Consider the following 72,089-nt stretch of genomic DNA (forward strand, 5'->3'; position numbering starts at 1 on the left):
CAGGCTATGTGTTTACATGTGGAGGCACTGCAATATCTTGGCGATCGACTAAGCAATCAATCATGGCTATTTCATCTAATCATGCTGAGATAATTGCTATTCACGAAGCAAGTCGAGAATGTGTATGGTTGAGGTCTGTAATACACCTAATTCGAGACAAATGTGATTTGAAGTGTGACAAACTACCCACATTTTTGTATGAAGACAATGCATCATGCATAGCTCAATTGAATGGAGGATTCATAAAAGGATATAGAACAAAACACATTTCACCAAAGTTATTTTTCACACATGATCTTCAAAAGAATGGTGATATCAGTGTGCAACAGATCCGTTCAAGTGATAATATGGCTGATTTGTTTACCAAATCTCTACCGACGTCAACCTTCAAGAAACTAGTATACAAGATTGGGATGTGAAGGCTCAAGGATGTGAACTGATGCTCTCATCAGGGAGAGTTAATACGCGGTGTACTCTTTTTTCCTTACAAGGTTTTGTCCCACTGGATTTTCCTTGCAAGGTTTTTAATGAGGCAACCAAAAAGCGTATTCCTAAACATGTGTACTCTTTTTCCTTCACTAGGATTTTTTTTTTCTAATAAGGTTTTAACGAGACACATTATTTATGAACATCCAAGGGAGAGTGTTATAAAAAATATCAAATTATGGTGGATGTCTACTCTTCCTCCATGATATTCATCTCAAATGCTTAATGACATATTTAATGACATATTTTCTTCACTTTTCATGCCTATATAAAGGCCTTGTAATAGATAGGAAAATACACATATTTGAAGAAGAAATAAGAATCTCTTCTATATATCTCTTAGCTTATTTTTTCTTGTTCCATATTATTATTTTGAGTTATATTTTATAACATAAACATACTTTTTCACACTTTTCAAAATAAATTAGATTTTAAAAGTTTGGCCAAATAAACTATCGTCGAAGTTTATCCATTCAAATGGGCTCAAAATATTGTTGTGACTTGTGAGTAGAAATGGTGTCCATTGTCCCCTTTTCGGTTTGTCTTTAAGAAATAGCCATTGTCATGAAAACTTTTTCCCTTTTTTTTATTCGTGAAAATACATTGCGAATTGATATAAGAAAACGTGCACAAATGTATACTTCCATTTTCTTCCACTTAGCCAATAAAAATGCGTTTTGCTATTGTAGCCCAAAATAACATAGCAACCACTATCTATCAAACAGACGCAATCTTTTTCTTCGCTCAATTCCTTCTCCCCCTGATGATTTTCTCTCTCAACTTTTCATATACCAGGCAAAGTTCCAAAAACATCGACAATAAATTTAACTTATTATTTATTTTTCTTACATAAATTATACTCTCTCCGTCTTAATTTATATGAAAGTGTTTGACTGGACATGGAATTTATGAAATTAAGGAAGGCTTTTGAAATTTGTAATCTTAAATAAATCATAGAAATTTGTGGGCTAGAAATCATCTCATTAATGGTAAAAAGAAAAATCTAAAGTTGAATTGTTACCAAATATAGAAAGGGACTTACTAAAAAAAAGGAGTCACTTAAGTTGGGACGGAGGAAGTATGTTTTCTGGGTTCTCCTATTTCAGTCCTGATGCAATCAACGTTAAATTCATTTAATTTTCTGTACTTTATAAAACTAAATTCTCATTTTTTTTAATACCACATCCTCACTTGTCTAATTTTTTAGAAAACGATATTCATTAAATTATATATATATATATTAATATATATATATATATATATATATATTAAGGCTTCTTATTAAGACTTTGTTTTAGGCCTCGGATGATGTTGGGCCGTCCCAGATACCATGCAAAGTTCCAAAAACATCGACAATAGCTACAAAAAAAAAGGGATCAAAAATACTATATTTTCTTTTATCCTCTTCATATTCACTTCAGACACGTTTTCTTTTTAAAAAAAAAAATGTTCTTCAATAATCTTATTTGATTATAATGTTCTCATATACAATCATACTCCGAAACCAGCAAACCAACAAAAGAAAAGGTGCAGCGCCAAACCAGAAATTTATGCACAAGATGAAAGAGGAAAGTTAATTTGTATATTTAGTTATTGGTCCAATCCCGTTAAATTATAGTTTCTTTAATGTTAACCTAGAGAAAAGTTAATTAGCATATTCAGTTTTTCGGATTATAATTTCACAAGTAGTCAAATGACAAGTTTTAAAATTGAATTTAAGGTCCTAAATGTTGGGAAAATCCTTAAAATTATAATTTTAACTAACATTTACTGTTTCTTTAAAAAGATATTTTAGATTTAATAAAGGGCATAAAAGTTGATCAATGTTTTACAGATATTTTTGTGGTTTAGCATTTCACTTTGACATTCATGTTTTTATAATAAAGTTCAATAAAAAAATATAAGTTCCTGACAAAGATGATTGTTGATCGCAATTCTTTTAGCTAATTCGATAAAGGAAGAAACTATCTCTTATATAAGTCATCAATCATGTCAATCAATTTATTCAACTTAAAATTCATTCCAGTTTATAATTATATCAATTTCACAAGTTATCATACTTCTTTTTAGTTTTAGCTAAAATACAGAACCCTTAAATTTCCGATTACAAAATTAGATAAAAATCTTGATTAATTTTAAAGTTCTAAATATTAGGAAGATATTTAATTTATCAAAATAAAAAATTTACTTAATTTTAAATTCTTAAATATTATGAGTTCTTATCTAATTCAAATAAGAAAAGATTTAATGGCCAAACCTGTATTAATTTCTAAATTTAAAAAATTTAAATAACGTTTTTATCCGATGTGAAATTTATTTTTTAATGGGTAAAAAATTCGAGCAACGCATCATGCCAATAACCACCACAAACCACTTCCACTAATAGTTACTACTATCGACCACCTATATCTCCAAATTCGACTGGACAACCGTCACCACTAGCTACAACCACCACCCGTCGCCACTGGATAACCACCGTCACCAATCTCTTTTGTAAAACTATCACCACCACCGGCCACCAATTTATAAATATCATGGCCGACCATTACCACCACCGCCCGCTATTACCTCTAGCTTTTATAGCGTGATTCATCAAATAAATAAAACAATTCATATAGAATAATATAAATTAATATTTTCTCTAATATTTTATTGATATATTGTTTACTAGTAATTTAATTTATTTGAATTCTATTTTTGTGAATACCTAATTTTTGTATTTTTTAACACCTCCTAAAGTCATTAGTGTTTTGTTACTTTAATTATATTCCCCAATTTTTGTGTCTTTGATTGCATATTTCCTATCATAAAAATACCAAAAAATAGTTCTTTCTTTATTTGTGCATTTTAGGAATTAACTAAATATTCAATTGGTGAATTAATATAGTTAATTGATCATTTGAATAAGTTACTTAATTAATTTTTTTGTTTGTGTAAATTTAGTTTAATAAGTAGGATTAAGAAAGAAATTGGGCCAAATTTGAAAGAGAAAGTGGCCAAAAGTACAAGATAAGGTGATGCCCTTGAAAGGGTCCGAAACGACGTAGTTTTGCCTCAAACCTACGTCGTTTCATTAAGTGACCCAAGATCAAATCTTACCCATTGATCATCCCTTGATCTAATGGTCCATATTTGATCGCTCAAGAGGTATTTAAAGCATCAAAAATCTGAAAAATTTCCTCATTTCCCCATAATTCTTTCTCTCTTCTCTCTCTCTCTTCTCTCTCTTCTCTCCGCCGCCGCCGCCGGAAATAACCCACCGGCAGCGGCCAACCTCCAAACACCACCAAATTCACACCATGTAATCTCTACAACCTCCTCTTTCCATATCTCCAAATCAAATCCTTCAAAAACCCCTCAAACGCCTTGAATTTTAGATCTATAAAACTTTAGCCGCCATTTTTTTGCCCAAAATCTTGAAGTTCCGGCCACTACCACCCCACAATACCTATACCAACGGATAGAGATCATCAAGACCTACCTATTGATGTCAATTCCCTCCCGAAAATTCGGCAACTAAAAATCTGGCCAAATTCCGGCGACCACCCCGAACACCCTCGTTTGGTATACCCCTATTCTCATTTTCTTTGTCTATTTTTTCTAATTGTATTGTATTTAGTTTATGTCTAGCATAATTTCTGATTTTTTTTATGTCTAGCATAATTTCTGATTTTTTTATGTATTTATTTTTATTATTATTTATATTTTTATTATTAGTTGTGTTTAATCTATGTTAGCTTAGTTGTTCATAGTTATTAATTACTGATAATTAGTTATTCATTAGTTTTGAAATAGCTATTTGCTTAGTCATGATAGTTTATGATAGAAGTTTCAAGTGCTTAGTGAATTTATTTTTATTGGATTTGAGTATTTGAATTTTTGTGTTGATAAAAGCTGAAATTAAAGAAGGAATAGTATAAATTTAGTTATTTTTTACTGTGCAAAGACATTTGGAGTGCAAAACTTAAAAGTCATTATGTGGTGACAAGTACAATACTTTTTGACAGCTTTTGAACAGTGTTTAGCACACAAAGTCAGTCTTTTGGACAGACTTTTGGTGAACCAAAATCTGTCCAAAAAATCTGATTTATTTGCCTATTTAAAGGGCTCTTTACTCACTGAAAAGGAGGGGACACTCTATTACACACTCTATCTTATACGGAGACACATCTTGGAGAGTTGCTAAAAGACATATATCTTTGAGAAAAATCAACAGCTTAATACATATAACAAGCTGAAATTTCAGAGTTTTGTGAGGATTATTTGAGTACAAAAATATCAAGAAAAATAGAAAGTTCCCTTAAGCAATTTGTAAAGTTGATAGCTACGAGTTTCAAGCATCTTTGTTGAGTTTTCTGGGTTGTCTTAACATTTGAGTTGCTGTTGTTTCTACTGTATTTGCTGCTGAGTTTTTTGTTGCTGCACTGCTGTATTTTATTATTCTACAAACCAGGTAACTTTTAAATTCTTATCTTGCAGATTCTTGATGATAATAAGAAGGATTTGATCCCGATTTGGTTGATGGAACATATTAGATCTGATTTTGTTTCAAGATGAATGTTATATTAGTGTTATCATCATGTAAATCTGTTAAAAATTAGTTAAATTATCGTTTTCTTCTTTATATATATGATTGAAATTGCATTCTGTTAAGATTACTTAGTTTAAGGAAAAGATAAAGACCCCACTTTTAACCATGTTTGTTTAGTTTGGGCTCTTTTTCGTGAGTTACTTTCATGGTTCATGTATAATTATCTAAGAAAGACTTCTAGGTTCAAATGTTTTGATGCTTTGAATTATAGTCAACATAATGTTATACTTAATATAGTTCTTCTCTTTAGCATTACCGTTTTTTGTAGTTTTTATATTTAGTCGTGGTTTTTATGTTGTTAATGAGTGTAGCTTGATTAGTGCCATGATTGGTATAGATGAGTAGAAATATTATGTTAGTCCTTAAGAAATAGTTGGTTAAGAAGATAAAAGATAATAATTAGCATGTAAGTTTCTTTTATGAAAAAAATAATTTTTAGTTTGGACATCAATGTAAGAAACAATTTAGGCTTAGAAGAATACTTGTTATTTTGTGTTGCCTTGGTCATCGAGGCTCTTAAGCAACATGGGCCAAGTAAGCTAAAATTTATAGGCCCAATGACAATAGAAAGTAAGATGAGCATTTTCTTTAAAATCAATAAATTATCTTTTGTTAAATAAAATAAGTGGCCCAATACCATAAAAGTTTAACATAAGCTTACCCGGGTTTAATGTCTTGCATTAGTGAAAATTATTTTTAATAATAATAATTTTTTTTTCAGTCGAACAAGTAATAAATAAAAAAGAAGCACTTTTTAATTAATTTAAGTGATAGGCAATTTTAGGCACGTTTGAGATGTAGACCATGTGTTCATACACGGTCCTTGGTCGATATTTTTTTTTTAATAAAGTAGTCATGTGTGCATTCCCGCTCCTTGACTTTTCAATATTAATTGTATTTAAACCATGTATACCGACACGTTCTTTATTTTAATACATATAATCAAATAAGGACTTTGTGTGCTTGCACGCTCCTAGGCCAAAATTATTAATTATTAAGTAGCTCTAGACAATAGTAACTTAAGGCAAATAATACACACTTTATCCAAAAATAATTCAAATCAAATTTTAGTCAATAAAAGCGACCGTGCTAGAACCACGGGATTCGGGGAATGCCTTACACCTTCTCCCCGGTTAACAGAATTCCTTACCCGGACTTTATTTTCGCAGACCAATAATAATAGAGTCAAATCTTCCTTTGATTAGGGATTCAAATAAAATGTGACTTGGAACACTAACAAAATCAATTCCAAGTGGCGACTCTGTAAATAAAATAATCCCTACTTAATTTTGTCACTTTAATTAGAAAAACTCTTTAATCCACACAATATTATTTTGCGGGTAGAAAAAGGGGTGTGACAATATTTATGTAGTTTTTAAATAGAGACAAATTCAACATTCATGAAAAATTAACAGTCTTAATTATTCTATAATCAGACATAAATGTATTATCTTAATATTCATATGTATATATAGACTAAGAAAACTTAAATTTGATATATAAAAAAGGGGCCAAACATGCACTACCAAAAGAGATAAATTTTGGCAATCAAAAAAATGCTACACACTGTAGAAGCTTACTACGCAGGTGTAGCTTCCCTCTCGTTCTTTTTCCATTTTTAACTTCCAATTTCTTTAGTTCGTCAAAGATCATAATGGAAGTAAATAATTTCTGTTTACACAAGTCTAAACCCTAGATCAGTAATTAGTTAGAATTTATATTTAGCCACTTTTAGCACCCTATAAACAAGTTTCTCCCCATGGAACGGCGGCTTTTTAAAATTAGTGAAAAGTAAAATTTTTATAAAAGACCTTATACTTTTTTTTATTAGAATCACATGCTTATACACACACAGGCAAAAAAGTTAATGTTGCTATTTCTTTCGCACTTATTGTTTATAATGTAATATTTTTAAATGATATAAGCCTTTTAACTTCACATAGTAATATTATTATTTATATTAGTAAGGATAATTTAAAAAAATATGTTAGACATGTATTTACAATATGTTACCTTTAATATTAATTATTGTAAAATAAAATTTACTAATATGAAGATTTAAGTAGTTTAATTCAAAGTTCTAACAAAAATTTACTTAAAGAATAGGTAGTCTTTCTTTCTTTCTTTTTTACAAATTTTTTGTACTTCTTTAATTTTGCTGCAAACCTTAATATTGTCTAAACTTGAAAAAAAATCACAAGATCCACTATTAAATTTTTTTGAGGCCTCAGATTTTGAGGGCCTAAATCAAGGCTTTACTCGCCTCCCCTTTGAGCCACATGTCCATCCCTGACATTCCCGATCAAATTTGATAGTGACTTAATTAAGACAAGTCAACAATGACAAGTTAAGAACAGTTAAGGTAGTGGATGTATCATTCAATTAGCAAATATGAATGAAACTGATTGAACAGCACGTTCGTGGAACAATGGTCTCAATAAAATTGGTGGCCAAAAACTAAAATATATTAAAAGACTCTTAAGTTTCTTTCATAAAATTTATATAATAATGACACATAAAAGCCAATATTGTTTTGACTTAGTAGTGAGAGCGCAACACATGATGTGTTGTTAGGCACACGTCATGGTATTGAACTCTCCCCTATTCAAAAATATTATATTAAGTAAGAATGATAAATGGGTGATCCCATTATTCATCGAGTTTTGAATTCTTTAGTTAAAAAAGATATACACAAAAGAACTTGCTTTCTGATATATGGATATTGGATCAATAAAATGTGACAAAAAATAAGCTAATTTAGAGAATCTGAATTGAAATTAGAAAGTAAAATTGTGATAAACATGAAAAAAGACTATACATAGAGGAAGAAAGAATTGATGAGAAGGTAAATATATTATTTGATTTAACGAGAGAAAAAATTATTGTATTAATTCAGTTAATCCTAGCTCTACCAAATTAAAAAAAAAAGTTAACATTTCAAATCTTTTATTAATAATTATATAAATATAAATGATCTATATTATATATTAATATAGTAATACTTTATATTATTTTGGGATTTTAAGTATTTGGGGCCTCCTTACCCTAGAGCCGTCCTTTGTCTCCATGGAGCATGAAACTCCTAAACCGGTACTAATTTGTTCTTTTCTCCATTATTATTATTATACACCATCAAATTTTAGCCATGTTATTTAATTTGTGCAGTTCTACATAGTTTCCTTCTTCCTAGTTCAGTAGGTAAACTAGTTTATATTCTTCTTCTTTTGTTGCAGGATTGTATACTACAAATAAAGGCCATTGGTTGTTGCAATGTCTGTGCCAAAAAAGTGAGGAAAAGAATTCTTCGACTGGAAGGTACTAGCTTTTTGTTCTGGGCTTGTAGTACTATTCGTATTTTAGAAAATAAGTATAAACTGCATATATATATATATATATATATATATATATATATATATATATATATATATATATATATATATATATATATATATATGGTTTGTGCTTTACAAAGGTCTAATTAAGGACATTAAATAGCGTGTTCCGTTATTGCTTGTCCAATATCTAATGAATCTCTCTGTCATTTGTCAAAATGATTGTAATGATTGTTTGAAGACCTTTGGATAATAAAGCTACAGCCAGTAGATGAGTACAACAAACTCGTTCACCATATTATAGAGAAAAACAACTCTTTGCTGTGCTTTCTCATTTTTCCTTTTCGGGTTGCTGTTGAAAATAAACTTTGAGTTTTACAAGGTATCCCAAGGGGTGGGGTTGTTTTTCTCTTTTAAGATTAAAATGTAGGAATCTAAACACATGAAGAAAAAGCGAAAAGTAAAGGGGATTCAATGTCTACTCTATATACATAAAAAGTAATTTTAACCATATATAAGAGGATTCGGATGAATCATTCTCGCCTCTTAGCTTTGCTCCTACTGTGATGGTGGAGGTAATTGGTGGTAGTGACTAGTGCTAGTGATTACTGATAGAGACGGATCTAGGATTTAAAGATTCTGGATAAATTATGTCAGTATTTACTCGGCCTAGATAAAGTAAATGTTTTGTTAGTTTGAGCACCTCTGGACTTCGATTCGGATTACTTGCCTTAACTACTTAGTGATTTGAGGCTTGAACCAGACATGAAAAAATACAAACAAATGAGGCCTAAAAGACATAAAATGTAGTACATATTTTATTATTTTATAATGTGGTTGAGTTTTCGTCTTCAATAACACATGTGACCGACCATCTATTTTGGCTTTTATTCTCATATGGATGCATGTAGTTTGCAACTCCAGTCATGATCGATCATCTTTATTGACTCTTGGAGTTTTTGTTTTATGGACAGGTGTCTATTCAGTTGAGATGGATAGAGAAAGGAGATGGGTAAAAATAGCAGGCAATGTAGAGTCAGTCATGGACTACTTTACTCGAAGATCAGGAAAACTTACAAATGCAAAAGTCATATTCTATTGTTCCAAAGAGGCAAAAACTGATGTTAAATATCATGGCAAGAAGAATCAAAGAGATGAGTACACTCATGAAAATACTCCAATGGAAAATCAAGCCGAAAACAACTTGCCCAAGGAAACTCAAAACCCTTATAACGAATATCATTGTCACCAGAAGAATATTCCTAAAAACAATTGTCCAATGCAGAATAATTCCAGTGATACTCGAGAAAGGAATTACTACAAAAGAGAAGGTGAAAATTGCAATCAAGATTCTTCTACTCATACAACGGGTGATCATTATGCACCACGTAAAGATTGGGTCCATAGAGTTGAAAATTACGTACCACCGCCACCTAAAGAAGATCAATATCGATCTGTACGTGTTGACGATCGTGAATGCAAGTGTGAATTTCATGCTTGGAAGAGACAAGGAAGTAGTAGTAGCAGTGGTCGATTTGTTTTTGATCATAGGGTACCAAGGGCCGACATGCGTTCCGCCAGTGCGCGGTGGTTCAGGGAGGAGCCGCCTTTTATGCCGCTACCTCGGCCGCCGCTGGGACCATTTGCTTCTAGATGATTTACCTATTGACACGACCTCGAAAAACCAAAGAAACTGCTCTTAGAAACTGACGAATCACGCACAACAATCCGTACTCCACTACTGCTCGAAATTACGTCAATGCTAGGCATGCTGTTGAAATTATGTGTTTGCTTTTTGCTTTCATCTTGTTGCACATTTTGATAGCCCAAGTATAGTCGAATGTGATGCCAAAGAAATTGTGCTTTCTTGTAACTCCTCGAGTGAAAATTTACAAAGTTTAGAGTAATTTTAGAAGATTGTTGTTTCTTCCTAAAGAGAAATCCCGATATTTATCTGGCTTGTATTAATTGGCAAGTAAATTTAGTTGCCCTTTGCTTGGCAAGATAGTCTAGAAATTATGATAGTACTTTTTATGGGGAACATGCTCCTAGTTTTACTGCAAACTTCTTGGTTTCTAAATTAGTTTAGCTTGATTCTTTGTTATATATATATATATATATATATATATATATATATATATATATATATATATATATATATATATATATATATATAGATTTAAGTTTTTGCTTGATGAGAGTGCTGTTATTTAGAAAAAATGCTGAGTACTTTTCCAAAATACGCACTTAGTCGCTGATAGTAGTGTTGCTGTTCGGACATAGCTGGAGTTAGAACTAGTTTCTTATATGTGAAAAGTTACTTTAGCTAATTACAATACCATCATAAGTCATAACTACAACACCCCCTTTTAAAGTTTTCTGTAGTTTATATCATCAGATATACAATTAAGATTAAAAAGAAATTCTCTTTGTTTTCTGTTTTGAGTGAGCTATTTTAGCAACTCATGCCTTTATTATCTTGCCTTTTCTTAGAGCAACTTTAGTCCTTTATAAGGTACTATGTTTTTGAATCAGTACATATGTTTTCACCATATCAAAGCGCGTAATATCTCATTTTGTTTATATTCCACAGAGTTTATCTCGGCAATGGTTTGAGGATTGGTGATGCTGTTATGTTATTTAACTTCCAATACTTCTGTATGTGAAAAAAGTGTGTCTTAGAATGAATGGAAGTTTTGTCTGGTATGTATAAGGAGGTCAAAACTCAAAAGAGTATTTGGTCTGACAGTTAGAGACGATTCACCCAATTTTCATTAAATTATAAGCAGGAAAACTTTTCTTTCTCATCTTATAAGTAATAGTACTGAGTTTTGCCTGTGTATACTTTTACCCCTCTGGAAAATACTCATTTGTCAGAGAGCTACACGAATGTAGTACTATTTGTCCCACATTTTCTCATTATAATACTTGTCTTGAAGTAGCACATACATGAGTGAGGGACAGGACAGATCCACGACTATAAATTTTAGTTCAACCCCCTAAGAGTTGGTTCACTTGCTAAAATAAAATGAGAACAAAAAAGAAAGAAAATAAGAAAGGAAATGACTTTCATTGACAATCTTCCAAAACTGCTAAGCTCCAAAATGTGCTTTTCTTTTTCCTTCCTATATTACTTGGTTGATACTTTTGCTAAACAATAACTTAGAAAACATAATCAAAAAAATTTAAAATGAGTTTTAAGACGTGAGTGAAAAGTTTTCAAAAAAATAACAATAATAATAAATATGACAAAATAAAAGCAAATCTCTCAGCATTAACGAAATGATGCAGCTCGGCTTATTAACTTGGGTGATTCTTCTGCAGGGATCATCCGTTCTTTAATGTCTATTGATACTATCCTCTCAAATGTAAAGTCAAAATATGGTCTGGTAAATTCTTTTTCCAGGTATACTGAAGTACCGAGCAAATATTGCTAAGTAGACCAAGCAACGAAATGTATTTCTAATGCAATAGAAGTATAAAATGAGAAGTAAATAAAGGAAGGTGCATATTTTCCTCTTTCGGTTTAGAAAACCAGAGACAGTTAGCTGTAACACCTCCACATACTATAATTTTGAGGTTGAAAAAACTAATTTCTTTTGAATACCACAGGTGAAAATGTGTTTCGTCATACATCACAAATACCAGTCATACCTCAACAATGATTGATTCAGTCGCAACTTTATCCAGTCAATCTGGTCCCGAAGCATATGTAATATAGACGATATACGGAACAGCAGCAAAAACTTCTTATGAGGGAAATCCAATGCTTTTTCTTCAGTGCAAGACAAGTAGCGGTGTTGTGTAAGACGAGGAATGGCTGTTGTGTGCTTGCTTTCCATAAATGAATCTGCTACACCATTACATGGCACAAAAGTTAACCTCATTAACTTTAGTAAATCAATAGCAAAACTCTACTTCCTTCCACAGCTCACAACCACCCTTTTTACCCCATTATGGCTTCCAGCACCCGAAAATAAAAGAGATCCCACATTTCAGTATGAAGTACACAACTGTACCACTGAATGTTTTCTGACACATCGAGAACAGACCCGGCCTTGGTGATTTATTTGCAGATTTTTTTGCAATATCTGACCTATCCATGACTAAAAATCTGAATGATACAGACAAACTAAGCTTGAATGTGTTATAGGAGAACGGCAAAGAGGACATTCAGGCTTCTCATTGCACCACTCCATTATGCAGTTCCTACAAATAGTAGTCAAAACAAAAGGTAAGAGCATTATGTCGTTTTCTTCTTCTTTCATAATCTCTTATTTAGTTTTTCTGCTGTCTTCACATCTTTGCTCCTTTTTTTCTCTTTCTGGTTTTGGTTTTGCAGGGAATGAAAGGTCAACCAAAATAATGGGAAAAAAGAGAAACAGTCAGGAGTCAATACCAGCAAAACACATGACCACAAGGTGTGGCTGTTGGATCTTGGCGGCTGCTTAAGCAAAGCGTGCATTTGCTTGAACTGCTTCCTTGTGACTGAAACAACAAAAGAATAATTTGTTGGATTAGTTAAAATTAAGGCTAGAAAAACGTAAGATTAAGCTAGCAATGATGAAAAGGGGACCTAGGTAGGGGTTGTGATTAATCATTTGTAATTCCATGTGCTTGAGTACCTTGTAATGGAGAACAAGGGTATAATAAATAGCAGAAACAAAAAAGATGATTAGTCTAAGAAGGAGATGCATCAATGCATCTCCTTTAACTGCATTTATATGTTTGTGTGTGTAATATAACCTTCTCTTTTAAACTTTGAACCCTAAACCTCTCAGCCTTAGTAAGTAATGGTGAAGTTGAAAGTAATAATTGACATATTTGGCACATCATATACAACATAAATATTTAATTTGTAGGTATCCCAAATTATATTGTTATTACCAAGATTGCCAAGTGCAGCATGAATTATTTTGTTCAAATATCTTATTAGAAGACAATGTCAAACATGCTTTTACTATTTTTGGTTCTTTCATCCTCGAACTCACTACTGTCTGTTTGAGTGGAAAGACCTTACTAATCAATTCTATCAGTGTGAATCAACATAGTGAAAATTTTCTATTTAAAAAAAAATAGAAGTTAATGTAATTTGACATAATAAAGCGTAGGTATTTTAAAATTTAGTTTTAAATATTAGTTGGTTAATGACTAAGATATGAAGGTCAAATGCTTTGACTCATGGAACGGAGACTTCTGCAATATAGAATAGAACTAGGGGAAGGTTATGGTAACTTTGTAAATTAAAAAGAAGGGTGCTTGAAGTCTGACAATTTAGAGTGGAACCCATTATAGAAGGCACAAAGTCAAAGTTATACTCATATAACCTTCAACTACTCTACTAGCAATTTTTGAACAGTGCAAAAGTGATAAAATTCTCTCTAGGTTAAATTTCCTAAATGAATTATGTAAAAAACTTAATTCTTGACAGTAAAACAAAATATACCTCCGAGGTTGATGTGGATTCAGCAACCAGCCCATACTTCTCAGTTTCAGCAGTAATTAGATTGCCTTCCTCATTTAAAACAGGTAAACCTCGGCCTAAAGGCACAAAGAGAAAAGGTTACAGCCAACAAGTGAAAAAGATACTTACCATAGACCTGAAGAAAGAAAAAACTAACATAGAAAGGCCAATGCAGTACCTCTCAATGGGTGGTAGACTTACTTTGATTAACAGCACTCTAGATAGCATTCCAACATATACTATGTCATTATTCCCTATGCCTAGCAAGGTACTGAGACAACTTGACAAAATCAGGAGGAACTTTTTGTGGGAAGGGAACAGTAAGGAACACAAATTCCACCTTGTCAAATGGTCTAAATGCACAATGCCTAAGATACAAGGTGGACTGGGAATGTTCTATATGGCTGCACATAACAAAAGTTTTACTAATGAAGTGGTTATAGAGATACTCTCAGGAAAACCAAGCACTTTGGAAAGAGGTAGTCACAGTTAAGCATGGAGCCCAAAGCCATTGGTGTACAAAAATCTCCCGAGCCTCACATGGAGTTGGACCTTGGAAATACATTAGCAGACTCTGGGATGAATTCTATCAGAATGCCTACTTTTCTACGGGAAGTGGGACACTCATCAAATTCTGGAAAAATAAATGGCTAGGGAACTGTCTTCTAAAAGATGACTTTCCAAACCTCTATCAGATCTCTTGTGATCCTGACTCATCCATTGCTCAATACAGGGAAAACAACAGTTGGAACATTATTCTTAGAAGGTATATACAAGACTGGGAGTATGAGGAGCTGCTAAATCTACTGTCAAGGCTAGAGAATAATGGAATCAATGCTCATGCAGTGGACAAGCTAAAGTGGGGCAAGTCCAAGGAAGGTTGCTATTCTGTCAAGGCTGGATATACATCTTTGACAGCACAAAATGAAATGGTAGAAAGCTGGCCATGAAAGTTTATTTGGAGAACAAGAGCTCCTTTAAAAGTCACCTGCTTTTGTTGGACTGCACTACAAGATGCATGCCTCACTCAGGATAATCTAAGGAAAAGAAGCTTTCAGATTGCAAATAGATGCTACATGTGTCAGAACAATGAAGAAACCAACAGCCATTTGTTTCTACACTGTCCAGTAGCTGCAGATGTGTGGAACATGTTTCTCTCACTTTTTGGACTCAACTGGGTCATGCCTCAGAACACCAAGGAAGCCTTTAGAAACTGGAACACATGGAAAGTTGATAAAGCCATCAAACAAGTCTGGAGAATGATCCCTGCTAGTATTTTTTGGTGTTTATGGACAAAAAGAAATAGGAGATGCTTTGATGGTGTATCAACTCCAATTCACTCTATTAAGGCTAGGTGCTTAATGTTTCTTTTTAGTTGGCACAAATTGTCCCCTGTAGACACCCCTGACAGCTTTCTGAACTTTGTCAGCACCTTGGTCTTAGATTAGCATTTCTTGTATTAGAGCTGACTTAGTTCTTTTTGCTGTATTATCTTTTGTACTACTGCATCTTCTTGATGCCATCAATGAACAAATTACTTCATCAAAAAAAGAAAAGGCCAAAATGTTAATTTACGAGTGCATATTGGCAGACCTACAAGAGATGCATAACTGCAAAGATACAAAAAGTGAACTTGATGACCGTAACCAAATTTTGTAACTTTCTGACGCATAATCACTCTTTCTGCCATGATCAAATCTTCCAAATCATAGGAAACTGCTTTTTTGAAATTAATCTCCTTCTCTCCTCTATTAGTGTTGAAGCCTTAGTGACACCCTTGGAGCAGGTGATGAAAGTCCATAATGGGTACAACTATTCTTTTTCTTCACACAATAAATTATTTTGTATTTTGGAGTGATCAACATAAATAAACATTTAGCACATGATAATCGGAGAATGTCATGATTTCTTAGACCAAGAGACTATGCAAAATGTTTCACCTGTAGAAGTCTGATAGGTTCCAAAGGGTGCTTGTTGAACAGAAGCTGAAATGGATGATAAACTACTACGCCTCAGACCTTCAGCAGCAAGAATACATAATTGAATTAGAAGGAAGACCCCTAGTATTTGATATCTGCACAACAAGAACATTTTGGCCACCCATTAAAGTCCAACTGACATCTTAATGAAGATAAGAGCCATAAACCACACTATCTTAAGAGATGACTATGTACCAGACAGAGGATCATCCACTACTTTGAAGTTTGATATAGAAAATTAAGCAAAATGGCCGGAAAAACTTTTAAGTGGTACATGAAAGTGAAGTAGCTGACTACCCACATCCCAAAGCACATAAAGCGGCAACACGTCCAATGTAAAATATTTTCGCAAAATTAAGCAGTCTTGCCATTTGAAAAACGGTACTCTAAATTTTTCCTTTAAAAATCAGGGAAAGATTAAAAAAAAGAACACAGGTACCTGGCAGAAAACTAATAAGCAATGATACAAAAATATTGTCCCAAGGTATACAAGAAGGGATGTCATCTTGGTCCAATGAAAGAACCATTTATGTGAAATTTGTTTTCCTCCACAAGAAGAAAAGCATGGAAAAATTATATAGCCAGAAAATCTACCAAATTTGGTCAGAGGGAAAAGTCACTTTTCAAAGAACAGATGCTAATGATGCAAAGAGTTACAGACAATAGACTTCATACAACTATTTCTGCAACAGAAGCTGGAAGCAATTTACCTAGGTCGTTGGTTCATAGGTTTGCCAATGAACACATAGCGAATGCCCGCAGCACGTTTTGATATATGATAATAAAATCCTGCCGTAAAAAGAAGTTTAATGACTTTCAGCATGTGTTTCAGAAACTAGCAGCACTTAAGTTTATTGTGGCAAATAAAGTCACCTTCAAAATAGAAGAACATGAGATTGGTCCGGATAACCAATTGCAAGACCTCACGAGCAAGAGGAAGCACCTACAAAAATCAGCAAGGATGTATGTTGTTTTAACAAAAATTCAAAGTACTGCCCAATTATCTCTACATGTAAACTCTATCTTAGCCACTTTGGCAAGTTACATAAAGGAGTTGAACATGGCAGTCAGCAGCCCTGGCAGCTCCAAGGGGAGACCATCAGTAAATAGGGATTTATCGTGCTACGAGGCATTCTACTCAGGGTGGAAGTAATTCTAAACCTTTGTCCTACATAAATAGAATATCACAAACATTTATTTGTAATAATACTCCACAAGGCACCCCTGGCTTAACAATTGGCGAGTGCACAAGATTCAAAGAGTTTATCACCATCCAACAGTCTAAAATGTTCCAGGAAATACAAGATGTCATAGATGCTTCCTTAACTTAAGCAACTTTATTCACTGAGTCTGTGGATAACATATGTGACAGAGAATAGATATAAAAGTGAGAGAGAAACACTTCATTTAACACCCAGGCTTTGGCAATCTCACATAACAAAAAGCTTAGGAAGAAGGGAGCATACCGAAGGCCACCTTCGAACAGCATACAACCAGAAATCCCTTATCTTGGCTTTTAATCTTGAAAGAGCTGAAATTGAGGGAGTGGATGTTGAAGATGACTGTATCTCAACAGTCGCTGATGCCTCAGCTTCGTTGCTTGAAGAACGAACGTCCCCAAATGTATAGTCGGCCATTGAATCAGCAAGGGTGATGCCACGGGAAGCTACTCTAGAACTGTAAAACACACAAAAAATAAATAAATAAATAAATAAATAACAAGGCAATAAATATTGATATGGTCTGCAAGAATCACACACTAATAAAATATTGGCACAAGGAGAAGTAAGAGATGTGCACGTCTTTCTATGAAGTCTCTTGGAAAATGTAGATGAACCTGACTCTTTCTGCAATGTATGGAACGGCTGACTGATAGAAAATAAAAAGAGCACGTCTTGCAGGTGTGGGGGAAAGCCCATATGGTCCTGCAACCTGTAATAGTAAACTGTAATGGGAACATAGACGCTTAATTGCACAGGAGAACAGCAAATATTTGCTGACGCAGTTTTGAATATCAAATGGTAAAATCGTATAACTTAGAACTGTGGACTGGTTTTGAACTCTACGTTCAACATTTTGGACCAAGACTTCTTAGCAGAAAAAAAGAATGTTCTAGACTAAAACTTCTCGATAAATATAACTGCTGAAGGAACCAATTACATGTAAGCTAGAACATCATTTATACAATGTCTAAATGCATGCTTGCGAACATTACAATTATGCTAGGAAATATATCCATGGACACATTAATCAAGAGAGAATATTATCCTTTCCTCCCTATCAAATAAGATACTCTTTGTTCCATTTTGTGTGGTATTATTTCCTTATTAATCCATTCCAAAAAGAGTGCCACCTTTCTATATTTGGAAATAATTTAACTCTAAATTTCACATTTTACCCTTAATGACATGCTTTTATAATCACTAAAATATCATGACAGGTTTAGAACCACAAGTTTCAAGTAACTTTCTATCGTTCTTAACTCCGTGCTGAGTCAAATTCCACACATAAAATTGGAGCGGAGGGAGTAGTAAAAATGAGTGAAGACAAAACCAAGACAAAAAAAGTAACGCCAAATGGCTCAGGACACTTTGTCCCGAGGCAGAAAGGGCAAAACATATACTCCCTGAACCTGAGTGATGTCACAGTATTCTTCTCCTAGTGTTTGCTTCCCTGCACCCGTTGTCAGCATATAATAGAGCATTTGCCCCAAGAGTTTTGCCTGAAAAAAAAAGAGGGCACCAAATGCTAGTATTAGGAAGTGATCGCTATCCATAGGGTATATTTTCTAGGTAAACAACTTACGAAATTAGAACTGTTAGGCTTCACAATTAAAACCCACAGGCTATCTTGCATGTCTTTTTGGCTCCACAATAGAAAAAGGAAAGTGTAAAGGAGGAGAGAAAACTAGACAATTACTTTTGTTGTTAGGTATGGTTGGAAGAGAAAAAATAAACATAATTCTTCTTTCCCGTCCAATTCTACAGCAAATAATTGAATTATGCATAGCCACTATTTGGGTAACATTATCAGTTATCTTCATAATATGCCCTCGAGATAAGCAAGTTGCTCTTGCACTGAAATCACATCGTTCGCTTGATGCTAGATCATTCTAATCATTTTAACTTCTTCTAATCAACTCATATCCAACGTAAAAGGAGTACACAAAATTTTCAACCCACTATTACGTCATTTTCTGATTGCCACCTATAGTTTTCTTTTATTTCTTTGATCTCCTAAGCTTACGAGGATGCCATATGGAACTCTAACTCTAACCACCTGGGCTTACCCCAACCAAAAGAGGACCAGAATGAAAAAAACATTGTGTGAAAGTTCACAGTAAAAGGTGAGGGTGACTCTTGCTGAAAAACTCCCAGTGGCAGTTTTCTGAATTTCCAAATTAGGTGAATACATTGGAATAAAATTCATTCTGACTAGTAATCAAATTCAGATACATCACTCGCCAAATGCATTTTGCAATGAAGTTCATTTCAACAAACAGAGTAATCAATCAGAGAAAACAAATCTCAAGTTACATAAAAGGTCCCTAATCCACTCAACAGTAACAAAAGTTAAAAAATTAAAATCGCTTATTTTGTTTTTCAACTCTTTAGATACAAAAAATAAATCTTTTTTCTTTCCTTATTTCACACTGCACATAGTCTAATGAAGTTAACAACTCGGGACGACACAGTATTGAAGCATCAAAAGGAAAATTTGGGAATTACCTCATTCTGGTAAGCTACAGCGACTCTTGTACCTGAAAAAACAGGAACTTACAAATTTCAGAAAGATATACAGTTACGAAGCGAAGCTAACTAAGAAAAAGGGTGTAGTGATAGAGACCGAAGAGGTGACGGAAAGCATCACGGCAAGCTTCATAGACAAAGGAAGCATACTGGTCATCTTTCTCGGCGGCTCTCATAATCTCCGGTTGCGCCGCCAGTGGGAACCTCTTCACGCTGCCGGAAGTGGAGGCGCCGCCGCCGTCGCTGCTGTTTCCGACATTGGCTGAAATTCTAGCAGGTTCTTCCAATCCCATGATTCAGAATTCAGATAGTGTATATCGGTGTTCGGGAAGTGGATGCCGAAGCTGTTGACAAGTTTCTAACGTTGTCTTCCACCCCTCGAAACGACAGCGTTTTATCAAGGAGGCTTCACTACAATGGATTACATGACTTTACAACGTCATCAAAGTATAGTGATATTTTCATGTCTCTCCCAATAGTTTTATGCCAATAAAATGCCTCCCTAAGGTTTTTGAATTCGCGATAACCTCCCCAAATTTACCATATGTGCCTAATTATTTGCTTTGGTAGATTAAATTCTCGTTTTCCTACTATCAATAAGTATAAAATTATAATAGATTATCTAAATATTATTAAACTATTCATAACATGACGTGTTATTACTAAGTGACATTTCACATGTACAGTCAAATATCTCTATTACATCGTTATTTATTCCGAATTTTTTTTGCTGCTATAGTGAAGTGTTGTTATAGAGGACATATATTATAACATAATATAATATTCGATTTTCGAGAAAAACTCGACTTTTATGATGAATGTCTATTATAAAGGGATGACGTTATAAAGAGGTCTGACTGTATTTCTAGATTTAATGTTGAGTTCAAAAATATGATAAATATGAATATTGAGGTAATTCGATGTATTTGCATTTTCGTGTACATAGAAAAAGCTTTAATTAAAAGGTAATGGACATACTATTGTATACCCAAAGAATCAAGTATAACTTTTCACAAAGTCTTTCTCTAATTTTTTTTATTTAAGATAATTAACTTATATAACATAATTGATTTTACTTCTGTAAATCTATAGTTAAGAATAAAGAAAATCGAAAGAGCGCCATATCGACTTTAGTTATATTTTCGAATTTAAGCCTTTCTTACTTTTTCTTTTTACTGAGATAATTAAATTATTAGTATAATTCTCATATTCTCTGCTGATTTTTTCATTTTTGATATTACTTATTTTCTGCAAAATTGTTGTTGTTACATATCTCAAATAAGGAAAAGATATACAAAATATTTAATAGTAAGTCTTTCTATATAGTTTAATAAATATTAATCAACAAACGTTTTTAAAACAAAAATCTAAAAAAAAGAGGTGTTAATCTTGAAAATAATGAATATTTGTCCTATTTTGCTAGCTTGATAAATGAAGAAATCTTCAAGATCCAACGATGAATAAAATCAATAATAAAGTTTTAAATTAATTATAATTACAATTTTATCTAAGATCAAATTCATTTAGAAAAGGTAAAAAAATCATAAACATTACGCGTTGAAAGTTAGTGTTTTATCAGATAGGTTGTGCATATATAAATTTGAGTTTAATTGTTATTAATAAAATAATTTATAAATCATAATTAAAATAAAAATCTTTTAGAGATTTGCTATAAAATCTAGATTTGGTTTTAATATTTTTTTTGTAGTATGTGTATTGAGTTTATATTTATAAGGTTCTAACTCTTTTTTATTCTAAATTGGTTAGATAAATTATTATTATTATTTTTATTAATAAAATTGCTAAATCGAATAAACTATTTTTATTGTGAATTTTTTATCCTAATGTTAATTAAGATCAAACGTTAACATCTTCTATGTCAATGTAAATTCGGTGTTATCATTACTTGTAAGTAGGAACTACTCGTATATGGTAGAGTACAAGAAAAAATTAACATTTTTAGAATAATTGGAATATCCAATTCAAACTTTCAAAGCTCCTTTCTTGCTTTTTTACTTTTTTAAATCAAGGGTTAAGATTTTTCAATTCTATGAAAACTCGTACTCAATTATGAGGAACTACTCATATATTTATGCTACAATAGAATGAGTAACATTTCTAGAATACAACTAAATCCCCTAAATATTAGTTCCTCTCAATTCTAGAATAGTTTTAACATCCAATTCTACGCCTTTTTTTAAAGCTTTTTTTTATTTAACTTTTTATTTGAAGGTCCTAAATATTAAGACTTCTTGTATATTTCAAAATAAAAAAAAATCAATACTAAAATTAAAGGATTTTAAAATCCTAAATATTAGAAAAATTATAAAATTACTATTTTGTCCAATATGAAACTCTATTTTAAAGGGTATAAAAGGCGAACGACATTTCGCTAAAGGCATTGCTCATATATCCTAGGGTACATGCAAAAATAACATTCTTTTAGAATAATTGGAATATCCAATTTAAACTTTCAAAGCTCTTTTCTTGCTTTTTTTTTACTTTTTTTAAATCAAGGGTTAAGATTTTTCAATTATATGAAAGTTCGTGCTCGATTACGAGTAACTACTTATATATTTGTGCTACAATAGAATGAGTGACGTTTCTAGAATACAACTCTAACACCCTAAACATTAGATCCTCTAAAATTTAGAGTAGTTTTAGCACCCAAATCAAAGCCTTTTTAAAGTTTTTTTTTTAAAACTTTTTATCTGAAGGTCCTAAATATTAGGACTTCTTATGTAATTCAAATAAGAAAGAATTTAATATTAAAATTATAGGATTTTAGAATCCCAAATATTAGGAAAATAAAATTACTATTTTATTCAATGTGAAATTATATTTTAAAGGGTAAAAAAGGCAAACGATATTTCGTTAAATGTCTTTGTACTTTTAATATAGTATAGATAGATATATATAGATAAATATAGATATAGACTGTTGTTCATTTTTAATCCCTGAATGAGAAAAAAGGCCTACTTTAAAAATGAGAGATTTGCGTTTCCTAACCATTTAAGAGATTCGAAATTTTGACCTTCAGGGGACTTCTCATTTATTTCACTTCAACCGCATAAGAACTTTAACCAGTATATTAGAATGAAGTCCAGAGAACAATAAAATAGAAAGAGAAAATTAGAAAAGCACCTAATATCAATATGGTTCAGTTAATTAAAGAATATATAATATATACTTTCTTTAACCTTGTATTCTGGGAAATAATCACCATAGGGTCTTGAGATCCAATCTTAAGGCAACGTCCATTCTATACAAATCGTGAGTTGATTTCGGCCTACACTTTGAGATTTTGTGGTAGCCCAATCTTGTTTAGTACGTGCACAATTCCTTCGCCTACAGTCCGACGAGTAGGGCCTCGTTGTCTCAGATAAAAAGAACCAAAAACAAAAATTAATTAAAATAAATCGCCGTTGCCGGGGATCAAACCCGGTTCACCGGCGTGACAGGCAGGAATACTCACCACTATACTACAACGACGTTGTTAAGTGACATTAACTTATTTTATATATTCGATAAATAATGGGGTGTTTAACTCACCAACAAATCACCAATATATCACAAAAATGAACGCACCATAAAAGAAAAACAAGAATGTACCGCTCATGAACAACTGCTATATTATCAGCAAAAACTTCTAACACATCACTAGGGCAGACTTGGACTTCCAAGAAATGTCAAAGAAAAAAGAAATCAATCATTATTTTGGAAATGATTAAAGTTTTTTAAAAAAGGAATAAGAAGTAATTAAAAAAAAAGACTGGATAAGTTGATTAAAAAAAGAAAGAAACAGATTTCGTAGCAGTCTCCGATTGACCAACTACTATTGCTTGACTTCCCACCCTCTATACAGGTGCTAGAAGCATATATATAGAGGAGATAAAAGTGGTGAATGCAAGATTCACAGGAGAAGAGCTTAACAAGAAACCAGGGTTCAGAAAGTATATAACTGTACTTTCTGATATTTCTTTCGGAAAAACAATGTGAAGACTCTTATACTGAACTTTGTTCGAATTTTTTCTGCTTTGATTATATTTAATATTATCTACACCAGACGAGACACTGTATGATTGGAGCTTAGCCAGAAGCAAGGCGCTAAAAAATATTCCCTCCATCTCAATTTTGTGATACTTTCCCTTCCTCCTGTCAGATAGAAGCTTTTCAAAGGGTGCTTCGTTTCCAGCTCTTCTTGTTCGATACCGCTTCCCGTCCTTGTAAATATCACTCCCTTACCGCTCTTATGGATCAATCGGTCAACTGTAGGAAACTGGCCAATTGCTGTCAACTGGTATCGGTACAACCACGAATCTCTTGTTTTCTTTGTTTACAGCTAGCCTTAAATAAATAGGAGTTCCTGCTTCTAGCTAGCTCAATCAGTTATGAAAAACTTGACCAATATTATAAAATATATTTTTCTTATCGTGTTGACATGAAAAGAATTGCAACTTACGGTACTTAATTTTAAAATATTAAAATGATTGAATATGATGTAACTCCAAAAATTAATCAAATTCCATGCGCCAAAATAGGGGTGTTCGTGATTCAATTAGGTTTGATTTTCATCTAAACCAAAACAAAACCTCGATTCAATAGATGTACAAATTAAACCAAACTAAAACCAAATAAAGTCTACTTTGTGTTCCAATTTCGGCCTTCTTATATTTTTCTTTTTGCATGAAGTACAAATTCATTTCATTCAATCTACTAAAATTAAAGACATAATTTCACATACAACATTATATGTTTAGCAAAAACTGAAAAAATTAATTAAGCTATTATATTTAAACATATATCTGCAACAAATTTAACGATGCATGAGATGTAAAAATTAATCACTTTCGTAGATCAAACTCATCCAACCTCAATGATTAAAACAATAAACAAATCACTCCTAATTAATTACAATATATAGAAGAATAGAAAACTCAAGTACACACAAATATGTCAATACAATTTTTTATGGCTTAAAATATATAAGGCATCTCTATAAAACTAAATACTTATGGTCATATAAATTTATAAATGGATATACTCAACAGTTGGTTGGTTTGATTTTTTTCTTAAATGTCAAACCAAACTAAATACTGTCAATTTGTTTAAATTGAAAACCAAATCAAATCAAAGGATATATTAGATTTTCACATCTGATTTATTTGGCTTTTGATTTGGTTCAATTTTTTAAGGTCATAAATTGGTACGTATGATTACCTCACCAATTAAAACATGCCTAAAAGACAATATTAGATACATAATGTTCTAATAATGTGAGGCATTCAATTTTCATTATGGTTCTCGTTCCCTTTTTAGGTTGCAAAACGAGTGCTTGAAGTTGAATTTCGATGAACTGTTTTAGAAAACATTTTGACTGTTTCTTTTTCTGGTAAACAAATGTCTAGCTTTCTAGAAGACAAAAGACAATCCAAAGCATACATACGTGAAAAAAGTTTATACATACATGCTTGGCAAATACTAAATACACGTTTTAAAAGACAAGAAATGTCACATTAAACCCATCAGAACATGAAGAAATAAGGTCATGTTAGTTTCATTTGTTTTTTTAGAATAAGCGTTACATTTAAGCGAAGATCCATAGCTTCTTTAACGAACTATTATAGAAAATTATATCAGCCAAAATACAGATATATGTATCGGAATTGGCACTCAATGAGTTTAAACCACTAATCTAAGCTGAGCCAATCGACAAATTAAGTACAATTGAAATGCTATATGAGCAGATTTATATCTGTAAAGTGAAACCGGATTGAAATGAGAGATAATTCATGACGCAACCCCCCAAGTCAATATAAGTGGATCAAATTAAACCAGACAATAAGTCAACAGCATATAAATGTCGCGCACCAAACCCACCCAGCCACTCAAAATTTTGAGTGGGTCTGATTTAGAATAAATAAAATAATAGATTAATCTGGCACAAAATCAAACTAATCCATTCAAAAAATAAGGTCAACTTGACGTACCTAGAAAGCCCAAATTTACCCATAAAAAAACAAAGAAATGACACCATATAGCCACTTTAAAGGGTTGATATTTAAAAATTAATCAGTACGTCCTAAATTTCAATTTTTCAATTCAGTTTTGCAGTATAAAAGTGTCCCGAAATTAAAATTTTTAGTTTAAAATTTCAGAACAGAATAAGCATTGGCAAATCTCTAAATAACACCCTGAAAATGGCTACATGTGCACTTGCCCCCAAAACAGCCGTCAAGTAGATGGAATTCTCCGTTAGTTTGACTTGAATTGGTAATGCACAGGTTGCGTTATTAACTGTTACTCAACCCTAACTGAACCAACCGAGTTTTACCCAAGCAACTTTAGAGGTCAGGGCATGACCTGTTCATCTCAGCCAATTTCGTACTAAGCCAAAATTAAATTCACCCGCTTAACAGCTCTAGGCTTAAAGTTGCAAGTATCCCTACAGTTAGATCAGGCCAAATAACTGATGCTTAATAATACACAACACCAATATTATTAGCTAAAAGAAGAACCTGCATGGTAAGAGACCGATTTACGACTGCCCGTATAAAGTACATCCAATAAGGCTGAGTGCAATTATATTGAAGAGCCCATCGACAATCCTACTTTGAGAAAATTACTGTAGGAGTGTTTCTCCCAGTTCACAAAATTTTCTTTGAAGGAATTATGAAATGATGAAAGAGCTCGGTCCTTTTTCTTTTCGGCCCTCCCCTTCTCCTGATTTACTTTTTGGTGCGTGTGTGTAGTGTGGGGGGAGGTTGAAGGCACTAATGAAGTATGACGTATTGTCAGTGCAACCTTGACGCTCACCAATTCCTTTGCATTTTCCGAAGAACACAAAGAAAACAAAACGAGTGAGCCCGTTGTCTTTCTTTTGAGCGCGGAGGGGGAGGGGGGTTTCTGGAGGGACGGCAAGGAAAGTGTTTCAAGAAGAAATAAGGATAATGCATGGCTTGGAAGCAAGCAACAGTTCAGCTACTACTCTGTTGAACAAGCGTGTATTAATCAATCTAATTAACTATGCAATAAAGTGCCTGCTATATGGCAGATAAATCACACAAGTAAATCCTCCCGTTTCTGATTCATGCACCACATGGCACATACTGTACCTAGCGACATTAGGCAAAAAACATAAGCACCCGATACTTACACAAAAACTATGTACTAGTAATTTATAATGGTTAAATAAAAATTGGGGTATATATTTGTAAATGTACATGTGAGAACATGTCACATTAGGACTAGGTTGGTGTAATACTGGATGTAATTACGTTTTTTTCCTTGTCAATAGTTGGTGACTAGTTGCCTCTTCATCCCGATTGATCTGGTCTCAACCTACCTCAAACAGAACTCTCCTAAAATACTTTGACAGCGAATACTTGTTTGTGACGAACCACATAAGCAATATACGTGAAAACATATCGAGCGCCACTATAACGTACTGTTGTCGACAAACCACACTTTCCTAGACATCCGTAAAAACCATGGAGATTGTGTCAGACAGCATACATCCCGACATCATCTAATACGGGTCTGAACATGGTCACACCATTGCCATCCTAGGATTTATGTTTAATTAGAATTTAACATTTCTTTACTTCCAAATTAATATATTGGGAGCTTTCATTAAGAAATTGAATGCGATCCCGTTTGTTCTCGTCCAGGAATTCTCAGAGGAATTGCGTCATGTTCCAGGTAATGCCAGGCCACACTTTTACCACCGTGCAATGTAATAGAGGCCCACTTGGGGTACCATGATACAAGATCTTAAATTAGAACTAATCTTGTCGCAGTGAACCAAGGAAGGTTCCACAAGTGCTTGTGCATCTCTTGTTCGAATATAGGCATCTCACCAACATATCGCGGTATAACTTTATCGTAAGTTATGTTATCATAGTATTCATAGATTATATTGACGGGTATCATAGCAATTATTATTTTATTTGATAGATTTAGTTGGTAGGTAAAAGGAATTGGTAGGTGGACCAAATTAAGTGAATAGGACTCGAAGAGGAACTTGTCCCAGATCCAGTGAAAGCGGTTGAACTTACCTGCAGTAAGCATTAACAAACCTATTCCAAATTCAAGACAGAGAACATACCTCAAATCAGCTTCCATACCTTTGTCCAAAAGGATTGTTGGGCAGCATATAAAATGATCCAAAATACTATTTGTAACCAGATGGCTTCTGGTTAAAACCTTTGTCTAGCATCCAGACCTCACACTAAAGAAGTGAAGAGGATTAGTTAGGAATATGAACAAAGGTTAGTCATGATGTTACTGTCCAAAAGCCGACCATTCTACAGATCTGTACCAACAAAGCCAACAGATATTGCAAATTAGATCCTAAAATACCTATGTATTTTATAAGTTGTAGGGACCTATATATTTCCATCAACTATAGGGATATAAAAGACCATATACCAAAGCTACAACAAAACCAAGTTAATACAAAGTACCTATTTGAAAGGAAACAGGAACCTGGTTGATCACCTACACTGATTTGAGCGCAACTTCATTTACAAGTTTACCACATGAGTCATGTTCATTACCCTCAATGAACTCTTTTTCGCTTGTGATAATAATCGTCTCTGTGATCTTCATAAGAGCCGCTGCTTCTCCGTCTCTTGTTGTCATGTACCTCATTGGTGGAGTCTCTTGCATGGGGCCTGGAGTACTTTGGATCATGCCCAAAGCCCCTCTCTTTGAATCGTGCTTTCTGGTGCACAGGTGAACTAGGTTCTAGTGCAGAACTTGGGTGATGCTTCTGATGAGATTCTCTTACATGAGAATCGACTCTGTATTTACGATCAGAGGCTTGATAGTGATCCAAAGTAGAATCACACTCATGGCGCTTTCTTGAGTCCCGATTATGGTGTTGATGACTTTCTCTCCTTCGCTTACCAGAACTACTAGGAAAACCATCAGTGACAGAATTGGACCTGTCAGAGTGACGAGGCACCTTATCTCTACTAGCAGATGAGGAATGAGGACTTCTCTCCCTTCTTTTCTCAACATGGAGGTGCTTTCTCCGTGTTTTTCGAACAAAGCTGTCCCCAGAACAGCTTGTACTTGGTTCCCTCTCCTTATGGAACTTTCCTGATGCTTCTCGATCATTTTTTGGGTAATGCTCCTTAACGTTTGACTCAGCCTGACAATATTGCCCACTGTAATATGATAGTGTTAATTAAAATATAGTTCAATCAGACAATTGCTACATGAAAAGGAAAGCAAATTAAAAGAAAAGTAGAAAACTATAGAAGGATCAAGGATGAGAGGTTGGAGGCAGGATAAAGGCAAAAGAAGTATGACAAGTACTGAAATGAAACTCAGTACTATTATGTGTTATAAATTCTCAGCTTATTCTAGAGAAGGACAAAGGAAATAACAAAATTCTTCAAAGGGAAAGCACTAGAATATTTGGCTACATATGATTAAAGTGGTCAAGAAGAATCCTGTTTGACCATACTTTGAAGGGAAAGAATGCACTTTTTTACTTCAGCAGGAAAGCATCAAGAGTCAGACACGAGGACTGATGTCAATGAATTCAATATTGTATGACATTGAAATGCGGAGTGAATTTGTCAAGGTTGAAAAATCTAATTTTGGAAAGTAGCAACCTTCTTAAAGTCTATAGTTGGCCTTTGTCAAACCTGCTTTAACTGTAAAATCTGACAAGATGACAAATAAATCATTGGATTTTAGACGGAGCCTTAGCCAGCAAAAACAAGGGAGATACTTGGGAGCAATCAAAGGAGAGAGATAATTGACTGATCGATATTCTACAGTAATCTTGAAATCAGCAATTCCAGAAAACAAATGACACATCAAAGTACTAAGAGACATAACATATATTCACAAAACATATTGTTCAGATGGTCCCATTGTTGCTTGTAATAAGTGTTTGAGTGATAATGTGACAAAAGGAAAAGTATGCATGCTACCACTAATCAGCAACCATTTGAGATGTGATAATTCAGAATTTGAGAGGATCGCGAGGGAGAGGAACAATGGGACTGATTTAACCAAAACCGAATCATATCCACTCCAAATAATGCCTTACATCTAGCTAAGATCCAAAAGCAATCTATGACATATAAAATTTGGAAGGCTACTTCCTGTTTTAGATATTGCGAGAGCGAAATAAACCTGTGCCAATCACACTCTACGACTGATTTATGTAGCAGACTTACCTTCCCAGTTTTTCATTCTGAATTCTGCTTTTATCTTCCGCAAGCTGGAGGCCCATGTACTCGTATTGGTTCAGCGGTAGATCATCTCTGTTTCCAGCTGGAAGTGCCATACCACCCATTCTCATGATTCCTCTGCAAGAAGTTTCCAGGGTCTTAAATTCATTTGGATCTTAAAAGGATAAAGGACATTCATTTAGATAAATGACAACAAGCACCCTTTGAGCTACAAAAGTTCATCAAATATATCCACCTAAAGAACTACTTACCCAGGTAAAGGCACGCCACCATGCATTGATCGCATATAAGGAGCAGTAAAAGGTGTTGGAGGAACCATATAAGCATTAAATGGAGCATTTCCAGCATTACCATACATATTTGCAAATGGCCTCAATGTGGAATATGTATTGCTATTCCAGTAAGGTGATGGATAGCCAGGAAACCCACCCGTAAGCATGGGATTTCCTGATTCAAGCACAACCACAGCAAAAAGATTTCAGACATCGTATTGCATATGATGTGAATTAAACAAACAATGGGCATACCTGTCTGAAGCATCGGATTTGGATTGGAAGCAAAAGCGCAGTCTCTGATGAGATGATCAGGAGAACCACACATGTAACAGTTACGGTCCTAAGATCAATTAAGATAAACTATCATCAGTTTATGCCTACAGGCCCTACACTACAAAGCAGCATGACTAATTAAATAATCATTTTTCTTTCCCAATCAGTACATAAAGATTATATATCTTTCTCTGGCTATCACTGATCAATAAACCAAAATTGTTGTATAACTTAAACATTGCCAGGATATCAGGAACAATGTATTTTAATACAAATTAGTTTCAAGCCACAGGAAAAAAAAAGTAGAAATGTTTCTTGATTCTAGAACCAGCGTTAGAAGTAACAACAAGGACGATAGTTTTACCTTTTTTTCCAGTAAGGCAAAAGTAGAAAAATGTCCGGACTCGGGATCCACAAATCACTAATAAGAACATGCTTCTTTCTTAAATAAGCGAAAAAGCATAAGTTAAAGTAACGCCAGCAAAGTAAATACACTTCCTCCAATAAAGCTTAACATAGCCAAGTAGAAAGTAAATGAAGACATCAAGAAAGAACATGCATTTATACGCAAAACATGGGTTGATGTTTGTGAAGGCATTACAAATAACTCAAAATTAAGCCTAAAATCACTGACCATGCTCAGCCTGAAGTAAGACTAACCTCTCTTTAAAGCATATAGGTCAATTTCATCTTAAAATCAAAGAAAAATGGAAACAAGAACCCAAGATAAGATACAGAAAAGCTTCAGCTGTTATAGTTTTATAATGGTTAGCACACATGTCCACATGAAAATACCATAAAACAGTAGCCAAGTATACTGGATAAAAGTTGCATAATACCTTTTTAACTCTACCAGCAGGCAGAAAATTCACGTCCCCGCCTGCATTAAGACATATAAGCAACAAAAGATTTGTTACTAATGAGAAAAAATCAGCATTAAGATAGCAAAAGATCCAGAACGAAATTCAGAATGCCAGTACCACCAGTAAACCCTACCTCTTGTGTCACACCACTGGCCTTTATTCTTCTTGATGGAAGAATCAGCTGTAATCAAATAGTCCGTGAATAAGTACATTAAAACCACTATACAGAGCAATAATCCAGGAGACAAAGCAAATATAGGGACTGTAAAAGTAAAACAAATCTCAACCTTTTACCGCATGCAGTGATACAACTTGTTTTAGTCAAGAGACAATCAATTTGAACAGTGCTTATTTCCTTTTTACATTTTTTATCACAACTTAGTAGGTGGGGACGAAAAACCTAAAACATCCAATGCTCTAGAGCAATGCAAAAAGTTACTAAACAAAACCAGCTAAAAGGATACGACAATGAGTACAATAACATTGAAGCTCAAATCTATGTAAGATAGTGATTGGAAAAGAAAATCAGTTTTTTTCTTGAGTAAAGATTACAAACCAGAATTGACTTTGCTTTTCTTTCATAGTGAAGTGGGGACAGGGGCGGCACTTGCAAACATTGGATATTGAGATGTTCACCATTTAAAAGAGAACCATACGAACATTTCACATGCAGAAGAAATAGCTACAAAAACTAGTCAGTTATGAGCTAATACCTTCATCCTGAACATGTGAATGAAGCAAATTAAGAGGCTTGCTTTCACCCTGACAACCTTCTGGGTCATCAGGTACACTTGGAAAATTCCAGTGATTAGCATATCGACCTCTTCCTCCATCCATATGTTGCATTGTCCTTGAATTCTTCCGAATAAGTGAGTCATAAAAAGATTCTGCCATTACTTGATTGGATCCTTTTCCGGTAGCTGAGGGTGAATGAGGCATCTCTGGTTCCCGTTGTACAACAGTAACAGCACAGGAAACATCCTTCACCTGAATTCCAGATTCACCATCTGCATTGAGAAGCAGGTCAGTCAGCCCTCATTCACTAGCAGTCTCTTTTCAAGATTCACATTTCTCATATAGCAATCATTTTCACCTGGAGCATATTTGCGTAAAGCATTTTCTGACCCAGTGACAACCATCTGAGATTCAAGAAAATGCTCAATCGCTTGCCTGAGAGATAAATTTGGTAGCAGATTTTCCACTTTACATCTACTAGAAAGGCATTTTGGGCACATCGCCTTTTCAAGAAGAACTAGACGAATGCCTACAGATACCCAGAAAAATTAGAAGTATATTCTCAATGATGAATATATATCCAAGAACAGAAGATGCTTAAATGATAAAAAAAGGCAAATCGCAAAGGTGATGAAAATGCGCACATTTCAAAAGAAACAAATGCATGATCGAAGCAGGGACAGATGAATCGATGAAATTGCTCAATAATGCAGATACTACTCACATTTCTCACAAAAACTGTGCTGGCAACAAGGTATCATCACAGCATCCTTAAAAAAGGTGTTGCAGAGAGGGCATTTCAGTTCTGCTGGCAAATTACAATTGGGCAATGCTGGAAAATTGGGGCTTACCACCCTTTATCCATAAGACAACAAACATCAGCTGTGCTTATGGGCTAAATGAATGACTAAAATAGAAGGTAGAGAACATAATACTTTTGCAATGTTGCCACTTCTCCAGTTTTTGGTTCAGGTAATTTTGCGTCATTCTTGCTTTGATTAGAACCTGAGACAAATTCAACCAATTTTTTTCAAAAAAAAAAAAGAACAAAAAGAAAATCACCTTCTAAGATATACATAACACTAAGACCAACCTCTTTGGATAGCTTGACTTAGGTCACTTGAATCAAGCTTTTGATTCTGAAACCTGGACGAAAGGAGAATCGCATTAATTCCTTTTTTATGAATTAAGGTGTTATCATTAAAAAGGCATCAAGAAGCTACATAAGAAAAAAAAGGGTACAAAGAGAGATGACGGTTAGCTATGCTAATACAAAAAAGCAATGCTAGGATAGGATAAGGGAGCTAACAAAGTCCAAAAAATAGTCGGTGCTAGTTACAGGGGTCATGTAGTTCCAACCAAAAAGACAAACTAAACATCTAGCCTTGAGAAAACAAGCTGGAGTTGAGACACCACCAAAACGTCTGCGATTTCTCTCTGTCCAGATACACCAAAAAATAGGTGCTGGGATCATTTTCCATATCCTTCTGATGGCCTTATCAACTTTTCACAAAAACCAGCTATCATAGGCTTCCCTGACTGACGGATGACCCATGATAATCCAAAAATGGAGCATCACATTAATTACACCAGACATGTTTCATGCAAAAAATAAAAATAAAAAGATCGCATGGTCCCATTGACATGATTGCAATTGAAATGAGAATTGAAGGCAGAAGCAAGAAACACCAAGTCTCTCACTGGTCCTCGTATTAGTTATATATGTAACAAGCTCGGTACATATGATTTGTATGCACCGGCTTGAGGGGGAGTGTTAATTTACAGCATGTATATAGTGTAGTATTGTCCCACATTGGTAGAGGAGTAGTATGTCCTTGTATAGTATAGCTATAAATAAGGACCTCTTGTGTAGTATTATTCATTCATTCAATATATCAATAACATATTTTCTCCCGTGCCTTCTCACATGGTATCAGAGCAATTGTGAGAGACTTATCGCTGTGCATAAATTCCAGCGATTCCGGGAAAGAGAAATCAGTATTTTTTAAGGTTGTTTTCTATCTGCTTCATTTCTGTCAGTGTTGTGCAAAATCCAACACTACCACAAGAGTCGTCACTGTCCGGAGACCAAACCCCAGTGAACAACTCCGGCAGAAGCAGCCTCACGCGCCTCCACGACTGCCTGTACTTGACCCAAGTAAGTAGACATATCCAATTCCTGCTTCTTTAAGTTTGTCATCCGTGATATCACATCATAGAAGCGAGATATGTCATTAGTGTATAAGGTGCGTGCCTTTGCCCAAACCAAATAACATGTCTGGAATGGACGAAACAAGGGCATCAACTTGGAATCAATAGATCGACACAAGATGCTACATAACTGAGCATCGATTTTTCCCCAAAGTGCTATTGCCTTTTCATCTCCATCGCTAGACTGTTTGATTAGATGATCTTGAACACCTTGACCTCTACACCATAACTCGACAGATGAAGCCCAAGCTAAGTAGTTTGAACCTCCCATTAAAGGTTCCGAGGTAATAATAGCACTAGAGTTTCCAGAACTCGTGTTTCTAGACCCAAAAGCATCAAATCCCAAAGACATTGTTGCAAATTATTACCAAATAGGAGAAAGAATCAACTGTAATCCACTGAAACAGTGTACGGAAACACAGAAACAGAATACTGAAATACTGTAACTGCCGGAATCTACTGTAGCTGTCGGAATAGTACTGTAGCTACCGGAAAAAACTCAAAGTTGTCGGAATGAAATGAAAACAGTAGGGGTAGGATCGGAATTACCAGGCGACCCAACTGTTCTGAAGGAAGATTTTCAAAAAATGGCCGGAAGTGGTCGTACGCGCCGGCGCGTGAGCTCACGCGCGTGAGCTTCTGTTTTCTCTGTTCTTGCATCTCAGACAATGAATGTTCGGGCATCTCAAACTATGGAGCATAGACGAGAAGGAGGTCGTTTTGGAAGATCTAGACCCAAGTGTTCTTATTGTCACAAACTTGGACACACTCGTGAAATGTGTTATTCCTTACATGGTCGTCCACCCAAAAATGCTTACATTGCTCAGACCGAGACTCCAGGTAACCAAGGATTTTCTTTATCTAAAGAAGAATATAATGAGCTCCTTCAGTATCGAGCAAGTAAGCAGACATCTCCACAAGTAGCCTCAGTTGCTCAGACTGATACTTCTGTTTCTGGTAATTCTTTTGCTTGTGTTTCCCAGTCTAGCACTCTTGGCCCATGGGTCATGGACTCCGGCGCTTCTGATCACATCTCTGGTAATATATCACTTTTGTCAAATATTGTATATTCACAGTCTCTTCCCACTGTTACTTTAGCCAATGGATGTCAAACTAAGGCAAAAGGAGTTGGACAAGCTAATCCCTTGTCTTCTATCACCCTAGATTCCGTTCTTTATGTCCCTGGCTGTCCTTTTAGTCTTGCATCTGTTAGTCGTTTGACTCGTGCCCTCCATTGTGGTATATACTTTATTGACGATTCTTTTATTATGCAGGACCGCAGTACGGGACAGACAATTGGTACAGGACGTGAATCAGAAGGCCTTTACTACCTTAACTCACTCAGTTCTTCCACAACATGTCTAGTTACAGATCCTCTAGATCTAATCCACAGACGTTTAGGACATCCGAGTTTATCCAAATTTCAGAAGATGGTGCCTAGTTTATCTAGTTTGTCTACATTAGATTGTGAGTCGTGTCAACTTGGGAAACATACCCGAGCCTCCTTTTCGCGTAGTGTTGAGAGTCATGCAGAGTCTGTCTTCTCCTTAGTTCATTCTGATATATGGGGTCCTAGTAGAGTCAGTTCATCCTTGGGATTTCGTTACTTTGTCAGTTTCATTGATGATTATTCAAGATGTACTTGGCTTTTCTTAATGAAAGATCGTTCTGAGTTATTTTCTATATTCCAGAGTTTCTGTGCTGAAATCAAAAACCAATTTGGTGTTTCTATTCGCATTTTTCGCAGTGATAATGCCTTAGAATATTTATCTTCTCAATTTCAGCAATTTATGACTTCTCAGGGAATTATTCATCAGACATCTTGTCCTTATATCCCTCAGCAAAATGGGGTTGCTGAGAGAAAGAATAGGCACCTTATTGAGACTGCTCGCACACTTCTAATTGAATCTCGTGTTCCGTTGCGTTTTTGGGGCGATGCAGTTCTCACAACTTGTTATTTGATTAATCGGATGCCTTCATCTCCCATCAAGAATCAGATTCCGCATTCAGTATTGTTTCCCCAGTCACCCTTATACTCTCTTCCACCTCGTGTTTTTGGGAGCACGTGTTTTGTTCATAACTTAGCCCCTGGGAAAGATAAGTTAGCTCCCCGTGCTCTCAAGTGTGTCTTCCTTGGTTATTCTCGTGTTCAGAAGGGATATCGTTGTTATTCTCCAGATCTTCGTAGGTACCTTATGTCAGCTGACGTCACAAAGATAAGTTAGCTCCCCGTGCTCTCGAGTGTGTCTTCCTTGGTTATTCTCGTGTTCAGAAGGGATATCGTTGTTATTCTCCAGATCTTCGTAGGTACCTTATGTCAGCTGACGTCACATTTTTTGAGTCTAAACCTTTCTTTACCTCTGCTGACCACCATGATATATCTGAGGTCTTACCTATACCGACCTTTGAGGAGTTTACTATAGCTCTTCCTCCACCTTCGACCACAGAGTTTTCATCCATACCAACCGTTGAGGAGTCTAGTGTTGTTCCCCCTAGTTCCCCGGCCACAGGAACACCACTCTTGACTTATCATCGTCGTTTGCGTCCTCCATCAGGCCCAACTGGTTCTCGTACTGCACCTGACCCTGCTCCTGCTGCGGACCCTGCTCCTAGTACACCGATTGCACTTCGGAAAGGTATAAGGACCACACTTAACCCTAATCCTCATTATGTCGGTTTGAGCTATCATCGTCTGTCATCTCCCCATTATGCTTTTATATCTTCTTTGTCCTCAGTTTCCATACCTAAGTCTACAGGTGAAGCGTTGTCTCATCCAGGATGGCGCCAAGCTATGAGTGACGAGATGTCTGCTTTACATACAAGTGGTACTTGGGAGCTTGTTCCTCTTCCCTCAGGTAAATCTACTGTTGGTTGTCGTTGGGTTTATGCAGTCAAAGTTGGTCCCGATGGACAGATTGATCGACTTAAGGCCCGTCTTGTTGCCAAAGGATATACTCAGATATTTGGGCTCGATTACAGTGATACCTTCTCTCCCGTGGCTAAAGTGGCTTCAGTCCGCCTTTTTCTATCCATGGCTGCGGTTCGTCATTGGCCCCTCTATCAGCTGGACATTAAAAATGCCTTTCTTCACGGTGATCTTGAGGATGAGGTTTATATGGCAACCACCTGGTTTTGTTGCTCAGGGGGAGTCTCGTGGCCTTGTATGTCGCTTGCGTCGGTCACTTTATGGCCTAAAGCAGTCTCCTCGAGCCTGGTTTGGTAAGTTCAGCATGATTATCCAGGAGTTTGGCATGATTCGTAGTGAAACTGATCACTCTGTGTTTTATCGGCACTCTGCTTCAAGTCTCTGTATTTATCTGGTAGTCTATGTTGATGATATTGTTATTACTGGCAATGATCAGGATGGTATTACCAACCTGAAACAGCATCTCTTCCAGCACTTCCAAACTAAGGATCTAGGCAGATTGAAGTACTTTCTGGGTATTGAGGTTGCCCAGTCTAGCTCAGGTATTGTTATTTCTCAAAGAAAATATGCTTTAGACATTCTTGAGGAGACGGGGATGATAGGTTGCAGACCTGTTGACACTCCGATGGATCCGAATTCTAAACTTATGCCAGGACAGGGGGAGCCGCTTAGCGATCCTGCAAGCTATAGGCGGCTGGTTGGAAAATTAAATTATCTCACAGTGACTAGACCCGACATTTCCTATCCTGTGAGTGTGGTAAGTCAGTTTATGAATTCTCCCTATGATAGTCATTGGGATGCAGTTGTCCGCATTATTCGATATATAAAATCGGCTCCAGGCAAAGGGTTACTCTTTGAGGATCGAGGTCATGAGCAGATCATTGGATACTCAGATGCTGATTGGGCAGGATCACCTTCTGATAGACGTTCTACGTCTGGATATTGTGTTTTAGTAGGAGGAAATTTGGTGTCCTGGAAGAGTAAGAAACAGAATGTAGTTGCTCGGTCTAGTGCAGAAGCAGAATATCGAGCAATGGCTATGGCAACATGTGAGCTAGTCTGGACCAAACAATTGCTCAAGGAGTTGAAATTTGGTGAAATCAGTCGGATGGAACTTGTGTGCGATAATCAAGCTGCCCTTCATATTGCATCAAATCCGGTGTTCCATGAGAGAACTAAACACATTGAGATTGATTGTCACTTCGTCAGAGAAAAGATACTTTCAGGAGAGATTGCTACAAAGTTTGTGAGGTCAAATGATCAACTTGCAGATATCTTCACCAAGTCTCTCACTGGTCCTCGTATTAGTTATATATGTAACAAGCTCGGTACATATGATTTGTATGCACCGGCTTGAGGGGGAGTGTTAATTTACAGCATGTATATAGTGTAGTATTGTCCCACATTGGTAGAGGAGTAGTATGTCCTTGTATAGTATAGCTATAAATAAGGACCTCTTGTGTAGTATTATTCATTCATTCAATATATCAATAACATATTTTCTCCCGTGCCTTCTCACAAAGGGAAATGCATTTTACTGATACAACCTTTGGAACCAAGATTGAAAATCAGCAGAAGCAAGAGAAGGTGAACATTTCCCATCTACTTGAGCCTTAAGTAGACAAAGTTACCTAGTACCTTTACTCGCAAATACCTAGTGAATTGACCGAGCTGTACACAAAATGGCCCAGACACCACCTTCACCCCTCCCCCCCCCCCCAAACAAAAAAAAGTTAGAGAGAGACTACCACTCCTTAGGCTAGAGTCAAGGAGCAACCAAATATATATTATGGCCCGACATTCTATGCAATTTGTTATCATATTTTCACACAAATAAAGACAGACTAGGCAGAGATATAAATTGCATACAAATGCAGGAGCCTAAGAACCAAGTCCCTAACCCATCTGCGACTGAAAAATTAGGTATGCAGGCCCTCAAAAAATAAGAATTTAGATACAGGAGAACGAATAGAGGAAGAAGGGAGGCGGAACACCACATACGTAATTACACCTCTTCAGTGTATTGCCCGAAAGAATTATTATGGCGTGTAGCAAGGACATCAGAATATGGTGAAAAATGCGGAAAGAGAGAACTTTGGGGGACTGTAATGGTGTTGGCCACTCCCTCTACCATTCTCCACTTAAATACCAAGCTTTTATCTGCGGCGTGGTCCAAACTTGTTGACGTGTGCATAACCCCACACATGACGCGTTGCACTCTTACCACTAAACCAAAACCTTAAGGGCAAATTGAATGTTACTTGCAGATAGCAACATCTTTACCTAGTTCTCGTTTTATTTGTACACTTTTCTATACTAGAGAAATTATTTTTGGGTCCAATAAAATCTCATTTACTTCCCCAAAAGAGAAAGTTCAGAATCTTAAGCATTGGCAGCAGGTACTACATCACTTCCTTTTATGGAATAGGAAAAGGTCTTTAAAACAAAACTTGCTAGAGGTATGGTTAAGTAGGTTTTACATCAATTTACTTCCAACACTTCACTAGAAATGTTAGTTTACAGTGTCAAGTTTGACTTCTAACATTTTTTGAGATCAAACAATATAATGGATGATAAGAAATGGACCTTGAGCCTAATTCAAAGGATGAGAAGAAATGAACATTAGGCGTAACTCAACCCCAAAAAGCTAGCTCATGAGGTGATGCAAATAATCTCGTCCCACATCGATGTGAGACACTAACAAAATTCAAATGGCTTAAATAGTACAACTACCAAGAAAAGATCCTTAAAAACATACTTTTCTAAAATTGAGTCACACAATTGCTAATAAACAATATATAGAAAGACAATGATTTGGATAAAATATAGTGTTTCAATCGCTTTTTTACCATTATCAAAAGTATGAAACAAAATTCGAATTTACTAGAGAACATAAAATCATGGTATCTGCCATTTTCTTTGATCGACGAATCATTGTATCTATTGTACTATGCAGGATTTAATTTTGTTAAAATAAAGAATATTTTTCAAAGAGTACTAGGAAAAAAACTTCGGAATAATTGGAGGGCCATACATCAAGAATTTGTGGTTAGAGGATTTTTTTTCTTTTTTTTATAAGTCAAAATATTAATCATGAAACACCAAGAGGTGTCAAAAGTATGCACATGTTGCTCATATGACTTGACTCGAGTCACGCATAGGTATTTATGAAGTTTACAGAAAGAAAAGTAGAAGTCATGACTAATCTTTCTTTACTTTTTTTTCCCTTTACTTTCCTTTGTTTAATAAAGATATTATGAACAAAGAGAAACCTATAAAATAAGCGTATACAACATTATACATGCCAGTAATATTAAGGAGCAAAGGGTTCCTCTTGGTCAAGCCTCCAGGACAAACTTTCAGCTTACAAAAGCTTCCTAAGAATAAAAACACAACATTCTATTTGTTCACTCAACTGATGAACCTTGAATATCTGTCATATATTTCGGTCTTTATCAAGATCTTGAAGTATTGGAAAAACTATCATGCTACTGCTAGTATCCACACAAAAAAACATAAGTTTAGCAAAGTATATACTTGTAGGAAATACAAAGGAGAGTACAATGTAACATATTGGTTAAACAAGCTATCCCCTGCTTCCTTTTCAGTTTAACATTATTCAAGTATAAAGTATCAGTAATCCACTAACTAGCAGCTACTTATGCAGCGTAGCTGAATAGTGCACAGAAGCATATATGTAAAGCAGTTGGTTTTAAAGCTATTCCACTTTTATTTTATTATTATTATTATTATTATTATTATTATTATTATTAAATTTTCTGCATTTTATGGTGGTGGGGGTAGGGGGAGGTAATCTTACTGAGGTTACTCAATGAACCAGAAATATACTCTCTTTTGCTGAATAGAAACTTACTCCAAATTGAAAAAGAGAGGCAGAAATAATATACCTTGGACCAGAAAGGTTTTCTTTCTCAAAGTCCCAGCAGTTCTTATTGCCAAACCCTACATCACTGTCGAGAAATGTTCCCTCAGCCACCGGACAAATGTCAGCCCCAAAGTCATCAAATACATCTACTTGCCCACTCTGTAATATATGTAAGACATGAGGCAACGTACAAAGTTTTGGGGTTGACTATCTAAAAGGGAAAAAATGATATAGGTAGCATGGGTGCGGCAAGTACAAATGGTAACCACACTTACTGCATGATAAATAGGATCAGCATCTTTCAGCCCTAATTCCTTCATTATACCAATTGGCGGCCTGTTACCATATCAGATCACATGAGAGAAACTTCAGAAAGCAGCAACAAGCTTAAATGACATATCATTATTAAAGCACTTCAGTATTTAGACAACATAGTTAGGGAAGCACAAGAATCGTGACCGACACCATAAACATTCCATACAACACAGAACCCCATTCAATGACTAAGGCAAGGCCTAAGAACTTTAACATACAAAAGGAAAACAAATAGAATATTTGGTCGCATAAGTAAGTGAAGACCAGAAACATCACCAACTAGCTTCAAGCTAATAACTAATATATATTCAACCACACTTCTGCAAGCTGGGACTCATCCAACAATAAATAGGTCAAGGTCCATATATTTCCACTTTGTTAAATTTAAGTATAGGCAACTCCCGCTTTGGGCCAAGCCCGCACGGTTTTCCTCAAAAGGCCTCACACCATTAAAAACAGACAACTCCTTATAAGTAGCTTCTTTTTCTTTTCTACTTTCCAAGTGAGACTTTGTTCACACACCCATCAATCTTCCCCTTTTACTAAGTTCCACATGAGCCATATCCATTATTTGGAGATTAATTGTGTGCCACCCACATGATCTTGAGTATTTACGGTCACCGATGCCCAGCCTATGTGTCTTCAAAGCTACGGATAAAGGTCGTAAACCCCGTAGATGGGCAAAGGCACTAAGCCAGACCCAAACGCCACTCCGTCATCTCCATAGTCCTGCAAAACAATTGACTCCGATACCAGTTATCGGGGCTAAAATGGCTCAAAGATATTCTTAACATGGTGTGATATTGTCCGCTTTGGGTCAAGCCCGCACGGTTTTTCTCCAAAAGACCTCATAACATTAAGAACATCCAACTCCTTATAAGTAGTTTCTTTTTCTTTTCTACTTTTCATATGGGGCTTTGTTCCCACACACCCAACAAGTCAATCTGTACCAAATCAGCCACCCACAAAAGTACTTCTATTTGTGAAAATTTTTGCTATTCAAAATGCCAAGATTTCTAGAGGTTCAAGCAGTAAAGCAAAGGCAGTTTGCATGTGGGAGAACTAATTGTTGTATCATAATGAATAGACTTAGAATCATGTTTCTATAAATGGGGCAGTCAAGATAAAGGAGGAAAGGTATATTAAGAAAAGAAGAACAAAATTACAATTTGGGAATTGAGTAAAGGTGGCTCTCATAAATGTTTAAGGGTTTTGGTTTTTAGCATGATTTACCAATGAATGATATTAATCAAAAAACATATCCCCCTCTTCTCCTATAGACGTCCTCTATCCAACTTCAGTATGTAATAGCAAAGTGATGATATCGAAAAGTATACCCACAATTATCCTATTTTTCTCCTCCGCTACCTGATTCTAACGCATAAGGAGAGGCTGAACTAACATCAGGCAGCATAGTAGACCCAAAAACATGGAGCAACTCAATAGAAATCCTTCATAGAGCAAAGCTTTTGTCTTTAAATGTGCATAAAGAAGGAAAAAAGGATTTTCCCAACTGACAAGGTGCTTCAGTTCATAATTAATATAACTCCATTTTGCTAAATGACATCAATAATGTCCAAATGGTCTAAATGCATGTGCAATTTCCTAGATACAAAAATTGTTCTAAACGACGTCATGCTAGATACTCATTATCGACCTCATTTATACCTTGATACCTCATTGATATCATAGGAGCAAATTCTCTATTGTATATTCAATCTTTTTTTTAACCGAGAAACTCTCGATGGTGGCGCATTGTTAGGAACTCGAAGGATAATGAGTTCGTCCCTCTATCTTTCTCCACTTAATGCCCGACTTTTGACAATGACTGGGTTCAAACCCGTGAGTGCACCTAGCACACATCACACACTGCACTTTTACCACTAGACCAAAGCCTCAGAACGATAAATCTTAGCATTGTTAATCTTTAGAGAAAACCATAAAAGCTTCTAGAAAACGAAATAATCAAACCATAAGAAATTTCCTGGATTCGATAAATCTCTGGTCATAAAAGGCTCTAAAAGTTTATTAACATCCCTATCTAGCACCTGAACAGCAAGAAAATGTATAAAACAACATTTATTTATCAGTATTAATGATTGGATCATTGTTGTAGAAAATCATATTATCGAATAGGATTCTCCGTTTTTTGTACTCATAATGGATATAGAGATTTTCCTTATTTTCATAAGGAAATAACTATTTCACCAAAATGATGGCACTCATTTATTAGGGAAAAAGAGAAGCACGCAAAGAGTTGCCAAATTAATCCTTAAGCAAACACTAAAAGGTTGTTTGGTAAGCTAATTTAGAAGTTAAACCCCAATGAATTAGGTTTGTGTCAATCTGAAAAAGAAAATAACAATTTATTACATCTTTGGATCAGGTCAAAGTACAACAACAACAAACCCAGTAGTTTCCTACAAGTGGGGTATGGGGAGGGTAAGATGTACTTTGGATCAAGTCAAAGTAAATCTTTTATTAAGAAACAACACCAAGATAATCTGGTACATCTTTGTGTTACTTAAAATATTTGTTTTGGTTGATGAGAAGAAATCGCCTAGAGTTTTTGATCGTTGCTTGGAATTGAACTCTGGTCTCCAAGATTTTCACCCACTTCAATAATTGCTACGCCACACCCTTGGGTACTTTTGTGCTACTTAAAATACTTTATAGAATCTAAGCTTTAAACGCATACAATTTCACTTGTCGATAAGTTTGATAATGGTATTTTCAGATATACTAAAATTCAACAAGTCTATAATTAACGCAACATAACCCCATCAAAGACTATCTAAGACCATGCAAAAAGACATTAAACGACTTATGCCATACTAGCAGGTAAAGTAGAAGAATTCGCCAAAATGCTCATCCAAAAGTACAAAGATCAAATTATGTATTAAATGATGCAACTTTTCACGAGATAAACTAATAATTTGAAGATTAGAGAGCTCCCATCTTGCTTTCTCTACCAATTAATTGAAGTGAGAAATGGAAACATGCACTTGCTTAATTGGGAACTAACAAATAAGACAACCTTGCATGGTAGTGTCCCCAATGAAGATGGCGTCAGCATCAGCGTCAGGAACAAAACCGATTCCTAATCTCCCCGAACTCTATGTGTAATTCCTCCATTGTGTCTAATCATGTGATGTGAAAGAATATGAACCTAGGATCACGTCCAGATTCCATCTTTGCAATACTAGCAATTTAGTATGGGATAATGCAACTTGGAAGGAAAAGTTTAGCTTAATGTGCAAGTTGGACCGAACACCACCATTATTAAAAAATAAGTTTTGCTTAATAAAAGAAAAACATGGTTTCGCTTGCATAATCCCTTTTAACGTATGGTATATATTAGTATGCAATGCTAATAGAAAAATATTTTATGGTAGTTAACATATGGTACATATTTCATGCTATGCTTGTTTTTCTTTTTGATTTTTTTTTTTTTTTTTTAACCAAAAAAAAGTTCCACTTCACTAAATATTACCAATTTGAATATGAAAAGTAAATATTTCTAATATATTTCCTTTGCCAATCCATTTTAAATCTCAAAAAATGTAGTTGTTGAAAAATAAAAACGTAAACTCAAGAATGCTCTCAATGATGTCTGTTATTTGGAAAGAGAGAAATAGAAGGGCATTTGAAGGGGTGGAACAAGATTTTGTGAAGTTGCAAAATGGTCTTTTGTTTTTAGTTTCTTTTTGGTGTACACATGATCTACTCCGTAACTATGAGAGGCTAGTCTAATAGGATTTTTGTCATAGACTGCTAGTGGTTAATGTTGTGTTCTCACTACTCTTTCGTTTTTCATAGTGCCGGGTCTATTTAGTGGTTATTGCTATTGCTTTTTATCTATTTTTTGATTTTTATGATGTTATTATTCCTTTCGTTTCTGTTGATGGTACTGATATATTATCTCTTTTTTCTTTTGGTCTTCTTGAGTTGAGGGTCTTTCGGGAACAGCATCCCTACTCCTTTGGGTGGGATTTTACTGGATCGTTGTTGTTGTTTGGTGTACACATGAGGTCCCTATTTGTATAGAGGATAGGGTCTCTTTTGTTGAGAACCATATTTTGGTGTATTCATGAGGTCACTGGGTTTTTTGTTGTTGTTGTTCTCTTTGGTATACGGTTTATACAGGGGTTCTCCCCAATTGTTAATAAAATTGTTTACCTTATCAAAAAGAAGTATGCTCTCAATGAAGCATTGTTACAGCAAGATCTCAAACCACAAACTTTGACTTGAACGCATCACCACGATTTGCGATCATTCAGTGTTATCAAAGACAGAAAGAAAAATTGAAGCCAGTTGGAGTTCTAAACGGTAAGCATTAACAAAATGCAGGATTTAATAAAGAAAGGTGTAGTTGAAGGGAAAATGTGTTCAAGAATAATGACTATAAACCCAAACCACAATTATGTAAACAAAAGAATTGGATAAGTTACAATTAGGTGAAATATTTATTGTTTGGTGTCAGTCTTTTTTGAGACACAGCCTACGGGCAACGAGGCACATGCCTTAGCGCCTTGGTATGGCTACCGCTTAAGCAAGGCAAAGCACATAGCCTATTTTGAATCTAATTTTAGGGTTTAAGCACGTCTCAAACAATCCTTTGACAACATTGCAATCATTGATAAAACAATACAACTTTCTGTTGGATTTCTAACTGACACCCTCATTTAATGAGTGATTTCAACTGCCTATGCACGGACGCTAACCATTCAAGACAATCCTTTGCGATCGCACCAGCTAACACTACAACTATAGCCAGGCTTCCACTCCACCACTTTCCAACTAGAATAAAATTACAGCCCATCCAAATATGTTTATAGCAGATACACTATTGCTGAGTGCTACACATGCATAATCGTCTCAACAAATATCAAGAAAAACTATCACATGACTATTGCCGGATACTACTCACATAGAATCAATCGCGACCAATATCAAGAAAACTATAAAAGACAGCATATGTGTCCTCTGTGGTTCTTTGAATGCGGGCATATGCAAATGGCGTTCAAAAGCGCCAACCTTCAATCGAGCAACAACTCATTTTTATACCATATAACTTCAGATCATGGTCCTCTAGCAGTTCTGTCCATGGCTCCATGCCATCCACCTCTTCCATTAACTAATATAATCGTATGTCCATCTTGTGTGACATTCATAGTGCTCTAACTCAAAAGATTACCAATAAATGCCAAGTCAACAATGCAAAGCCCATCCATAATTGAGCATCAATTCTCTTTTATACAGTTCACAAACTAATCTTACCTCATACAATACATATCCATTAGTCAGTGCAGGGAAAAGCTAAAAATCACTCTCACAGCAAAAGACGAAAGAATCTAGTTATAAAATGAATTCAATTGAGGTAATACCTAATAGTAAGACATATATTAGTAAAATTTCCTAAAGGGATTTTGCATTTCAAAGAAGTAAGAACTCACTTAGTAGCTGAAGGGATCGTTCCAGCGGGAACTCTCTTGACAATTACACTTGACCCACTCGAAATCTGAAAATTTTCGTCATTATACTCTGCAATGAATAACACAAGAAGATTATGATAAATTTCAGACATGCAAACACATATATAGGAATGCATAGATAGATGTTACTCTGATCATACATTTCAGCATACGGAATTTTTGTCCGTTGCATTGGCTTAGAACTCTCAGGAAACTACTCTCTCTCTCTCTCTCTCTCTCTCTCTCTCTCTCTCTCTCTCTCTCTCTCTCTCTCTCTCTCTCTCTCTCTCATATATTTCAATAAAAAATTCCCAAACGTAAACTTTCACATACGCACAAACACGTTGATATACGCATCTCTGAATTAAGTTAATTTTTCAAATACATGTATGTCGCCACACTCACATACACGTCACTCTCTCACACACACAATCTCTCTCTCTCTCTCTCTCTCTCTCTCTCTCTCTCGCTCTCTCGCTCTCTCTCTCTCTCTCTCTCTCTCTCGCTTGCACACTAATTAAAACTACATTTCAAACATTAAAAATCAGGAACCTATGAATATATACGCACTATCTATACTTAGCTCTATGTATCTCTGAGTTAATAAATTCCAAGCCGTGCGCATAAAGTGTAATAAATAAACGGCCAATTAATGACTCAAACAAAAACAGAAAGAAAAAAATTCAGAAGAATTAAAGGACCTTGGCCGGAGAGGGCGTCAGAGAAAACGAGATCAAAGTCCTGACAAATGTTGAGATTCTTGCGGCGGATGATCTTCAACCTCAGCTCTCGCACCGAGATAGACGGCCGGCCGTCTATATCAACGGAATCGAAGCTTGGACAGCTCCTGAATTTGAAGTGAATTGACATTGTTTTCTACCAGATCCAATTCAAACGATTGTCAAATCTATCTGTATATATATGTGGAGAGAGAGATTCGAGGGTTCTTCAGGAAGGGGGCTAATTGGCTAAACAAGTAACGGAAGTTGTAAAAACAGAAGACAACTAATTGAAGCGGTTCCTATAGAGTTTTATGACTCAGAAGAGAGGGGAGGGTCACGTGTTCTCGGCATGGCTATTACGTGTAACAACTAGTAAGACAACTGGGACACATCAAAAGTGTGCTTCGTCTGGGCCAAAACGTTAAACGTCAGCGTATTGGTAAAAACTGCATATAGTATATGTGCGTGCATAGTGTGTGTTTGATCATATACATATATGATTTAAGTAGAAAGGAGCGGGTACGCCGACCAAATATTTCGTATAACCTTATTTGAATCGTAATTTTTTGATTATTGAATTATCGATTTGAACATTTTGCTCGGTGAGTTTAAGAATAAGATATGACAATAAAGGCTACGAAATAATAAAGCTTTGTAAGTAGTAAGATATTGAACGCATACTTTAAAATTACAAAATTAAAATTTACCTTTTTTGTAATAGAGTTTAGCATTCCATATGAGTGAAGTGAAATCTTACTATAGATTCAGTAATCAAACTTTTATTGATGTGTAATCAAACTTCAAAATTTATTATCCGCTTAATGGATAATTATTTGTTACGTTATTACGATCATCATTAGTGTAGAAATAAATGTGATCAATTAGTTAAATATCCGCTTAATGGATAATTATTTGTTACCAATGGAGAATTTCTTACAATCTTAAATTCAATATTCTATGCTAGTGTTAATATATCGTCAGAAAAACATGCATACGTTGAAGCCGATATACCACAAAATGAAGCCCCGAATAGATCAAGATTGAATCAAAGTATAAATACCATGATAAAGAATCAGTCGCGGGAACAAAGATCTAATGGTTGAGCGAGCGTTCATAATATATCCTACCATGGATGAATACCATGAGGAGAACACATGAACGAGAAAGACTATGAGCGATGTGGCAACGTATTGATAAAAAGTGTCAATGTATTGGTGAAAATTGGATATATTATGTGCGTGTACGCATATATATATCTAAGTCGAAAAAAGTGGGTATGACTACACCCCACGACCAAATATTTCGTATAATCTTATTTGAATTGTAATTTCTTGATTATTGGATTATCTATTTGAATATTTTGATTGACGAGTTTAAAAATAAAATATGACACTTGAAGATTCAAAATTAGTAATGCCCTTGTAAGTAGTAATATATTGAGCGCATTTTTAAAATTACAAAAAATGACGTTATAATTTACTTTCTTGTTTAGATTTTAGCAATCCATTTATGAATAAAGTGAAATCTTACTATAGATTCAATAACCAAATTATAATTGATGTGTAATTAAACTTCAGGATTTGTTATCCTCTAAGTATTAAACTATTAAGTTTACGTTATTGCGATCATTATTGGTGTAGAAATAAACATGATCAATTGGCCAATAATTTGCTTAATGGATAATAATTTATTAACAATGGAGAATTTCTTACCATCTTAAATTCAATACTCTATGCTAGTGTTACAATATAGGTCAGCAATACATGCATAAGCTGAAGCAGATATACCACAAAATGAAGGCATGAAAAGATTAAGTTTGAATCAAAGTGTACAGAGGAAAGTAAAGAATCAATCGCGGAAACAAAAATCTAATTGTTGAGCATATTTTCACAAATATATCCTGCCATGGATGAATACCGTTAGGAATACACAAACGAGAGAGCCTACAAGCAATGAGGCAGTGTATAGTGAAAAACGTCAATAGTGAAAACCAGATATAGTATATGTGTGGACGTATAATTAAGCCGAAAGGAATGGGTACGGCTACACCCGACGACCAAATATTTCATATAACCTTTTTTGAATTGTAATTTCTTGATTATTGGATTATCTATTTGAACATTTTACTTGACGAGCTTAAAAATAAAATATGACACTAGCCGATTCAAAATAGTATTGCCTTGTAAGTAGTAATATATTGAGTGCTATTTTAATATAACAAAACGCGACGTTACAATTTACTTTCTTGAAATAGATTTTAGCAATCCATTTATGAATAAAGTGAAATCGTACTATGGATTCAATAACCAAACTATAACTGATGTGTAATTAAACTTCAAGATTTGTTACCCTAAGTATTAAACTTCAAGATTTGTTATCCGTAGAAATAAACATGATCGATTGGCTAATAATTCGCTTAATGGATAATAACTTATTAATAATGGCGAATTTCTTACCACCTTAAATTCAATACTCTATGCTAGTGTTATTATATATGTCATCAAGACATGCATAAGTTGAAGCAAATACCACAAAATAAAGGCTTGAAAAAATTAAGTTTGAATCAAAGTGTAAAGATTATGATAAAAAATCAATCGCGGGAACAAAAATATAATTGTTGAGCAAGTATTCACAATATGTCCGGCCATAGATGAATAACGTTAGGGAACACATAAACGAGAGAGCCTACGAGCAATGAGGCAGTGTATTGGTGAAAAGCGTCAATGATGAAAACCGGATATAGTATGTGTGTGCGCGCACATATTTAAGCCGAAAGGAGTGGGTACGACTACACATGACGACTAAATTTTTTATATATTACCTTCTTTGAATTATAATTTCTTGATTATTGGATAATCTATTTGAACATTTTACTTGACGAGTTTAAAAATAAAATATGGCAATAGAGACTTCAAAATAGTAACGTCTTGTAAGTAGTAAGATATTGAGTGTATACTTTAAAATTACAAAGTTAAAATTTATGTCCTTGTAATAGATTTTAGAAATCCATTTTTTAGTGAAATGAAATCTTACTATAGATTCAGTAACCAAAATATAATTGATGTGTAATCAAACTTCAAGATTTGTTGTCCTCTAAATATTAAATTATTAAGTTTACGTTATTACGATCATAATCGGTGTAGTTTAAATATGATCAATTGGCTAATAATCCACTTCATGAATATTTATTTGTTACTAATGGATAATTTCTTACCATCTTAAATTCAATACTCTATGTTAGTGTGACTGTATAGGTCAGTAAGACATAGACATGCATAAGTTGAAGGCGATATACCACAAAATAAAGGGCCGAAAAGATTAATTTTGAATCAAAGTGTAAAGACTATGATAAATAATTAATCGCGAGAACACAAATATAATGCTTGAGCAAGTGTTCACAAAATATCATACCATGGATGAATACCACGAGGAGAACACATGAACAAACGGGCTACGAGGCAGTGTATTAGTGAAAAGCGATAATGTGTATATATAGAGAGAGAGCGCGTCGAGAGGAGTGAATGCGACTGCATTTCCCATCCAAATATTACATATATAACCTTATTTGAGTAATAACTTCTTGATTATTGGATTGTTCACTTGAACATTTTGATAATTTGAAGAGTTTAAAAATAAAACAGGACAATAAAGGTTTCAAAGTACTCGAGTCTCGTAAGATATTGAATGTATATTTTAAAATTATCAAAAGTGACATTAAAATTTACGTCTTGTAATAGATTTTAGCAATCTATTTATGAGTAAAGTGAAATATAACTGTAGATTCAGTAATAAATTTATAATTGATGTATAATCAAATTTCATATTTGTTGTTTCTTTAAATATTAGATTATCAAGTTTACATTATTATAATCATTCTTCGTGTAGATGTGAATCTGGTTGATTGGCTAATAATCTAAGCTAGTGGTACTATATATGGGCTAGCAGGGCATGCGTAAGTTGAAGTCGGCATAACACAAAAGGAAGGCCCAAAAGGATTAAGTTCTAATCCAAAGCTTTTGACTTGTTTTAGATTTTTCAGCTTAAAAGCGTTTGGCTTAAAAGCACTCTATTTTGGGAACTTTACATAACTGTCACAATTTAAATAAAATATAATAAATTCGTAGCATGAAATCAAATATTACAATCGTGGCAGGAAAATATTTATATTTGTAGCACACAGTTCCATTAAAATAGGAATATTGATTATTAATCTCTAAACATAAGCAATTTGAATGGAAAGTCAATAATTTTTTGTACAAAAATCATGCCTTTTTTTTCTCATTATCTATTAGCTTTCCTTCTTTTTCTTCATCTTCTTAATTTTATTTTCTGCCGAAGCCAATCTATTTTCTAAATTGTTCCATTCGTTTTCTTTTTAGTTATCTTTCTTAAGTTTTTCTCTTCCTGCTTTCTTCCTTTCTTAACATAAAGATTTTACTTCGATAATAATATACGTTAATATATACAAAACGTATATAAAAATATATATATTGAATTAACACATATAAAATATACATAAAAATCCATCTTTAATTAAGATGACACTTAGACATGTGAAATATACATAAAAAATATAGCTTAAATTTAATTAAGATGGCATATAAATATACAAAAAATATATATATAAAAAATACATCCTGAATTAAAATGACACTTGACATATAAAATATATTTGAAATATACATTAAAAATACATCTTAAAATAAGATGGCACTTCACAAAATAAATATACAAAAATTATATACATAAAAATAAATTTTGAATTAAAGTGATACTTGATATACAAAGTACAAAAGACGTATAAATCAATACATCTTGAATTTAGGTGGCATTCACATATGCATCAGATTTTAAAACATGGAGTGAAGAAGATGAATGTTGGGCTTAGTTTTTGTAATATGCTAATAATGAAAAAAAAGTGCTCATTATGGAATAAACAATAAATGATGCTATTTTTTTTAAAATAATAATTAAAAAAGGATCAAGTGTGTAAAAAACTCCTCTATTTTATCTATTCAAACACAAAAACAAGTACTTAATATAATCCAACCCAAACACACTCTTATTTGGAAGGTCAACGGAAAGGCTTTAAAGCAAGCTCCAAAACAGGTGAAAATTTTGTAATATTAGCCTAGGTATAGGCTTCGGGGTACTAAGTTTTCAAGAGCATAACTTAGCACAACAAACATATAAATTGACTAATTGCATGTCAGTACAAAGCATTAGAAGCTTATGTTATAATGTAGGAGTGAAGAGCAAGATTTGCTTACCATTTATAACAGGACAACGCATCGATTATTTGGTTTTAAAAAGGAATAGACAAACGTGATAAAATGCTTCAAAATAGCCCCAATTTATGGTGAATATATTATAACATTTGCCTATAGGGAATATGTTTTGGAGGTTCTTAATTAATTAAGGTTTCAAGAACGTGTTTGCATTAGTTGGCATGAGAAGAATCATAGATAAAAAAAATTAAAAGCTAATACAAAATTTTAATTAGAAACTTATATGAGAGGTTGGCAATAATCGGTCTAAGGAGAGATAGAGGGAAACTTAAGAAAAATTGGGGAGAGGTGATTAGACATGACATGACACATCAAATAAACTACTAAATAAATTTTAATCCACAAACTATTAGAATAAATCTTCTAAGAGGAAAGGGAGCAAGTGAAGGAGAAGAAAGGGCAACTTTAACCATTGCGCATGCAATCTTTGTTAGAATAGGGGTAACTTGAACTAATGTAACTAGAGTTAGCAGCAGTAGCTAGCAGTCAACTAGAGTTAGTTAAATAACTAATTATTGGAAAGGTTAGTTGTAGAGTATTGTAGTTAGATTTTGACAGTTATACATGAGTTGTTAGTTGGTTAAAGGCGGTTAACATTTGTATAAACACAGATACAAGGAGAATGAGAATTAAGCTCCTTCATTTTCAAAACATCTTAGCTCATTTGTTCCTCTCTCTCTCTCTCTCTCTCTCTCTCTCTCTCTCTCTCTCTCTCTCTCTCTCTCTCTCTCTCTATCTCCATTAAAGCAGAGCTTAAACTTTGTAGAGAATAGCATAAATTTACATGGTATCATAACTGCACGACTGTTAGTACAGTCCATATCGATCCTTAGATTCAAGCTTTACCAACTAAAGATGGCGACTGACAACACTGAGCCAGAAAAATTAAGCCACAATCACCCGTTGTTTCTGCACTCAACAGACACCTCAGGTATTATTTTGATATCTCTTCAATTGACTAGACCAGAGAATTACTCTATGTGGAGTTGTGCGATGCAAATCACAATCCTAGGTAGGAACAAACTAGGGTTCATAGATGGCACCTGTAAAAGGGAAAGCTTTGGTCCAGATTTATTCGATTTGTGGGAGAAATATAATGCAATCGTCCTGTTATGGATTATGAACTGTGTGCCAAACAAATTTGACATTGGGATAGTATATTCCATAAATGCAGCATCAGTATGGGAGGATTTAAAAGAGAGATTTGACAAAATCGACTGTTCTAGAATTTTTCAAATTCACAAGGAGATTGCCACTATTAATCAAGGAACAAGTTCAATTTCTGGTTATTTCTCTAAGCTACGTTTACTCTGGGCTGAATTTGATAGCTTAGCCCCAATTCCTGGTTGCGATTGTGCTAAGTTTTGTGAATTTATAACCTTTATGGAGAGCCTGAAGCTTTTGCAGTTTCTTATGGGACTCAATGAATCTTATGAGCAAGCAAGGAGCCAACTCTTAATGATGGTCCCAGTACCTTCAATCAACAAGGCATATTCAATGTTGATGGAGAGGGAAAGCCAGAGGAACATAACAAATGCAGTGCCCTTAACTAAAATGGGAGAGGCAACAATATTGATGACAGTTAGAGGAAATGGACCTGTTCAAAGAGGAAAGAAAAATTATAATCTGTATTGTGACTATTGCAAACTCAAAGGACACACACGTGAGGGATGTTACAAGCTAATAGGTTACCCTACAGATTCAAAATACAAAAGAAATCTCACAGTCACAGCTGCACACAGTGCAACAATGGAAGAGTACAAACCACATGGCATAAGAGTAAGCAACACCCGTGGTAATGACAAGATCAACACGACTGAGAACATCACAGGACCCTACTTCACACCTGAACAATACTCACAGATTCTGAAAATGCTCAGCAAGGACAACATTGCAGGGACAACATTGCAGAAAGTTCAAAATGGTAATGGTGTAGCTAACATGGCATGTAATGTTACTGCTTTCTTAAAAAACTCAGAGATAAAGAAGTGGATAGTTGACACAGGAGCAACATACCATATGGTATCTGATTTAAGTATGTTGAGCACTAAAATCAGAAGTAATGACATTAACAAGAAGAGAGTACAATTGCTAAATGGGCAGACCACAACAGTAACACATACTGGGTCATGTAGGCTGACGGATAAGCGATGAAATAAAGAATGTTCTATATATACCAGAGTTTATGTATAATCTTTTATCAGTATCTAAGCTAACAAAAGAATTACAATGCTCAGTGTGCTTCTTTCTATATTTCTGTATATTCTAGGATCTTTACAGTGGAATGGTGAATAGGATTGGTAAGGAAAATGAAGGCCTCTACCTGTTCCTTCACAACACTACAAAAAATAACACAACTGAAAAAAAGGATTATCAGGAATAAAAGAGAAGGTAGATGTAGAACTGTGGCACAAGAGATTGGTCATGCACCAATAGGAGCAATGAAACAATTACTGGGCTTAAGTCAGGATGAATGTAGCTGTATGATCTATCCTCTAGCTAGACATTTAAGACTACCTTTTCCAAATAGTACTAGTAGAAATGCTGATATTTTTCACTTACTACATATTGATGTATGGGTACCATATAATGTACAAACCTTTGATGGAAATAAATTCTTTCTGACAATTGTGGATGATCATTCTAGAACCACTTGGCTATATTTGCTTAGACTTAAAAGTGATGTTATTCTTATACTCAGAAGATTCTTTATTCTAGTACTAACTCAGTTTGGGAAAATATTTAAAATGATAAGATCAAGCAATGGAGGAGAGTTCATAAATGAAAACTGCTCACTGTTTTTTCAGTCACTAGGTGTAATTCATCAAAGGACATTGTGTATACCCCTCAGAAAATAGAATTGCTGAGAGGAAGCACATACACATCTTGGAAATTGCAAGAGCAATTAGATTTCAAGGTGGTATTTCTTTGGAATTCTGGGGTCATTATGTATTAACTGCACTATACTTGATAAATAGAATGCCATCTATAGTCCTTGGAGGCAAATCTCCATATGAGATTTTTCATAAAAGAAGGCCAAGAATGGATCATCTGAAAGTGATCGGATGCCTGTGTTTTGCTAAGAAAAGGAATATACAGGAAAAATTTGATGCCAGGGAAGTTACAGTAGTGATGATGGGCTATTCAGAAGTCAACAAAGGATACATTTTATATGACTACACTAACCAAATTTTCTTTGTCAACAGGGATGTCATTTTTAAGGAAAACATATTTCCTTTCAAGCATAGAAAATCTTCGCAGCCTTCTTTGTTCATTGAAAATGCAACATAATCTACTTGCCAGAAGCAGAACATGGACACTTTGGCAACTGATCCTTCAGATTTCCTTGGAGAAATTCCTCCACAAGGTGTCTCAGATAACCTTGACCAATTTAACTTAGGTTCACTAGAGGAATCTCATGATAGCATGCAAGATATTCATGATATTGACCAGGCAGATTATGTTAAAGCATATGGTCTCATCTGAAGTCCCTACTTCAAATCCTGCACCAGCAACCACTACTTTAGATCCTGCTTCTTTCTCTAACTTGAGACATTCAGTTAGAACCAAGAATCCCCCAGGCTAACTATCTGATTATGTTACTATACCTGCTGGTACCTCTTCCACTACATCACATCCTATACATCATTCAGTTTCATATTCCAACATCAGCCCCACCTATAAATCATTTATAGCTGCTTTGTCTTCTGTTGTTGAGCCTAAGATCTACCATGAGGCTTCTAAAGATGCTAGATGGGTAGAGGCAATGAAGGCTGAGATGCAAGCCCTTGAGGATAACCACACCTGGGAACTAGTGTCCTTGCCTAAAGGTAAAGTTTCAATTGGCTACAAGTGGGTCTTCAAGGTTAAATACAAATCTAATGGTGATATTGAGAGGTTTAAGGCTAGGTTGGTGGCCAAGGGGTATAACCAGCAAGAATGGATTGATTATAATGAAACATTCTCTCTGGTAGTCAAGATTGTTACTGTCAAATCTGTAATTTCAATGGCTGCTATTGAGGGGTGGCACATACATCAGATGGATGTCTATAATGCATTCTTGCAAGGTGACTTACCAGATGAAGTCTACATGCAACTTCCTGGGGGCTTCACTCGTCAGGGAGAGAATCCTATGGTTTGCAGACTTGTTAAGTCTCTTTATGGGTTGAAGCAAGCTAGTCGACAGTGGAATGTAAAGCTGACTGAGGCTTTAGTAGCTAAAGGATTTGTTTAGAGCAGTCTGGATCACTCCCTATTTACCTTAAAACAAGATATCAATATTGTCATCATTTTGGTGTATGTTGATGACATGTTGATCACTAGTAATAATCTTCAGTTAATTGAAAGCACAAAACAGAAGTTGCACCAAACCTTCAAGATGAAGGATCTTGGTGAGCTGAAATACTTTCTGGGGTTGGAATTTAGCAGGTCGACTAAGGGAATTCTGATGACTCAAAGAAAATAATGTCTTGACCTTATTAAAGAACTTGGACTAGGTGGAGCAAAGCCAACGGGAACTCTACTTGAATACAATTTGAAACTCACAGTAAAGGAGCTTGATGATATTACAAGTGTGAAGGGAGATGAATTATTAGAAGAAAAAAGGAAGTACCAAAGACTCATTGGGAAGCTTCTATATCTTACTTAAACAAGGCCAGATATAGCCTTTGGAGTGCAGACATTGAGCCAATTTATGCAGCAGCCTAAGAGTAGTCACTGGGAGGCAGCCTTGAGAATTGTAAGATATGTCAAAAAGGAACCAGACATGGGTGTACTGATGAGCAGTGAGAAGAGCAACACATTGAGTGCATATTGCGATGCTGATTGGGCATCATGTCCTAATACTAGAAAGTCAGTCACAGAGTTCATTGTCAAACATGGGAACTCACTTATCTCCTGGAAGTCCAAGAAACAAAACACAGTTTCAAGGAGTTCAACAAAAGCAGAATATATAAGCATGGCTTGGACTGTTGCAGAGTTGACATGGTTGATCAGACTGTTTAAAGAACTAGGGCAGAAGTAGAAGTGCTAGTAAAATTGTTCTATGACAATAAAGCAGCCCTTCAAATTACTTCAAATCTAGTGTATCATGAGATGACAAAGCACATAGAGTTGGACTGCTATTTCATCAGGGAAAACAATCAAAAAGGGATCGTGAAAACAGTACATGTGTGCTCTAATGAACAACATGCATATATACTCACCACGACATTGTTAAGATCACAACATGAGTACCTGTTATCCAAGCTGGGAGTGCTGAACATTTTTACACCTACCAGCTTGAGGGGAATGTTGGAATAGGAGTAACTTGAACTGATGTAACTAGAGTTAGCAGTCAACTAGAGTTAGTTAAATAACTAATTATTGGAAGGGTTAGTTGTAGAGTATTATAGTTAGATCTTGACAGTTGTACATGAGCTGTTCGTTGGTTATAGGCGGTTAACATTTGCATAAATGCCGATGCAAGGAGAATGAGAATTAAGCTCCTTCATTTTCAGAACATCTTAGCTCATTTGTTCATCTCTCTCTCCATCTCCATTAAGGCAGAGCTTGAACTCTATGGAGAATAGCATAAATTTACAATCCCAAAGTCCAAAGTTTTGGTGCATTAATTCATGGCTTCATGCTACCTCTATTCTGGTCCATATTAAGAAGATATACTAGCTTTAAGTATAAAGTATTTTCTTTTTTATTTGGTCGAAAGAGAGATAATAATATTAACTAGTTCAGTCATTACAAACAAAACTAGTGCAATTACTATTAACTGAAAGTATAAAGAACTGGGGAAGTAAGTGTGATTTGGAAGGGAAAAAAAAGTGAATAGATCTTTTTCTTGTTTTTCCTAAAATATCAACTATTTTAACACAAATTCAATTTGCCAAAACGACTAATATTTTGGACTTGATCAGAGAACGTAATATATTTTGTTTTATTTGTTTAAAGTAGGAAAATATTTCAAAAACTAATATATGCTACGTGTTGTATAAAATTTGCATATAGTACCCATCTGTATACTGCCTTTGTCGTGAATGATTACTCGAGAATGAATGATGGATAATCATATAAAAAAAAATTAATTCTATTTTAAACTAAAAATCCATAGTACCGATCACTAAACTACAAAAAATAAATTAAAATCACAATCCTACAATTTTTCTGCAACAACGACACAGAGCTAGAAGTGATGACATACAAAATTTCTACAGATTAACGTATGTCTTTCACCTTCAACAATATTGATGTCATTGCCTTCCTCTTCATTTTTTATTCTCCAACTTAATGTTTTACTTGTCAGTCAAGTACTTAGCAGGTAGGCCTAAGAAAGAAGTGTTAACCTGAGTACTGATAAGGGAAAATAGCTGGATTAATAGTGCTGTTTGAAATACCCGGCCCAATTGTATTTTCTATTTTCTCTTTAATTTCTGTACTTCTATTACTGTAAATATAAGTAATCAATTTTGTAATACATAGAATAATAATGAGAAGTAATAAAGTTCAGGGTCTCTTTCCACCGACCCTTTTCTCTCTCTTTCTCCTCATCTCTTCTAGGATTTTATTTATCTCTCTCTCTCTCTCTCTCTCTCTCGTCATAGCTCGCATATCTTCGAGTTAACATGTTATCAGAGCAAAAACTCTGATTCATCTCATCGCAACCTTCATTCCGATGTTACCCTCTCTCAGACTTTTCGTCGATTTGATTTTCTATTGATTCAGAACGATGAAACTATCGACCGACATTTTTCACCGATAATTTTTGGGGTTTTCTTCTTCTATTGACTACCAGTAATCTCATGATGCCGAACATCTCGGATTATCTCAGATTCCGCATTTGACTTGGTCAAATCTGACTTCCTAGGGTTTATACTTCAGAGAAGACTCTTCTTTTTCGAGTTTCAGAAGAAGGCTGGTAATATCCTTCTCGTTTTCAACTGTAAAATTGTCTAGATTTTGGTTGCATGTTCTAACTTATGTTCAAAAAACTGTTGTGCTGTATAGGCTATTGTATGTGTTGTTTTAACTCAATTTAGCTGAAATTCATGCTATGGGTAGTGTCATGGATAATGTAGGATCACTTAGTAGCACGAGTTCTGATGGTTTTACACCTTTTACACTGGACCGTCTCATCCATTGTATGTGCACCCTTTTGATAGTCCTGGTAGTCAGTTGGTGGCTGTACCTTTTAATGGGTGTGGTTTTGTGCTTTGGAGAAGTAGTATGCTTACTTCTCTATCTGCAAAGAACAAGTTAGGGCTTTTAGATGGTAGAGTTCCCCAACCTTCACCAGACTGCCCTTATTATTCATACCGGGAGAGATGTAATGACATGGTTAAGGCATGGATCACTAATTCTGTGTCTAGGAAAATTGCAACCAGTGTCATGTATCTTAAGACTGCAAGGGAAGTCTGGAGAGACATTAATGAGAGATTTGGTCAGTCAAATGGGTCCAAATATCTCCAAATTCAAAGAGAAATTAGTACAACTACTCAAGGCTCTTATGATATTGCCACATACTTCACCAAACTTAGGAGTCTACGTGATGAGTTAAATTCCTCTTATATGGGTCTTGTCTATTCATGTGGAGCTCTTCCAAAGTTCATAGAGGATCAACAACTATTCCAGTTCCTTAATGGTCTGAATGAGTCACACTCCACTGTGAAGAGTGCCATCATGATGATGAATCCTCTCCCTCCAGTGAGCAAGGCTTATTCTTTATTACAATAGGATGAGAGTCAAAAGGAAGCTCTTTCCAATGTTTCTAATTTCTCTGGTGATTCTGCCTCTTTCTCTGTGTCACCTGCACAATCAGGCAACAATAGAAATTTTACTCAAAGAGTAAATTTTGAATCCAGAAAGAATGTCATTGGTGTTTCTTGCAAATATTGTAAGAAACCTGGACATGTACACAATGAAAAAATATTACAGACTCCATGGATTCTCCCCTGAGTTCAAGTTCACAAAGAACAAGAAGTCTGCATCATGTGTCCAAGGTGACATACCTCATCCTCAATCATCTTCCGCTATTAATCAGTTTCCAGGAAATTCTTCTCCAATTTATGGCTTTACTAAGGAACAATATCAGCACCTCTTGACTCTATTCCAACAAGTTCAAGTCTCTCTTGGTCTTGTTTCCAACATTCCTCCAGCTGAGGATTCTGGTTTTGCTCACTTTGCATGTTTGTTTACTGCTTATGCTGTAGAATATGTAGACTCTCATGTGTGTGGATCTTCACAGGCTATCATGGATCCTTGGATTTTGGATTCAGGGGACACCAATCACATGACTCCACACAAATATTTACCTTTTGATATTGTGCCTTTAGTTAGACATTTCCTTGTTACCTTACCAAATGGTTATAAAGTTAAGGTCATATCAACTGGGTCCTTGTACCTGAGACATGATATAACCCTACTTAATGTACTTCTTGTGCCTTCTTTTTATTTCAACTTAATCTCTATATATCAACTCATTACCCAACTTGATCGTATAGCAGTACTTACCAAGTTCCATTATTCTTTACAGGACCCTTCTCTGAAGAGGCCATTGGTAATTGGTAAGGCTGCTGACAGACTTTATTACCTACATCCAGATGCGGAGTTATTTCCTACTTCAACCCCTGCTTTGTCATCCCATGCTACTATATCTTGTATAGATTCTAGTTCTACTATAAGTTCTATTCCTTGTAATAAGCATGCATTAGTTTCTCAGTATGTACTTGTTTCATCTAAATGTAATGAGATTTCTATTGTCAATAAGATGGATTTGTTTTGGCATCAAAGATTAGGTCATATGCCTTTTCATAAAATGCAATCTATTCCTTTCTTATCTTATAAAGTATCCAGTAAACGAAACTTTATATGTCCAATCTGTCCTATGGCTAGACAACAAAGACTGTCTTTTCATGATAGCACAATTCATTCCACTACATCTTTTTAGCTAGTTCACATTGACATTTGGGGCCCATATAACACTAAAACTTACAATGGATTCAGATATTTTCTCACCTTAGTTTATGATTACACTAGAGTCACTTGGACTCATCTTCTTTCTTCCAAAAGCAATGCCTTATCTATCTTAAAAGCTTTCACTTCTATGGTCAAATTACACTTTAATTCTTCAGTATACACTTTCAGGTCAGACAATGCTTTTGAACTTGGAAGTAGTTCTGAAGCTGTCACCTTCTTTGCTTATCAAGGTATATTACACCAAACCACTATTCCACATACTCCACAACAAAATGGTATTGTGGAGAGAAAATACAAATATTTATTAGAGGTTTCAAGAGCCCTTTTGTTCCAATCTAAACTACCATTAAAATTTTGGGGTGACTGTGTTTTGACTGCCACTTACCTTATAAATAGGATGCCTTCACCTCTTTTGCTCAAAGTTTTTCCTTATGAGAAGCTGCGTGGATATCCACCCTCTTATGACCACTTGAGGTCTTTTGGTTGTATGTGTTTTGCCACTTCTCCTAAGGTTGGTAGGGATAAGTTTCAATCTAGAGCTATTTCTTGTATCTTCCTAAGCTACCCTTGTGGTAAGAAGGGTTATAAGTTGTTGAATATGTCCAATTCCTCTGCGTTCTATTCTAGGGATGTAGTATTCCATGAACACATTTTTCCTTACTCTTTCTCTTCTTCTTCCTCACCTTCTCTTTCCACTATTTTACCTTCACCATTTGTGGACATTCCATCCTCTCCACATATCATCCCTTCTCACCCTGCTACTTCTCCTGCCATTTCTCCTCTGTTTTAATACCACTTTCAATCTCTACTCCACCTACCTCTCCTCCTTCCTCTAGTTGTTCTTCTACTCCTACACCTGCTGCTCCCTCCTTTAAGATAATCCACCAGGACTGCTACACAACCTGCTTATCTCAAAGACTATGTCTGTTCTTCTGCCAACTCCAATCCTTATACTTCTACCCTCTCCAAGGTTCTGCCTAGTGAAGCACACATGCACGAGCCTCAATTCTACCAGCAGGCTGCTTCTCATCCTGCCTGGCAGGAGGCTATGCTAAAGGAATTTAATGCTCTTGAAGAAAATCACACTTGAGACATTATTCCTCTTCCTCTTCATAAAAAGGTTATTCCTTGTAAGTGGTTCTATAAGATCAAACAAATGGCAGATTGGGTCTGTTGAAAAATACAAGGCCAGGTTATTTATTAGAGGTGATACTCAGAGGGAAGGTATTGATTTTACTGAAATATTTTCCCCTGTTATCAAGCTCACCACTATCAAGTGCCTGTTGACTCTTGCCATCAAGAGAGGATGGACTGTATTCCAGTTGGATGTTAACAATGCCTTCCTCCATGGTGATCTTCATGAGGAGGTTTACATGAAAATACCTCAAGGTCTTGATGTCACTCATTCTTCTTCCTCCATTCCATTGGTTTGCAAACTCAAGAAGTTATTATATGGCCTTAGGCAAGCCTCCAGACAGTGGTTTTCAAAACTGTCTGAAGCCTTGCTTTCTAGAGGCTCCATTTCAAGTCTGAATGATTACTCCCTCTTCACCAAGTCTTCTTCTGGTCCTTTATTGGTTCTGGCTATTTATGTTGATGACATCCTTTTGGTTAGAGATGACCTCACTGAAATGAACTCCTTGAAATCATTTTTGGATGATCAATTTAAGATTAAGGATTGGGGTAAGTACATTACTTCTTGGGACTGGAAATCACTACTCATTCTCAAGGTTATCTCATGAGCCAACACAAGTACACAACTAATCTCCTCACTGAGTTCAATTGCCAACATTTCTCTCTAGTTGAAGCTCAATTTCTTGCAACATACAAGGCCTAATATCTCTTTTTTTGTTCAGCACCTGAATCAATTCCTTCATCAGCCTCAGGTACCTCACATGCTGGCTGGCCTACATGTTCTCAGATATCTCATGAATGATCCTTCTCAGAGAGTTCTTCTCTCTAATTCTTCTGATTTCTCTCTTATTGGCTATTCTGATTCTGATTGGGCCTCTTGTGCCATCTCTCGAAAGTCTGTTATTGGGTTTTATGTGACTCTTGGTGGCAGTCTTATTTCATGGAAAAGTAAGAAGCAGCCCACCATTTCTTTATCTTCAGCTGAAGCTGAGTACAGGGCACTAAGAAAGGTGGTTGCTGAGATGTCTTGGTTGATTAGACTTCTTGGGGTTCTCGGCCTACCTATTAACAGTCCTGTTCCAATCTATTGTGACAGCAAGACTGCACTTCATATTGCCAAAAACCCAGTTTTCCATGAACGTACTAAGCATATTGAGATTAACTGCCATTATTTTCGTGAATGCTTGAATTCTGGACTGATTTCTTTGCAATTTATTTCCAGTGCCAACCAGTTGGATGACATAATGACAAAGGATTTGTGTGGACAGCGTCATCAAAACATCCTTGGCAAGCTTGGTGCGTGTTCACCCTCCAGCTTGAGGGGGGTGTTAACCTGAGTACTGATAAGGGAAAAGGGCTGGCCCAATAGTGCTGTTTAAAATACCCGACCTAATTGTATTTTCCATTTTCTCTTTAATTTCTGTACTTCTATTACTATAAATATAAGTAGTCAATTTTGTAATACATAGAACAATAATGAGAAATAATAAAGTTCAGGGTCTCTTTCCACCGACCCTTTTCTCTCTCTCTTTCTCCTCATCTCTTCTACGGTTTTCTTTATGATCTCTCTCGTCATAGCTCGCAGATCTTCGAGCTAACAAGAAGAGTTTGCAGTTGCATTTTGTGATTTTGTAGGATATCTCAAGTTATGTCTTCTGCTTTCAAGTGCAAAGGCATTAGCTATCACACAGAATTCTCAGAGAGAACGCCAAAATTATGATGAATTCGATATGTAACATTTATAATAGTGTTCAGAAACTAAGGCAGTTTTTTTTGAGTTGGAGATTGATTAATTTAATTTCCTTTTTTGTTTCTGGCACTTGTATTTGCACTTCAGAATCATACTATGCCATTAACTTGCTTCAAACTTTTGGTCTTGGTTCTTCTAGGATATGAATGTGGACTGATATATATATATATATATATATATATATATATATATATATATATATTCATAATATCGTGTAACCCCCTTACCAGAAGGACTTATCTTCATATTATTTTGTTTAAATTCATTTTCCTAATCTCGTCATTCATGGTTAAGGAAAAATCTGTTGGTGCTTATGAGTTATTTGTCTTATTTGACGCGAAAAAAAGGTTGTTTGTCTTATTTATTAAGGAAAAATCTGTTGATTAACTTCCATTGGACTGATGGTGGAGGGTGATAATTTTTATTGCAATCTGTTGTACACTAAAAAAACCAATTAATAAGGTGAAAGAGTGAAATACTAATACACTTCTATCTATCATTCCCTTTTTTATTTATAACCAAGTTGTCCTTCCCTTTACTTTGCAACTCTTCATGCAACCCCTTATTTCACCCTCAGCATTTCTTTCCTCTTATGGAACCCCCTTCCCCTTTATGGATTGAAGATTAAATATTTATAAGCTTCGATTTCAGTTTTCCATGTTCATCTACACTTAAGAAAAGTAGAAAACGCACACTTCTATTTCTTATTTTATTTCTAGTACTTTTTATTTTTATTTTTAATGGGCATAATGACCTAACATGAATTTGAATGAATAAATATAGCCTTGAGGGCTATATTTGTGTTGGAGTAAATTGCATATGTCACCCCTGAGGGCATGGCTCTTATCAAACACGGGAAAAGGAAATCAAAATGCGTAGAGTTGTTTTTAGGTTCCAACCAATGAAAATTAGACAAAACAAACAAGCCAGTGAAACAAAAAATGAGACATGAAATGAAGTCTTCGCAAACAAATTTTCCATGCGAGTACAAAATTGTGAATTTTGTGAACTCTTGAAATTTATAAGGAAAAAAGTTTAATAGAAGCATATGAACATTTGATCCATGATAGAAATCAGATTAGAAGCCAGTATTCTTTCGGATAAAAGAAACATCATGTATAGCTTCAATTTAGATCTAAATCCAAATTTGGACGAAAGCAAAACCCACAATTGATCTTACAGTACAATTCCTCTTACCCCCAGACCTCAAAAGTTTGGACCACGTCTAGCAATGACCTTGTACTAGTTGCTAGGGACTGTCCAAGCCAATATAACAACTGTTCAAATAATGGGAAAAAAAGATACGACGACTTAAATGACAAAAAATCTAAAACAGAATATCCAAAAAATTTTCTTGGTTGTTGACACTCGACCTCCTTATCGAGTCATGAAAAGAATGTACTCTATATATAATGCATGGGCTGATCATGTTTTGCCAATACGGTCCCTGTTTCTAAATTATGAAATGTGGAGTATAATAGTAGTAGGAACAAGACCTCAATATATTACGATAGAGATTTAACTCATGATAGTTTTAAAAAAAATTACGCTAGCAATGTAATTTAATATGTTCCAGCTGGTTGTCTGCCATCTGCTAATCTTTCATCATGCTTTCCTAAGCATCATTTCCTCGGTGTCCAATTTTTCCAATAATTGTATTGCCTTAGCTTAAAGAGAACAAAGCTTCAACATATAATAGTTTCCAATGCATAAGAAATGAGGTTGAACTACTTCATTCAACTATGTGCTGCTAAAGTATACCAAGGCACCATGTTTTGCATATCTTTTGAGACAAAGTTTTGTTGGTATGGCCTACAGAATCAACAACAACAACAAGCCCAGTGAGTAAGTCTGAAAAGGTTAATGTGTACTCAGACCTTACCCTCACAGTTGGAGAACAAAAAAGTTGTTTTTGATCGGTAGATCATCGGCTAAAGACAAGATAAAAAGTAGCAGTAACAACAAGGCTAAGTGATAGAACAACAAAATATTAACAATGTATGGCCTACAGAATACTCTTCATATTTTAAACCAATAGTTACACTAGAAAATATAAGAAACGACATCAAAAGAGGAAACTCATTTAAGTGTTGGAAGAAAAAGAAATGACAGGATGAACATATAAATACCCAGTACAGATAAAAAGCAATGATCAAAATTTAAAGAGCAAAAAAGCCGACACCTGAAAGGAACCAGTAATGTTCTTAGCTTGGCTGTCTCATTTGTCTGGATTCTGATGAATGAATCCTTAATTCATATCTCACCTTCTTTTATTTCTTCCATTTCTTCTTTCCAATTTCCATTTTTGCTCTCACCATTTCCATGTTTAACTTTTTCACTATTCCCTTTGTTTCCTTCAGTTAGGTTGACAGTAGCCAAATGATCATCAACAATATCATTTCCTTGAGTTACAAAGTCAATACTATTATTTCCATCATTTAATTGTTCCCTCGTGATTTCTTTTGTTCTCTTGACCGTACTACATTTATGCATATTCTCCCACTTCTCTTTACATCTTCTGGCACTTCTCTGAAACCCCATTGAAGCCATTGAGTTACTGGTCTCTTCCCAAAGTACCCCTTTTGGACCAACTTCTTGGAACTTAGATTCCAAGCTATTTCTAATCTGAATTAAGGCCTCAACTTCAGCTTGTGGCCATCTCTTGTTATTCAACTTTGCCAAGCTACTACAACTCCTATCTTCATTCTTGATTGGTAATTCTGATCCATGTTGAAAATTGATCTTTTGACCAGTGAGTTTTTCTAAGTAAGAAACAAGAGCAGCTTCTCTATTTGAAGCCAATGTTCTTTCTTGAGCTCTAACAGCTGCTTCTTTTTTAAGCTTTGCTAATTCTTGCTCCCTCCAAGTTTCTTCTCTCTCCTTTCGTTCTTGATCCAATCGCTCAATCGTTTCCATAAACCTCTTTTGAAGATCTTCTTGATGGTTCACGAGTTTCTTTACTAAGGATTCGAAAAATCTTGCCATTGTAGTACTTGTTCCTTCTTTTGCTTTTCTCCTTCTCTTCCTTTTATTATGAACTTCATCTTCCCTCGTTGCTTCTCCAACGGATGCACTTTCTGATCCAATATCAATTGCAGCAGCAGTTGTTGTGGCAATGGCTGTGGGCCCACTGGTTTGATTAGAATCATTGAAAGTTGCCACAGGAAAAGAGACATTATTGTTATTATTAATTGGCAAATCTTCAGCAGTAAGAACAGATTCAGATGCAATTCGATGAATATTAGGAGTAGTATTGGTGTTGTCAGCATTTGTAGCATAAATGGCTTCTAACTCTCCAAATACTACTCTACATTTATTTTCTTCTAAGCTCTTAATAATTTGCTGCTGATGGATTTCTTCAGGATACATTTCTTGATCCTCTTCTTGTTTATTCTTCTCACTTTCATTGCTGTTGTTGTTATTCCCATTTGAAAATTCCGCACAAAGGGGCTTCCTATACAAACCCAAAAAATAAAAATAAAAGAAATGCATTAATAGTGGACCAAAATCTAAGTATAAATAATTTAAATAAAGAGAGTAGTAGGGTCATTAATAGGGGTGTACGGTAAAAGAGTAATTATAATAATTTTACATGTGATTGAGTGCACATAAAATTACCAGAAAGGTTGTTTAATAGCAGAATCTTCTTGGTTTTGCCAACAATGAGACACAGCTAGAGAAGTTTGTCGAGCCTCGTTGCAGTATCCCTCACTCCCACGAATCAAAGCATCTTCTTCTCTTTCTCCTTTACTAACACTATCTTCCTTGAAACTTAAAGGAAAAAATTGGGCTGAAACATCTTGAACTTGATGATTTTCGCCTTCTGCGTTGAGCTCTAGCCTTATATCTTGATGTTGTTGTTGTTCTAAAATGGATCTGTAATGGAGATGTTGATATTGGAAAAACTGTTGAGTAAAGGGTTGAAGGAGAGGATTTGGTTGTTGAGGAGGGAAGTGATGGTTATAGTTTATTGGAAAAAATGGTGAGGAAGTTGAAGCATTTTCCATTATAAATCTATGCTGCTGCTGCTGCTGTTGCTCCACTTGTGGCTGTTGGTTTCTGTTTCTCTGATGATGGATCCCAGCCATTTCATAATCTGATTGCATAACACCTCCTTTCTTCAGATTTGTTCTTTTTCGTTGAACCAAAACCGATCCTACAAGAGAGAGAAACACACACACACACACAACTGCTGTACTATGCTCTAAGATTTATGATTAGTAGAAACAAATACAAACGCATCACTTATGTTCTAGTATATAGGATTTTTTTATTAGTGTTTTTGAGTGTACGAAGTGATTAACAAGAAACCCTAATAAGAAGGTGAAGGATAGAGGAGTTTGTGAGATGGAGGAAACTTTGATAGGGAAAAACTGTTAGAGAGAGAGAGAGAGAGAGAGAGAGAGAGAGAAATGTAGATACTAGTACTAGATAGATGTGCTGCTTCTACTTCCCAAGCAGGAACTGCGGCTAAAGAAGTGTTATGGGCCGGGTTACTGGGTTTTATCAATGACCCGTTTAATTATGGTGTACCTCTATTATTTCTTTTTTGGTATTTGTAGTTGTACTATTTTGTTAATATAGTGTTTTTTGCGGAGTAATTTATTTATGGCAATGCTGAATTCAGCCTCGTTATATGATTCCCAAAATCCAAAGTCCCAGCTATGTTAGGCTCTATATTTCTTACCTTTAATCATATGGTAATGATTTAAATTCAATAGAATAGAGTAGTAGTATTATTTTTACCAAAGTGCAGTGTTAATTAATGATAATTGTTAAATTGTTAATTAATGATAAATCATAAATTTCCTTTTCTTTTCCTTTTTAAAATAGGCATTGATCGGAGCAAAATAATTTGTCGCTTTACGTTTTGAGAAAGTAGAAGCTGTTTTTAACCAAGAATAAATAATGTTAATGCCAAATTCACTTTCTCTTTTCTTTTTTTGATTATTAGGGATCAGCTTGATGATTTGACTTAGTTGACTGACTGAGGACAAATAACTTGAAATGAAAGGGATTGATTTGTTATTAAAATACATCTCAGAATAGTTTTATATATATATATATATATATATATATATATATATATGAGGTCCCTCGCTATTAGATTTTACTTTTACTTGTATATTATTGTTTTTGATGTTTGCTGCAGTAAAATATGTTGATTTTCCCCTTAGCCTCAGTTAAATTATACTACCAGTCCACCACTTACGCTAAACAAATGGTTACATAAGGCAATTAGTCAAGATTGTGTATTTTCTAATTACAATAGAACACAAGTTTTTGACATATCATTTGCTTTCCAAGATTACATCAATTATTCCTCATACAAATCATGAATTTTACATTAAAAATATTTTTTATGATTTCATCTTGCGTAAATCACACAATTAACTCCATTAAAAAGTTTTCTAATTTCAAATAATAGAAAATTTAATTAGACAGAAGTAGCATCACTTGAGATCTAAAGATGTATTTTGCAATTTGAATGATAATTCCTTAACCATTAAGTTGTTCGCTTGTGACACTTATCGTGGGAGGAATAGAATTCCTTTATCATTATCAAAGGTTTTGCATTCTAACTTTGTGAATATCAAAAATCCTAATAAAAAATAACAAGTCTTATGCATTATTCAATCTCTAGTACGGATACTAAATGGTGAATGAGAAACCAAGTCATTTTTTCTTTTGTGAATTTAAGTAGTAATAAAGGAACATAGTAAAAATAGTGGGTTCAAGTAAAGAGGAGATGCCATTCCAAAGCAAAGATTGGGATTTTAATAAAAGCAAGGGAACGATAACTGGTGGGTGCAGAAGATCTGAGGTGCACTCCCATTGGAGAAAACAGAAGAGTACAAGGGGACACGTGTGGGAGAAAGCTGCTGGCACAGAGAAACAGAGATAGATGTGTGTGTAATTGCACTGTGCTGACTTTAGCAAGTGAGGGTGTGGGGGTCGGGTGTGTGTAGGGACATTCTGATATTAGGATTTTGGAAGGATACAATTGAAGAAGTGCACGTGAATGTATTACTGTGTGCTATTGTCCTCCTCCTATGTCAGATGTAGTGTCCCCCCTCCCCCCACCCCCTTCGTATTCCATCACCTCCATTAATTTCTGTGTCCTGAGCATCACCCAGGACCATATGAACTATATATGTATTGTCAATATCATTATTTTGAATTCTGTTTCTTTCAAAGGTATCAATAAATAACATGTTATTGCAGGTAGAATAAAGTTTCAAATTCAATTCCCTCCCTCCTGAATGTTTATCATTTTGACAAAAACAAAATATATATTTGAAGTATAACTTATCATTAGATCTTACTGAGTTACTGTTAGTTATAGGAAATATAGTTTCGAAAGTGACTTTGATTGATCACCCGTTCATGCTCAACTCCTTACTTTGCGTTAGCAAATCAATAGATCGACCCGAGACTTTGCACTCTCATTTATTACTTTTTTTTTAAATTTATCTTTATTAATTCAATTGGTGTAGTATTAATTAGGTGAGACACTTAAAAAGATATAAAGAATAGTGTAGGCGCAAAGATTCTTACAATTAGGGCTACTAAGAGCTTATTTGTTTATCCTTAATGAATGTTAGAATATTAATTATTCAGATCATAGACATTAAAATCTCAATTAGTAAGCTTATTTTTTTCTTCTTTTATAATTACTTAATGGATTTAAATAGATCTGAATGATTAAAACATATAACAAAATTTTTATGTTACTGAGATGATACTCGTTCAAAAACTTATGCAAAGAAGACATTTCACAATAACTCTAACTAATTTGATGACTGTCACTCAGCAATTTCATCGCCGCAAACAATCAATTATCATCACTCATAACCAGCATTCTCAGTCACAACTGTCATCACTATCGATCATCACTATAACCACCACCATCATCAATCACCATATATCACTGTTCACAATCACTAGCATTAATCACCGCTATCTATTATCAACTACCGTAATCACTTATCACCACCATTAACTATCATCATTATCTACCATAACTACCAGCCACCACTATTAACTACCACCATTAATCAATAATGTCAGTCACCATTACTATGCACTACCACCACCATCGCTAGTCGTCATCCACTATTACCATCATTCTCATCCCCACCAACCACTATATAAATTTATTTTTCTTATATTTTATTGATGTAGTATTGAGATTAATTAGTATTTTATTTAAATTTACATCTTATTAATTGTTAATATTATGCAAGACAGTGAGGATCTTGAACCTCAATCTGTCGAAGAATATTGATACAGATAAAATGGCAATAGATAATTCAATCAAAATTGAACTCACTTGTTAAACGTGAGGTATTTGGGCCTGTAGTCCAAATGCTTAATAATTTTCTATTGATTGGCTATAAATGGATCTTTGTACAAAAGAGAAACAAGATAAATAAAATTATAAGATACAAAGTACAC

At 34.9% G+C, this 72,089-nt stretch overlaps 4 protein-coding genes across 9 annotated transcripts; 1 reads left to right on the forward strand and 3 right to left on the reverse strand.

Moving 5' to 3' along the window:
* Positions 1 to 11,904: 11,904 nt before the first annotated feature.
* Positions 11,905 to 19,909, reverse strand: LOC107776203 (peroxisome biogenesis factor 10-like). The gene is given in 11 exon segments (NM_001325210.1): positions 11,905 to 12,618; positions 12,809 to 12,897; positions 13,856 to 13,950; positions 15,814 to 15,947; positions 16,563 to 16,641; positions 16,726 to 16,795; positions 17,319 to 17,529; positions 17,690 to 17,784; positions 18,485 to 18,574; positions 19,581 to 19,612; positions 19,699 to 19,909. Coding segments are annotated over 11 exon segments (1,194 nt in total). The 5' UTR covers positions 19,895 to 19,909; the 3' UTR covers positions 11,905 to 12,515.
* Positions 19,910 to 26,664: 6,755 nt separating this feature from the next.
* LOC107791886 (uncharacterized) lies at positions 26,665 to 47,776 on the reverse strand. Of its 5 annotated transcripts, none has more exons than XR_001649362.2 (16): positions 47,475 to 47,776; positions 46,756 to 46,843; positions 41,260 to 41,320; positions 41,007 to 41,143; positions 33,055 to 33,107; positions 32,897 to 32,966; positions 32,686 to 32,816; positions 32,320 to 32,490; positions 31,940 to 32,233; positions 31,360 to 31,407; positions 31,203 to 31,243; positions 30,343 to 30,430; positions 30,067 to 30,262; positions 29,801 to 29,932; positions 28,067 to 28,774; positions 26,665 to 27,915 (listed from the first exon to the last, which is right to left on the reverse strand). XR_001649362.2 is itself a non-coding variant. In XM_016614029.2 (15 exons), the coding sequence occupies exons 1-15, from the start codon at positions 47,641 to 47,643 to the stop codon at positions 28,162 to 28,164; spliced, it is 2,292 nt and encodes a 763-aa protein (XP_016469515.2). In that variant the 5' UTR covers positions 47,644 to 47,776; the 3' UTR covers positions 27,919 to 28,161. The 5 variants fall into 5 exon arrangements, 1 of the variants encoding a protein (XP_016469515.2); XR_001649365.2 differs by having other exon boundaries at positions 27,706 to 27,831; positions 28,105 to 28,774; XR_001649364.2 differs by having other exon boundaries at positions 27,706 to 27,915; positions 28,105 to 28,774.
* Positions 47,777 to 53,638: 5,862 nt separating this feature from the next.
* LOC142177318 (uncharacterized) lies at positions 53,639 to 54,937 on the forward strand. Its single transcript, XM_075245793.1, has one exon. The coding sequence runs from the start codon at positions 53,639 to 53,641 to the stop codon at positions 54,935 to 54,937; it is 1,299 nt and encodes a 432-aa protein (XP_075101894.1).
* Positions 54,938 to 65,971: 11,034 nt separating this feature from the next.
* On the reverse strand, positions 65,972 to 69,124 carry LOC107762207 (uncharacterized). 2 transcript variants are annotated; one of them, XR_001642732.2, is made up of 3 exons: positions 68,250 to 69,122; positions 66,814 to 68,085; positions 65,972 to 66,443 (listed from the first exon to the last, which is right to left on the reverse strand). XR_001642732.2 is itself a non-coding variant. In XM_016580544.2 (2 exons), exons 1-2 carry the CDS (start codon positions 68,735 to 68,737, stop codon positions 66,885 to 66,887), a joined length of 1,689 nt encoding a protein of 562 aa, XP_016436030.1. In that variant the 5' UTR covers positions 68,738 to 69,124; the 3' UTR covers positions 66,633 to 66,884. The 2 variants fall into 2 exon arrangements, 1 of the variants encoding a protein (XP_016436030.1); XM_016580544.2 differs by lacking the exon at positions 65,972 to 66,443 and having other exon boundaries at positions 66,633 to 68,085; positions 68,250 to 69,124.
* Between the last annotated feature and the right edge of the window lie 2,965 nt (positions 69,125 to 72,089).

This window comes from Nicotiana tabacum, chromosome 23 (genome assembly GCF_000715075.1).
Source record: "Nicotiana tabacum cultivar K326 chromosome 23, ASM71507v2, whole genome shotgun sequence".
Lineage (NCBI taxonomy): Eukaryota > Viridiplantae > Streptophyta > Magnoliopsida > Solanales > Solanaceae > Nicotiana > Nicotiana tabacum.

Excerpts from the sequence above, each read along its gene's own strand:
- LOC107791886 (XM_016614029.2), bottom strand. The coding sequence starts at position 47,643 with ATGTCAATTCACTTCAAATTCAGGAGCTGTCCAAGCTTCGATTCCGTT. Across the intron at positions 32,234-32,319 it reads TTTACGCAAATATGCTCCAG|ATGGTGAATCTGGAATTCAG; the intron begins GTGAAAATGATT and ends TTCTCAATGCAG. Across the intron at positions 30,431-31,202 it reads CTGCTGGTAGAGTTAAAAAG|GACCGTAACTGTTACATGTG; the intron begins GTATTATGCAAC and ends AATTGATCTTAG.
- LOC142177318 (XM_075245793.1), top strand. The coding sequence starts at position 53,639 with ATGGCGACTGACAACACTGAGCCAGAAAAATTAAGCCACAATCACCCG.
- LOC107762207 (XM_016580544.2), bottom strand. The coding sequence starts at position 68,737 with ATGCAATCAGATTATGAAATGGCTGGGATCCATCATCAGAGAAACAGA. Across the intron at positions 68,086-68,249 it reads GCTATTAAACAACCTTTCTG|GAAGCCCCTTTGTGCGGAAT; the intron begins GTAATTTTATGT and ends GGGTTTGTATAG.